Genomic DNA, 70,824 nt, shown 5'->3' with positions numbered 1-70,824 from the left:
ACAAGATAACGTCTTATTAATATTGATGTTCAGTCCCAATATGTTCAGGTAGTGATCCAGGTCCAGGGTTATGAATTGGGTTTGGTCCCCCAGGAGTTTCTCTCAAAGAATGATTGTATGTCGGAAGCTGGGGTGGTTCTCCAGGTCCGGGGTTATGAATTGGGTTTGGTCCGCCAGGAGTTCTTCTGAAAGAATAACGGCTGTGATGAATTGGGTCAGGTCCACCAGGAGATAGTCTAAAAGAATGACCATAAATTCGGCTTGACTGTTCATGATCAGCAGTAATGAGTTGGGATGGGTGATGAATTGGGTCTGGTCCACCAGGAGATAGTCTAAAAGAATGACCATAAACTCGGGATGACTGTTGATGATCAGCGGTAATGAGTTGGGTTGGGTGATGAATTGGGTCTGGTCCGCCAGGAACTTCTCTAAAAGAATGACCATAAACTCGGGTTGACTGTTGATGATCAGCTGTAATGAGTTGGGGTCGGTGATGAATTGGGTCTGGTCCCCCAGGAACTTGTCTAAAAGAATGACCATAAACTCGGGTTGACGGTTGATGTTGAGTTGTAATGAGTTTGGGTGAGTTATGAATTGGATCTGGTCCGCCAGGAACTTCATTGAAAGAATGACGGTAAACTTGAGGCAATTGAAGAGAAGGATTTGCATTAGAAACTTGCACAGTTAGAGCATGAAGGAGAATGAGCATCATAGCTCCTATTGTTGATAAAATCATAATGGATAAGTGTATTGCATTAAGATATCCAATTAGAGGGATATATATACAAACACTGAAAATCTCAGAGGATCTGATATAAAACCATGAATTGCAAGTATACAGAATTTGAGTTTTATATTTAGCAACTTGGGTCAGAGGAGATTTGGTCCCTTGAACCCAAACCAAAATTTTCACTTGGACTAGAATTGGCTTCCATGTTTTCTAACAATCAAACCCATAGATAACCAATATTTTCACTTGGACTGGATTTGTCTTCCATGTTTTCTAACAATCATACCCATAGATAAGCTTGAGTGGGTAGCTTCATTTTGGTTGCAAAAAATTAAATTCAATTAACCCAATTCAAAATCTTTTAGTGATAGAAATTATATTTAGCATCTTGTTTTCTTTCATGTATAAACTCTTTTAGTGATAGAAATTTAAAAATATATAACGACAATTTTAAAATTTCAATGTTATTTTTGTATTAGGAAGTAAATTAACACCATCTTCCAAAAATTTGATTCTAAATCTATTTAATAAATTTCAACCCATTAATAATATTATATTGGATTTTTAATGTTTTCGTAAATCACGTGTAATTTTACTATCTCTATAAAAATGACATGTCAAAATATGAGATTTTCAATTTGTGTTTGCGAGTGAATCCTATTAATAGTTAATCATATTTTATTTTTCTGATTAATATTATTAGCTTTTATTGTATTATATTGTGTAAGGGTTGATTTAAAAAATTTATTAACAACCTCAAAATGAAATTTTTCAAGAATTAAAATTTTTTAGTATCACATTTACTATGAAATAATATTTTTTTTTTAGCTTTCTCTCTCAAGTGTAAAAATTAACTTTCTTTTAATCACCAGACAATGCATAAATTACATCAAAACTAAAAAGTTGAAGAATTAAAATTCTTTAAAATATGCTCTTTAAAACATCCTCTTCAAGAAGTCCATCATTTCACAAGCATGCATATCTATGAACTGTTTTTTTACATCTATGTAATGTGTAAAAGTTAATCAATGAAGCCATGGCTTACATTAGAGTCGCCTACCCAGAGATTGACTTTGTGGATCCGGAGTACGTGGTCCCCGAGGTTGAGGATGCCCTTAGATATGACAGAGTGGCAAATGCCCGTGACTTCATCCGTGACCAGGTCCGAAAAGAGCTGAAAGGATCGGATGTGGATGTCAAGCCCATCGTTAACCTTGATGTGGATGACCTTGATGAGACATCTAAGGAAGCAGGGGATAAGGTGGATGCTGCAGAGATCAATGACGCGGTTCCTCAAGCGGGGACCATTGATATGGAGAAGGAGGTCCCTTTGGAGGATGTGTCTCTTGAGAAAGGATCCCAAGAGGATAATGTTGTAAACATTTAATTTTTTTGTAACTAAGTACAATTTTTGCAAGCCTTTTGGCCTTTAATTTCAACCTTATATGCTTTATATCGTTTAGCAAGTAAATTTCTTATATTTAGGACTTTATTTTGCTAGTTCAAGGTAGGTGGCCAATCATACTTCGAAATGTGAGCCTTTTTTTGAAGGCTTTGAAGCTTTTTATTCCTTTTGAGGAAGTTAAGCTGCCTTAGGCGATTGATTTGCTTCCTATCTTTGAGGTGAATCGATCCGCCACCAGGTCTTGTCACTCTTCTTTGGGAAGAATATTTGAGGATGTAAAGATCTCACGTCTGAGAAATGTTTTAACCCTGCCTCTGATGGTGATCAATTATTTCCTATCTTTGAGGTAAATTGATCCGCCGCTTAGATTATTGTTCTCCTATCTTTGAGGAGAAGGTAGTCATGTCATGATGGCATTATTCTACCATGGGAATGCTTTTGTTGCCTCCCCTTTTTTGAATCTGGAATATTTATATTGCTGCAAGAAAATACTTAAGAAAGAATTTACAAGATGAAAATTTCTCTTTATTGAATGACGATTCGCCTTATTACAGCAAATTGGTCTTATGTGTGAGTCTCATTAAAACCTTTAATAAGAAAAACCACATGGGATAAAACCTTACTAAAGGAAAAAGAGTACTCAAGACCTTGGTTACATTTTACTCTCTGGCGAAATACTTGCGGAGGTTCTGAATATTCCACGTCTGTGGTAATGTGTTCCCCTCCATATCCTGGATTTTGAAGGTGGCGGGTCCAATTTTGGTGACTATCTTGTATGGCCCCGTCCAGGTGATTCCCAACTTTCCTTTGCCTTCCGTGGATTGAATTTTTTCCGCCTTTCAGAGCACTAGGTCTCTCTGGTTCAGATCCACAAGCTTGACGTGTCTATCATGATAGGCTGCAATCCGCTTTTTGCTTCCAGTTGATCGAGACTCTCCCTCAACCTTTGTTCATTCTTGTCTTCGCAATAGAATAAAATTCTGTCGCTAGGGATCTGAATCTCTATGGGGATCACAGCTTCTACGCCATAGGAGAGGGCGAATGGTGATTCACCTGTTGCTGTCCGAGGAGTGGTTCTGTATGCCCATAGGACATTCATCAGCTGATCCGCCCACTTTTTGTTATGCTCCCCCAATCTCTTTTTTATGCATTTGACGATTGTTCGATTTGTGACTTCAGTCATCCCGTTGGATTGGGGGTAGTAAACTGAAGCGAACTTGTTCTGAATGCCTTGACTTTCGCAGAATGATCTAAACTCCGCACAATTGAATTGTGTCCCATTTATCGGTGATAATTGTGCGAGGGACTCCGAATCTTCCGATGATATTATCCCTTACAAACTCGACCATTCGCTCTGCGTTTATGGAGGAGACAGCTTCGGCCTCTACCCACTTCGTAAAGTGATCAACAGCTACCACCACGTATTTCCTTTGTCTCTTAATAGGAGGAAAAGGACCGACAATGTCAATACCCCAAATGGCGAAAGGTCGTCCCTCGATGATGGGTTTTTATAGGTGCTTAGCCGTGTGAGATTCATTTGCATGAACCTGGCAATTATGACAGGACTCTACTAGCTTCTGAGCATCAAGTTCTGCTGTGGGCTAATAAAATTCCGCCAACCTGGATTTTTTCAAAATGGAAGCGGATGCTTCATGGACTCCGCAAGCACCTTCATGTTACTATTTGAGGATCTCTTGTCCCTCTTCTATCGTAACACACTTTAACCAAGGCTGTCCAAAATATTTTCTGTATAGGCTAAAAGAATGACCATAAATTCGGCTTGACTGTTCATGATCAGCAGTAATGAGTTAGGATGGGTGATGAATTGGGTCTGGTCCACCAGGAGATAGTCTAAAAGAATGACCATAAACTCGGGATGACTGTTGATGATCAGCGGTAATGAGTTGGGTTGGGTGATGAATTGGGTCTGGTCCGCCAGGAACTTCTCTAAAAGAATGACCATAAACTCGGGTTGACTGTTGATGATCAGCTGTAATGAGTTGGGGTCGGTGATGAATTAGGTCTGGTCCCCCAGGAACTTGTCTAAAAGAATGACCATAAACTCGGGTTGACGGTTGATGTTGAGTTGTAATGAGTTTGGGTGAGTTATGAATTGGATCTGGTCCGCCAGGAACTTGATTGAAAGAATGACGGTAAACTTGAGGCAATTGAAGAGAAGGATTTGCATTAGAAACTTGCACAGTTAGAGCATGAAGGAGAATGAGCATCATAGCTCCTATTGTTGATAAAATCATACTGGATAAGTGTATTGCATTAAGATATCCAATTAGAGGGATATATATACAAACACTGAAAATCTCAGAGGATCTGATATAAAACCATGAATTGCAAGTATACGGAATTTGAGTTTTATATTTAGCAACTTGGGTCAGAGGAGATTTGGTCCCTTGAACCCAAACCAATATTTTCACTTGGACTAGAATTGGCTTCCATGTTTTCTAACAATCAAACCCATAGATAACCAATATTTTACTTGGACTGGATTTGTCTTCCATGTTTTCTAACAATCATACCCATAGATAAGCTTGAGTGGGTAGCTTCATTTTGGTTGCAAAAAATTAAATTCAATTAACCCAATTCAAAATCTTTTAGTGATAGAAATTATATTTAGCATCTTGTTTTCTTTCATGTATAAACTCTTTTAGTGATAGAAATTTAAAAATATATAACGATAATTTTAAAATTTCAATGTTATTTTTGTATTAGGAAGTAAATTAACACCATCTTCCAAAAATTTGATTCTAAATCTATTTAATAAATTTCAACCCATTAATAATATTATATTGGATTTTTAATGTTTTCGTAAATCACGTGTAATTTTACTATCTCTATAAAAATGACATGTCAAAATATGAGATTTTCAATTTGTGTTTGCGAGTGAATCCTATTAATAGTTAATCATATTTTATTTTTCTGATTAATATTATTAGCTTTTATTGTATTATATTGTGTAAGGGTTGATTTAAAAAATTTATTAACAACCTCAAAATGAAATTTTTCAAGAATTAAAATTTTTTAGTATCACATTTACTATGAAATAATATTCTTTTTTTTAGCTTTCTCTCTCAAGTGTAAACATTAACTTTCTTTTAATCACCAGACAATGCATAAATTACATCAAAACTAAAAAGTTGAAGAATTAAAATTCTTTAAAATATGCTCTTTAAAACATCCTCTTCAAGAAGTCCATCATTTCACAAGCATGCATATCTATGAACTGTTTTTTTACATCTATGTAATGTGTAAAAGTTAATCAATGAAGCCATGGCTTACATTAGAGTCGCCTACCCAGAGATTGACTTTGTGGATCCGGAGTACGTGGTCCCCGAGGTTGAGGATGCCCTTAGATATGACAAAGTGGCAAATGCCCGTGACTTCATCCGTGACCAGGTCCGAAAAGAGCTGAAAGGATCGGATGTGGATGTCAAGCCCATCGTTAACCTTGATGTGGATGACCTTGATGAGACATCTAAGGAAGCAGGGGATAAGGTGGATCCTGCAGAGATCAATGACGCGGCTCCTCAAGCGGGGACCATTGATATGGAGAAGGAGGTCCCTTTGGAGGATGTGTCTCTTGAGAAAGGATCCCAAGAGGATAATGTTGTAAACATTTAATTTTTTTATAACTAAGTACAATTTTTGCAAGCCTTTTGGCCTTTAATTTCAACCTTATATGCTTTATATCGTTTAGCAAGTAAATTTCTTATATTTAGGACTTTATTTTGCTAGTTCAAGGTAGGTGGCCAATCATACCTCGAAATGTGAGCCTTTTTTGAAGGCTTTGAAGCATTTTATTTCTTTTGAGGAAGTTAAGCTGCCTTAGGCGATTGATTTGCTTCCTATCTTTGAGGTGAATCGATCCGCCACCAGGTCTTGTCACTCTTCTTTGGGAAGAATATTTGAGGATGTAAAGATCTCACGTCTGAGAAATGTTTTAACCCTGCCTCTGATGGTGATCAATTATTTCCTATCTTTGAGGTAAATTGATCCGCCGCTGAGATTATTGTTCTCCTATCTTTGAGGAGAAGGTAGTCATGTCATGATGGCATTATTCTACCATGGGAATGCTTTTGTTGCTTCCCCTTTTTTGAATCTGGAATATTTATATTGCTGCAAGAAAATACTTAAGAAAGAATTTACAAGATGAAAATTTCTCTTTATTGAATGGCGATTCGCCTTATTACAGCAAATTGGTCTTATGTGTGAGTCTCATTAAAACCTTTAATAAGAAAAACCACATGGGATAAAACCTTACTAAAGGAAAAAGGGTACTCAAGACCTTGGTTACATTTTACTCTCTGGCGAAATACTTGCGGAGGTTCTGAATATTCCACGTCTGTGGTAATGTGTTCCCCTCCATATCCTGGATTTTGAAGGTGGCGGGTCCAATTTTGGTGACTATCTTGTATGGCCCCGTCCAGGTGATTCCCAACTTTCCTTTGCCTTCCGTGGATTGAATTTTTTCCGCCTTTCAGAGCACTAGGTCTCTCTGGTTCAGATCCACAAGCTTGACTTGTCTGTCATGATAGGCTGCAATCCGCTTTTTGCTTCCAGTTGATTGAGACTCTCCCTCAACCTTTGTTCATTCTTGTCTTCACAATAGAATAAAATTCTGTCGCTAGGGATCTGAATCTCTATGGGGATCACAGCTTCTACGCCATAGGAGAGGGCGAATGGTGATTCACCTGTTGCTGTCCGAGGAGTGGTTCTGTATGCCCATAGGACATTCATCAGCTGATCCGCCCACTCTTTGTTATGCTCCCCCAATCTCTTTTTTATGCGTTTGACGATTGTTCGATTTGTGACTTCAGTCATCCAGTTGGATTGGGGGTAGTAAACTGAGGCGAACTTGTTCTGAATGCCTTGACTTTCGCAGAATGCTCTAAACTCCGCACAATTGAATTGTGTCCCATTTATGGGTGATAATTGTGCGAGGGACTCCGAATCTTCCGATGATATTATCCCTTACAAACTCGACCATTCGCTCTGCGTTTATGGAGGAGACAGCTTCGGCCTCTACCCACTTCGTAAAGTGATCAACAGCTACCACCACGTATTTCCTTTGTCTCTTAGTAGGAGGAAAAGGACCGACAATGTCAATACCCCAAATGGCGAAAGGTCGTCCCTCGATGATGGGTTTTTGTAGGTGCTTAGCCGTGTGAGATTCATTTGCATGAACCTAGCAATTAGGACAGGACTCTACTAGCTTCTGAGCATCAAGTTCTGCTGTGGGCCAATAAAATTCCGCCAACCTGGATTTTTTCAAAATGGAAGCGGATGCTTCATGGACTCCGCAAGCACCTTCATGTAACTATTTGAGGATCTCTTGTCCCTCTTCTGTCGTAACACACTTTAACCAAGGCTGTCCAAAAGATTTTCTGTACAGGCTATCATTTATTATGGAGAAGTATGCTGCCTTTCTTACCGTCCGCCTGGCTTCTTCTTTGTCTTTAGGCAAAGTTCCGTCTGCAAGATACTGCTGGATCGGCAATCTCCAATCTCCAATAGCGGATGTAAGAAGAGCTACGATTTCTGGGGCGAATGCCGGTCTAGTTTTTACCTCGAATGGGCATTGTAGGTCCGCCCACTGATCCTTGCTAGAAGCTAGTTTAGCCAGGTGGTCCGGTTCTGTGTTTGATCCTCGAAGCACATGGACTAGATCCCATTTGGTTTCTTTGATCTCAAGGTAGTTTAATAGCTTTTTGACCTCCTCTACATATTTGACCAGAGTTTCATCTTTCACATCAAAGTTTTTGATCACCTGGTTGACCATTAGCTTAGAGTCGCTATAGATCACAAATCGTTGTGGTGTAATCTCCTTCAACGGGTGTAGCCCCAATATCAAGGCTTCATATTCTGCGGCATTATTTGTTGTAGAGAACTCTAACTTCGCAGCATAATGTAACTTGATGTAGTGAGGTCCCTTGATTATTACGCATATTCCTGCACCTTCCGCTGAAGAAGCACCGTCCGTGTACATCATCCATTCCTCAACTTTTGGTTTAGGAAGGTTCACGCCCTCTTCGGTGAATTCGTTGACAAAGTCTGCCAAGACTTGGCTTTTCAAGGCGGATCTGCCTTCATAACGAACATCAAACTCGCCCAGGCGGATTGCTCACTCCATCAACCTCCCTGAAGTTTCTGGCTTTTGTAATACCATCCTCATAGGTATGTTGGTACGGACGATGAATGTATGAGCCTGGAAATAGGGTCTAAGGCGGATCGAGGTGGTGACCACAGCTAGTGCCATTTTATCCAATCTTGAATACCGAGTTTCGGCATCTTTCAGGACTTTGCTCACATAATAGATCAGATATTGTTGGCCATCTTCTTCCCTTATCATGACAGTATAAATTGCTTTATCAGTGACAGAAACATACATGTAAACATTCTCACCTTCCAAAGGTCTGCTCATTAGAGGCGGTTTCGAGACAAAGCATTTGATCCCTTCGAAGGCTTGCTTGCAATCCCCATTCTACGAGCAGAGCATGAAATGAACCTGCCAAGTGCTATGATACGTCCGTTAAGACGTTGCACTTCTCTGAAATTTTACGGCGCCTTCATATCCAGTACTACTTTGATTTTATCTGGGTTAGGACCTACTCCTTCCTGGCTGATCATGTGTCCCAGGAATTTTCCATAAGTTGCTCCAAAAGTACACTTCTCAGGATTCAGCTTAATGTTGTGATGGCGAAGGACTCCTAAGACCTCTCTTATGTCGTCTGCATGCCTCTCCATGGTGGTGCTCTTAATGATCATGTCATCCACATAAACTGAGAAGTTGTCACATTTTCTTCCTTCGAATATCTTGTTCATCATCTGCTGGTAAGTTGCTCCAGCGTTTTTGAACCCGAAGGGCATGACCTTAAAGCAATAGGTCGCCTGGTGAGTTATGAAGGAAGTCTTGATCCTGTCCGATGGTTCCATAGGGATCTGGTGATAGCTCGATTTCACATATGTGAAGGAATACATTGTGTGCCCTGCGGTTCCATCAACTAAGATATCAATGCAAAGCAGAGGGTAGTTGTCCTTGGGACAAGCCTTATTAAGATCCGTGAAATCAATACACATGCGGTATGATCCGCCTGCCTTCTTAACTAGGACCACATTCGCCAGCCATTGCGTATAAATAACTTCTTCAATGCCGTCTGCCTTCCTCAATTTAGATATCTCCTCCTCGATCACTTTCTGTCTCTCTGGACCATGATTCCTTCGCTTTTGGGCTACCGAGACCGCATCCTTGGCGATATTGAGTTTATGAGTGATCACATCTGGAATGACCCCTGTGAGGATCTCATCTTTCCATGCAAACACATCTTCTGATTCGAGAAGAACCTTCATAACATCCTTCCTAACCTCTTCTTTTAGCCCTCTGGCGATCCGCACCTGCTTACCATCCGCCATGAGGAACATTTCTGTATCTCCAAGGGCCGTCGTAACAAGCTCATCCTCTTCATCATCCTTAGACTGCGGGCGAATCGATAAGGATGCTGAATATGTCTCCTGGGCAACCTTTTGGTTCCCCTTAATCATCACTCCTCCCTTGGCAGTAGGGATGTACATCGTCAAATGGTGTATCAATATGAGAGCCACCACCTCTGAGATAAAAGGCCGCCCCAAGAAGATATTGTATGCCAACTGACCATCCATGATGGAGAACTCCAAATCTCCCATCCACACCTGATCTTCATCTGCTAATTCGCATTCCAGCATCACTTGTCCCTTTGTCTGGATTGTGTGACCTATTACTCCCAGGATATCTACAATGGTGGTCTCCACTTGAATAGGATCAACCTTGATCTTGGTGAATGCTCCCCTAGTGATGACATTGCATGAACTGCCAGTATCAATCATTACTCTCTTCATTTCCCATCCTTCCACCGTCATGGTGATGACGAGAGCGTCTGCATGTGGGGGGATCGTTGGACCAACATCTGCAAAGGGGCGATTGAGTGATGCTCTATCTAGAGCGATAGTTTTCGCCTTCTTTACCATAGGCTGGTACCCTGGTCCGCCAGCGATGACATTAATGACCCCCTTAGCCTTCTTCTTCGGCTCATCTTTTTGTTTATCGCCATCCCCTTTCTTGTCGTTCTGGAAGAACCTGTCTAGTTTTCCTCTCTCAATAAGCCTTTCAATTTTAGTATAACCACTTAAAACCTTTTAAAGAATTAACAATTAATATTAAATTCACTTTATTCTATTAATGAGATTTAATTCTCTACAATCATGGTTCAAAATTTAAAAAGAATTTTGACTGTTTAAAGATTTTTAATAGATATCCCAATTGCTCCAATTGGTTACATTTCAATCCACATATTTTTCATACTGTATATTTGGATTCCTACATAATTTATTCACTATTTCCCCAAATTCTGATATGAGATAACTTTTTCTAGCAAAATACAGTTTATTGTTTGAAACTTAGTTCCAATATACTCGAGAGCTGAAGTACTGAAGGCCGTTCAATAATGGCTTCTTGCTCTAAGAACAATAATAGAAGGTTACTGTTTAAAGAAGACCAGAGACCTCATTTTTTCAAGTTCATTGTTGTTGATTCTCTACCTCGACACAAGCTGGTTAGCATTTATTTATCTTCCTCTTCTTCTTCTCACTTTACTCATTGTACATTAATCATATAAAAAAAATAAATAGGAAATTCCAAGAAAGTTTGTGAACAATTACGGAGGCAATCTTTCAAGTCCTGTAATCTTGAAGGCACCTTCGGGTCAAAAATGGAAAGTTGATATTGTGAAAAATGACGGCGAGATTTGGCACCATAATGGATGGTGAGATTTTACTGAATTTTACTCACTTGGTCATGAATATCTTGTAGTATTTGAATATGATAAGGTTGTTTCTGAATTCAATGTCACCATATTCGACAACACTGCCACAGAGATAAAATATCCTTTTAGTTCTGGATCTAATGTTGATGAACAATTTGAAAAGCCAAATATGGTAGTTCTTGAATCAGAAAATGTTGATTCTACTGAAACCTTGCCATCAAAAGCTAATCTTGATGAGCAATTCCAAAGCTTGTTGCATGATCAAGTTGAAGGTATGCTATTTTCATTCTTATACTAAGAAGAGTACATCATGTTTCTAGCAACTTATTCGATTAGTGATTTTCGATGTTTGTACCCAGAGATACAAAGGGAAAATAAGACTTTTAGAAGAAACAAAAAACTGATAAAGGAAGACAAAAGGAAGGCTTTTGAAAGAGCAATGTCCAATTTCCAATCCGAAAATCCTTCATTCATGATTATAATACAACCATCCTATGTTAATAATTTCTTGGTAAACATTAATCTCGTCATTTTATTTCTTTGATATTTATGTATAAATTAGTCCACTTCAACAACTTAATCTAACATTATCCTAACTCCAAAATTATTTTAAATAAAATACAAAATGAAAAACATGTTGGACTTTTAGTCAACAAACAATAATGAAAAATTTATCATTGTATTCCTTTCTGTTTTGTCTAGGCTATACTAGCTAGCTTTGCCAATAAATATATCAAAAAAGACCGCGCAAATATAACTCTGAATTCGGCCGAGGAAAAAAATTGGTCGGTTGAATATGTGGAGATAAAAACAAGTGGAATTAAGTTAGCTAGGCTATGTCGTGGTTGGAAGAAATTTGTAGATGATAATCATTTGAAAGTTGGTGATGTTTGCGTGTTCGAATTGATTAATCACAATGGAACCACATTTAAAGTTGTAATTTCAAGGGAAGTAAGATGCTAAAACCATTGTCCAATGTTAGCTTCATAAAAGATCCCTTCTTCGAGCTATGACCTAGTCTTGCTACCCCCTCTATTCTACTCTGCCTCTCTTCTTCTACATCCACAAACATAATTCCAACAAACTAATTTCGTTCGAAACTAAGACTGTAAAGAGTGTGTAGTCTACTTGGTGGAGTTTGAAGATGATCATTATGAAGCCATTTGTGATGGGCTTGCCCTTTGCTTGAAGAATCTTTGTTTTGTATTAGTTGTTCTTAACTTATTCTTTTTTTTTTTTTTGCTTCTTACAATATAGCTGCATTGCTTAATTCTATGGTTGACTTTGTTATTTGTGGTCCATTTTGGTTATCTCTTTATTTATATTGAGTAAATTCTGAATCTACCAAGCCTCCTGTAGACACCGAGTCGGAGGACCTGTGACGAAAACCTGAAAACAAGACGGTCGAAGCGATTGATTCCGGAAGTTTTGAAAAATATATAAAGAATAATAAGCGGAGGAAAATTGATGGCACGGCGCGGGCACGCAACGGCATCCCGCACGCGGACGACGATGGTCGAACGCCCGCTTGACGGCTCGAGACGTGCGCGCAGCGTCCGTCGGACGCACCGCGAGTGGCACGCTCTCGACGTCCGAGCAATGCCTGGGACCGCTGGCGGTGCGCGCCCTCGTGGGCCGTTGAGCGCACGCGCCTGGCAACGTGAGGCGCGCGTTCGGCGGCCGCGACGTGCGAGCGTCTGGCTGCGCGGAACGCGCGCTCGGCGGCCACGGAGTGCACGCGTCCGACGGCGCGGGGCACGCCCCGAGGGTCGCCGGGCGGGCGCCCAACCACGTCGGGCGAGCGCCCAACACGTCGGGTGGATGCCCGACGAGGGTTGGGCGCGGGCGCCCAACCTCGCGTTGGGCGCTCGCCCAACGCCGTTGGGCGATCGCCCAACATTCATAAGCATTCATAAGCATTATTGCAAACCTTTTGGGTAATTTCCGCGAAACCTCTAGCGAGAGTCCATTCGTCGCTCGAAAGAGGCTAGTGTAAGTTCCCCCTTACAGTAAAGCGCCAAAGGGTCCCCATCCATTCGTTAGGGGCGAATTTGTGCGGTCCTGTGAGGTCCCGCGATCAGCCGTGTCAGCATATAGTAGCCTTAGAAGTTGTCATAGGATTACCCGTTACCATTTTTGATGTGATGAATGAATCAGTTCGTGTTTTCAAATTGCCATGATACGTGTCTAATCCTTAAATATGTAAAGAAAATGAAACGATACGTTAATATATACTCTTAAACCGATGTACAAACTACCCCAAAACATCGAAACGATTCGAACTAAAGACGACTTAGTCATCTTGTATGAATGAACTTGTGCGACCCGCCTGGTCCCTTTCCGTGTCCCGAAGAAGGCACATGTTCAGGAAATGCGTTATGACGTAAGCACGTATTAGTATGAATCGGTTTGGTATTAAGGATAGTTATATCTCGATTCAAAAGACTATATTAACAGTAGCCGTTATTCACATTCTTTAAATAGGTTGGGATAAAACGAGATTATGACAAAACGAAAACAAAGAACATTTCTGTTTCGAATGACCCCGTTGTAACGTAAAGAGTTTCGCAAACGTGGCCAGTCCCTTCCGAATAAAAGACGAGCTCTTACGTTATGCCTTGTGTTGTTCTTAAGAGAAATGGACGTGTCCGCAAAAGTGACTAAGAAAATAAAAGAAAAGCAAAAATAAACAAATGACCAAAATCATTCTGTATCTACGATATATATCCATCCCGAGGGTAGTTAAAGAAAATGAACCAATGCCGTTAAATACGTGCCTCGAGCCGGTATGTACGCCGTTTAAAATCATAAAGCCGGATTAAGCTAAACTGCATAATTGCGCCATATGGACGAGACTGTGGGTTTGACTAATGGCTCGAACATTTCGACCGTTACCAAAACTACAAGAAGTATGGCCCGATCTGCGTGTTTGCTTGACTCGTGCCTAAATGAAAAAGAACGGTGATATCCCTGCTTCGAATAAGCATGCGATTCAACGAAACGTTGATTTTCTATAACCACGCTAGGGTGGTATATCCCGTAGATTGGAAGAAATAAAGAGTTGTTAATAGCCGAAAGATTATCGTACGCTCGAATAAGACTCGCCGTCTTTTCACGTAGCCAAAACGAGCAAACGGATTCTGTACGCTAGAAACAAACACGTTATGCGATGAGTCCGTTCCCTAAAATAAAAATCCAAAAAGTGATTTCATCACTAAATAAAAGGTGGTTACGTCTCTCGATAGATCCAAAAGATCCCGTTGTAATCCAAAATCGAGACACGAACCCACGCGAATAAAAGGGAACGAGTCATTGTCAATAACGAACGATTGAACCAAAAGAATAACTCGTACCACATCTAAAATCTGAGACGCGCTCAAAGGGAGTCAAAAACCGAATTACTGCGTCTCGCAAAATGACAAAAGATGAGTTATTCCGAAAGGACAATCCAACTTGGTCGATATCTTAGTCACTGAACGTTGATATGTCAAAACGAACTGTATTGTCTGATGGATGATTTACTTTTTCCTCAATAATCGACGGCATCACGCGTCCTCTGGACCACGATGTGAGCCCATACCAAAATCCTAGGAAAGAGACTTGGACCAACGAGTGTGTGGAGGAATAAGGATGGAAGAGAGATGATGTGATAATTGTGATTGATATCTAACATTTTCTTTCTCTTGTTGCGATCTGATTACGCGTTATGTACGATTTTCGCTAACTAGTTTGTTTGTATAGATTTATATCTTGTTGTATATCAGTCGAGTCAGATTTAAGTTATAACGCATTCTATGCTTAACGAATCATTACAGTCATATCATATAGAGCGCTGCATGCTAACCAAATTGCGTGCAGCCGTTCTAAGTTTCGTAAACTTAGGACGTATTTATTAGGAATGTGAGAAAGAGTTGACCCCAGCGTCGCGTGTCATTCAGGAGGCATACCAGTTATGTCGTGACGTATCCCATACGTCTTTGCCTTGTCGTACCTATGTGTTGGGACGCATCCTATGCATCCTTGGCATGTCTCGTGCGTCTTCACCGTGTCGTTTGTATGCTAGCTAGGAGGCATGTCCATTATGTCGTGACGTATCCTATGCGTCTTCGCCTTAGCATACTATGCGTATAGTAGCGTACCTCGTACGTTTTTCTAGTATCGTAGGCACTAGTCAGAAGGTATAACCATTATGTCATGGCATATCCCCTACGCCTTAGTTTTGGCATACCCCGTATGTCGCGTCACCTCCTGTATATCCTTGCCCTGTTAAGAGGCATACCGTTCTCTCATGACGAATCCCCTATGGCCTTGCTGCGTCGTGTCATCATGCGTCCACCCGTCAGGAGTCCCACCTGTCATGTGGTGACATATTCCTTGTATCTTCACTTTGTTGTACCCGTAGGACGTAACGCGCCCCATGCATCTTCCATTAATCGTCCAGGCACCAATCAAGAGGCATACCTGTTATGTCGCGACATATTCCATATGTCTTTTCCCTGTTTCGCCTCGCTTATTGGGACCCATTCCTGGTGTCTCTATCATGTCATTACACACTGTTCAAAAGGTATACTATGTGTGACATAACGCCTCCTGTACATCTTCGCCTCTTCCCTTACGCCAAGCGAGGGGCATGAGCTTCATGCCCCGTATGTCATGGCATATCAGGTGCTTGTTCACCATGTTATATACGTTAGACGAAAGGCATACCATTTGAGCCGGGACGCATCCCATACGTCCTTGCCTCGTCCCACCTTCCATATCATGAAGTGTCCCATGCGTCTCCATCACGTCAGCTATACGCTAGTCAAGACGTGTACTCGATACGTCGCCATGCATTGCCTATGTCCGAGTATTGTCAAGGTCGTACATCGTGATAGGTCGCATATGCATCTTCCGTATCAGATACGCTAGTCTAGAGCTATACCCCGTATATCATGACCTGAGTTCTCGCCTTGCTAGGTGCCTAATGGAAGACATGCCCTATATATCACAATGTATCTTGCGCGTCTTCACCATGTCTCGTATTCCCGTCAAAAGGTCTACCCCGCGTGTTATGAGGTGTCTCATATATTAGTCCGGAGGAGCATCTTTGGACCTTGAGGTATTCCCTATGTCTTCGTCGTGTTATGCTTGGTGCGGGACATGCCGCGCACATCTTTATCGTCCTGTTTATACCATTAGGGGGTATACCATGTGCATCGTGACATATCAAATGCGTCTTTACCACCATGCTTAAGTTATCCGGAGACATGTCCCATGTGTCACGACGTACTCCGCCTCCCTCTATCATGGTTAGGAATATTGTTCGTTGGACATGCGTCCTTGCCAAATCCAAACTGCTTGGTGGTCATACCTCGTTTGTCATAACATTCGCATCGTGGGGCAAATTCCGTTCACTTTCCGCATGGTCGACTCGAGACATACTATGTGTGTCGCCACGTCGCTGACAACACATCGATAGTTCCAAAAAAAATAAGAAACATTATCACAGCGTCGGTTCCCTCGAGACTCGAATTAACCATTCGTCACATGTCTCATACACGTCCTACTTACGCCTCAAGACATACCATGTATGTCGCTACGCCTTAGCCAACACATCTCAAGATTATGACTGGTACCTTGATCTCAAATAGAACCATAATCTCACGGGTCGTCGTCACCTCCCTTTCGTATCTCAAGACATACCCATGGATGTCGCCACGCTATACACAATGCCCAGGTTATTCCAAATTACGTTGTTGTATTATCCATGCCCCTCACCTCGTAGGTTGCCAACATGACCTTCACACGCTAAGACATGCCACATGTGTCGGTGCGCCGTGCATCTATACTCCAAAGTTACGTGGTTGTAAGATCAAAACCTTAGGGTCGAGTGAACTGTTTCACACGAATCTCGTTTACCTGTCGTCGTTCGCATCTGGGGTGGTAGTCCATACGTAGCACCTCCGTATTTCAGAATTATGGGCAATACCCTGAGCTTCGAAACGAACCCTTGACTGGTGTGTTGTCCATGCTTCCCATTTGTACCTTTAGGTGCGCCACGGGGGTCGTCATAGTGTCCCCTCGTATTTACATCATCCCACTGTCCGGACCCTAGGTTCACATTGACCCTCTGACGCACGCTTCACACGAAGTCATGGCGTCACATCCGCGCTTTAACTGGCGCCTTATATGTCGCCTCGTCACATCTAATGAATCTATGCATCATTGTACTAACCTCTTGGCTAGTAGGTCATCGTCACACCCCATTGGTACCCTCGGTCGTACCTTGTATGTCGACATGTCATTGTACTAGGGTAACCCGTTTATCCTTGGTCTTCTTGAGACACCCCGTCATATCTTCAAAACAGCCAAATCGATATGAGACGTACCAGGTGTGTCACCGTATATCGTAACACGTTAGTATTCCAAACATGTGACACTAGTGCTTCGAACACGTATCAGCTTTCGGTGCATATCCCGTATATCACCGCTTGCGCTTTAGTCATACGTTGGGCCTTGTCAAAATGTGCCCCACATGTCGCCTTGTCATCGGTAATATTTGTAGTCCACGAATATGTCATTAGGCTATCCAATTATAGACCGACCTTTGACGCACATTCTGTGTGTCATCCCTCGCACCTTACTCGCATATCAAAGACTGAGTCGCTTATACCATCCAGTCGGGGTTAAGCTTGTGGCACACACCCCCATACGTGGTTTGGTACGTCCTGTTCGCAGGTCAAATGTCAAGTCATTCATGTCATTGAGTTCAAGTCGAATCTGGGGCAAGTTCATATATGTCATCACGTGCATCTCGCTTACATCTCCAATGTCGAGTCATTTGTATCGTCAAGTTCGAGTTGAACTTTTGGCATGTACCTGTCATATGGAGTGATTCATGTCGTCGCGTCCAAGTCATACCATTAGGCACGTACCCTACGGGCCGTCTCGAGCGTCCCGCTCACACCTTGACACACTGAGTCGTTCATGTCGTGAGGCTCCTGTCAAACTTTTGACGTAAGCCTCGTAAGTCGTCACTCATGTCATGAATACGCCTCAAACAGCGGTTTGTTTATATTGTCAAATCCTGGCCACGCTCCCCCTACATCATTGCTACCATTGTCCATGCGCCCCAAACTCCGAATTGCCTTATTTACGAGTCTGAGACATATACCCTAGGTGTCGCTATTTGGGTCTCGCTCGTATCAGTAGTATCGAGTTGTTCATACCGCATCTAAGTCCAACATTTGGCACTTACCTCGAAGGTTTTGGTTTGCGCCTTCGTTGCTCCTCGAATTGTTCATAGTGATAGGTTCCAGTCAAACTATCGACGTCTACCCTGTGTGTCATTGCTGGTATCTCAAATATCGGTGATGGACCAAGTATGATATAAGTATCCACGTAAGATCTTTAGAGGTTCTCATAAAACATATTATCGTCGGATTTGCGCTATGAAATGAATTGACCTTTGACACATACCAGGTAAGTCATCGTTTCCGTCTCGTTGGTACCTCGATCGGATTAGGACACCCCTCATTCTACCAGACGCACCAATATCCGAAAATTCATCAAAAGTGTTTGTGTCTCTAGCTTGAGTTAATCCTTAGACTGCACCCTGTGTGTCGATATCGTGTCTAGCTGACACCTCCAATGTTTTTAGGAGGTACCTCTTGAGTCACCTATGCCCAAAGTTGGTCAGATAACACGTGTATCGTATGTGTACCCTATTCGTGTCTCGTACCTAGCATGTCGGATTTCCCCCGCGACGGTCGAAATCCCAAAATCAAGCCATCACATCATTCGTGAGTTGTGTATAAGTCAATCGTGGGGGCACATCAAGTGTGACTCCCATCATGCCTTTTGGCTACCTCTAAGGCATACTATGTACATCATCGTATTTCCTAAATGCACCATGTTTCAAACCACTATGTCAAGATGCTAGTGAGCCAAGTAGGAGTTAATAATTGGCACGTACCTCGTACGTTGACATATGCATCCTATTCGTACCTCGAGTGTCGGGAATTCCATGTTCGTTATCCCGTCAGATAATACCCATCATCGTAATAGTTGCTTTCTAGGAGAAGCTGACGATTGGCGCACATGACATATGTCACTCGAGTCTCTCCTATGCCTTAACCTATTTAGGGCATGTCCCGTGCATCACCACTTTCTGCATAACACGCCAAGGTTCCGTTGGTACGCCTACGTATTCGTGTCTTGGGTTTAAACTAACCATTGACCCACACCCCATATGTGGTGGTCTCGTCCCGCTTGCTTCTAGTTTAGGACACATCCTCTATGTCGACCTGTTTCAGGAAACTTGTGTTTCCCAGAAAGACGGTTCCCCGTTATCAGTATCAATACCAAGTAAACTATGGACAAGTGCCCCGCATGTCTCCGTCACGGTCTGTTTGAGTCTCGGACATACCATGAGCATCATATCAGTCCATGTAACACCGCGTATCTTCGAAGTACGTCATTACTACCAAGGATGGCAATCCCTCACATACACCTCAGGCATGATCGCTTAGGTTGTTCTTTTTAGATCGTGAGTCGTATCGATGTACCAAATATGCCATTCCCACTACTCATATCGCTACCCCTCCAATGTATCTACACGTCACGTATATCATCGGGGTACACTCTCATTTACCTAGTGTCATAGGGGATTTTACGTATCATGAGGGTCGTCTCAATCTCACAAGTGTCAGTCGTGTCGAGCGTCATTCAACATTGTACATCTTGTAAAGCATTGCAAGGTTAACTTGTAGGGTTCGTACTAGTGTGTGTATAACAGTCGAAATGGTTTCAGACATCGGCACTTCCAAACTGGTAAGTTAGCACAAACGATCGAGGTACTGCCGACGGCTCTGGTAAAAAAAAGAAAAAGAAAAAAAGAGGTTTAGCTCCAGTCAAATCGTGTTCATGTTGAAAGAAATAAAGCACACCACGAATCATGCATAAATCATACATCCATCTATAGGAGGCACAAGTAGATAGCTTTAGCATTCGCATCGCACGTGCATCATCAAAATTCATAATGCCTAAAAAGCTCCACTCACCGATCCTTTCTCTTTCCTTGTTAGAAACCTAACTCATGGCCCAGTCCAGCAATTCAAACCACAATCTTGAGAGCCGTGTGCAAGGGGCTTTAGCCAAATACATCTTTTCTGATGAGTTCAAACGTGCTCTTAATGATCCAGAGAATACTGAGCATGGGGGGGTTGAAAATTCCCAAGAGATGATAGGAGATTTCAATCTCAGAGCAGAAATCGAGCGAGTTCTTCCCGATATCCTTGCTTCAGATGAATTCAAGATAGAGCTGAAAAGGTTGGTCAGGGAGGTCCTGAGTGAGTCACTGGTTGCGGAGATCCCGAAAGCTGCTGTGGAGAAACCTATGTTCCAGCTCGCGTCATAAGTTAATCCAAAAACATTCACTCCACCAAGGGTAGTCTCACACCATATTTCACGAACACAACAAGATCCACACCACCAAGGACATGAGATTACCAGGGTTGTTCGCCCTCCGTCGCCCACTCAGTATAGAAGGGAGGGAAGGGAATTCTCCACTTTCACTCAACCCTTGTTTGAAGTGTTGGAGGGTCTACGAATGCATGACTTACTTCACCCTCTACCAGCCACGGGAGGTCACACCACTGAATTAGTCAAACGCAGGGGCTACTGCCACTTCCACCAGAAATATGGTCACAAAACAAGCACTTGCATGAAGTTGAAGCATGAAATCTAAGATCTCATCGAAGCTGGGAAGATAAGTGATCCAGATCCTTCTCAGCGGATGAAGTCTTCGACTTGTTCCTTGAACGGTGAGGTCTATCATGGATTAGGATAAGCGAGAGAAGAAGTTCTCTAGATTGAGGACACTTAGGAAGCAGGTGAACTTGAAGCTTCCTGAAGTAGTATGAGAGAGAGGATTGCACTTGTAGTCTTTATCCTTGTCTTTTATTTTATCTTCTATTCCACAAGGTGTTATTAACTTCCTTTTGAATTCAATGAAATTTCGTTTCCGCAAATTTATCCTAAACATACGTACTTACATTTGATATCTACTCAATTGAGATATTCCCGCTTCTATCATGGCACGGACATAAGCTCTAGAATATACTTATTGCTCGGTACTTAACCACTGAAGAGAGAAAATTAAGAGAGAAAAAAAAAAGCAAAATAAATCATGAGAAGCGATTCCCTGACCCATCAAACGAAGGGTTCTCACCGGCTTTTGCCAAGAAGAAGATTGAGCAACAATCAACAAAGTCCAAAAGAGAAAAAAAGAAAAGAAAATATGGAGCAAGCAACAATCCCTCAGAGCCATACTTGCACTGAGGCACCGACAAAGATTTCTCCCCCAAAGGGAGACACGAGTACATGAGTGCGCCATTCAGAACGAGGCAGGGGCAACTAGCCTATCATCGATAAAATATTTTGTTCTAGGATCAACGAAAGGGTTTAGACCTATGATGACTCAAAGTTAAACAAGGAAAGAAAAAATGATGCTAAAAAGGCCCTGGGGCAAAGTCAAGTCAATCGGAAGTAAAAGAAAATAAATCAAAAGCTGACGTGATCAGCCAAGAGGCGTCAAGGTGGCAAGAGCGGTTGACATTGTCCAACAAATGTGTAATCAAATGTACGAGAAAAGCTCACGGTAACGAAGAAAGATCAAATGCGTAGTCAAGTGAAGCCGAAGGCGGCAACAAAGTTCAGAACTTTAATCAATCTCGAGGGAACCGAGGAATCCTTCTCATGAAAATTAAAAAAAAAAAAAGAAAGAAAGAAAATCCCGATAGGTTGAAAATCCGCAAAGGACGGCCTATGCAACAATAAGGGACACCCCAATAAGTGAAAACCCCACGGGGCGCTTATTTGAAAATTCCGGGGTAAAAGGAGAGAGTTAAAATAACTGAAGTGTGAAAACCCGAAAGGGCATGCTTTGGTGACAGTGGTTAATAAACTGAGCAGTAAACAATTCAATGTATCTTTGCCAGGTGCTTTATTTAAGCTAGACGGTTGCATTTGTAATGAAAACACCCGCATCAATAGACACCCCATCTGAACTGAAATCACCCCAACACCCATAAACCGATCCAAAATCTATAAAAAAGAAAAACTAAAAAAAAAAAAAGACTATTCCTCTCTCTCATGCTCCATGAAGTCTGGTTCCTCTGCTCCTATGTGGTCCTCTCAAGGGTCAAACTTCGACCGAAGCGTCTCTCCTCTATAGCTACTCCCAACGGCAGTATCCCTAGTTTGGCGCACATGAAATCTCACCTCGAGTTGGCAGGGGCGTACGCTAGCATCAACTTCTAACCTATGCCAAGACGGTAACTTTAATTGGGGGCACGATCCTACAATCAGATCAACGTCCATCTCACTTCGGAAGCTCTTCCATTAACGAAGGCATCGGGCATGAACTCATCGTCAAATGATTAGCATAGAAATGGCCCGTGGATATAAACCCCCTGTGCTATCCGGTATCATTCACAATCAAGAAAGAAAGAAAAGGAGAAGAAAAATTGAACAAAAAGGTTGGATTGAAAACCTCAAAAGAGGCGATCCAAGCAAAAGGAGAGATAGAGAAAATCAGTGAGATATAGAAAAGATGAATTGAAAACCCCTAGGGGCAGTTCATGCAAAAGGAGAGATAGAGAATATCGGAGAGATCCCGTTGAGTTGAAAACCCTAAAAGGGCAGCTCAGGCAAAAATTAGGGAGAAAATGAATACGTCAAACTCTGGTTAAAAGCGAGAGCCCCTTTGACACGAGCTCATCAAGACCAAATCCTCATCCTTACAACCCTTGGTTTCAAACTTAACCTCGCCCTCATCCTCGCACTCCTTGGGGACGGCCCGAACCATCATTTCTCGATCTGAAGCTACGAAAATCCTCCAAGCCTATGAAAAGGGAATCCATCCGAGTATCTCATCCACATGTACATAGTTTGCATTCCCACATGTCCATACATCCATATAAAGCAAAGCACATAGGCCACACGTGCGCACATTCAAACACACGCACGGTCACCTGCATACGCACATATAAGTGTTTACATGCATCCATAGATTAGGCTACATCCACCCATCTCTATGCATCGCCACATACCTTTCCTTGACACAAGCTCATCAAAACCAAATTCCCGTCCTTATAACCCTTGGTTTCAAACTTATCCTCACCCTCGTCCTTGCACACCTTGGGGATGGCCCGAAGCATCATTTATCGATCTAAAGCTACCGAAATCCTCCAGCCTATGAAAAGGGAATCCATTCGACCATCTCATCCACACATACATAGTTTGCATACACACATGTCCATACATCCGCATAAAGCAAAACACATAAGCCACACTTATGCACATTCAAACATACGCACAGTCACCTACACACACACATAGGTGTTTACATGCATCCATAGACTAGGCTACATTCATCCATCTATATGCATCACTACACACCTGAGGTCGATTTAGAGACCAGGGTTGCTTTTGAGCCATTTTGACTCACGGTCGCAGACCGGAGTTGCTTTTGAGCCATCTGACTCGCGGTCACAGATCGGAGTTGCTTTTGAGCCATCTGACTCGCGGTCGCAGACCGGAGTTGCTTTTGAGCCATTTGACTCACGGTCGCAGACCGGAATTACTTTTGAGCCATCTGACTCACGGTCGCAGATCGGAGTTGCTTTTGAGCCATTTGACTCACGGTCGCAGACCGGAGTTGCTTTTGAGCCATCTGACTCACGGTCGCAGACCGGAGTTGCTTTTGAGCCATTTGACTCACGGTCGCAGACCAGAGTTGCTTTTGAGCCATCTGACTCACGGTCGCAGACCGGAGTTGCTTTTGAGCCATCTGACTCACGGTCGCAGACCGGAGTTGCTTTTGAGCCATCTGACTCTCGATCGCAGACCGGAGTTGCTTTTGAGCCATCTGACTCACGGTCGCAGACCGGAGTTGCTTTTGAGCCATCACTTTTGAGCCATTTGACTCGCGGTCGCAGACCGGAGTTGCTTTTGAGCCATCTGACTCGCGGTCGCAGACCGGAGTCGCTTTTGAGCCATCTGACTCACGGTCGCAGACCGGAGTTGGTTTTTGAGCCATTTGACTCACGGTCATAGATCGGAGTTGCTTTTGAGCCATCTGACTCATGGTCGCAGGCCGGAGTTGCTTTTGAGCCATATTTACCTAAGATCGTAAATCGGGGTAGCTATTTAGCCATTATCCCCGCAGTCGCAAATCAGGGTAGCTATTTAGCCATTATCCCCGCAATCTTGAAATAGGGTAGCTGTTTAGCCATTATCCCCGCAATCTTGAAATAGGGTAGCTGTTTAGCCATTATCCCCGCAATCTTGAAATAGGGTAGCTGTTTAGCCATTATCCCCGCAATTTTGAAATAGGGTAGCTGTTTAGCCATTATCCCCGCAATCTTGAAATAGGGTAGCTGTTTAGCCATTATCCCCGCAATCTTGAAATAGGGTAGCTGTTTAGCCATTATCCCCGCAATCTTGAAATAGGGTAGCTGTTTAGCCATTATCCCCGCAATCTTGAAATAGGGTAGCTGTTTATCCATTATCCCCGCAATCTTGAAATGGGGTAGCTGTTTAGCCATTATCCCCGCAATCTTGAAATGGGGTAGCTGTTTAGCTATTATCCCCGCAATCTAGAAATAGGGTAGCTGTTTAGCCATTATCCCCGTAATCTTGAAATAGGGTAGCTGTTTAGCCATTATCCCCGCAATCTTGAAATGGGGTAGCTGTTTAGCCATTATCCCCGCAATCTTGAAATAGGGTAGCTGTTTAGCCATTATCCCCGCAATCTTGAAATAGGGTAGCTGTTTAGCCATTATCCCCGCAATCACAAATAGGGTAGCTATTTAGCCATTCTCCCCGCAATCTTGAAATAAGGTAGCTGTTTAGCCATTATCCCCGCAGTCGTGAATTAGGGTGCAGCCCGAAGCAGAGTCTGAAGAGGTCAGAGAACAACGTCGGAGCGCGCAGCGCAAAGGTCAGGTATGTTCCCTCCTACTCGTTACGTGTCTTTTACTTTTATATGTTTTACATTGCATGTGTACGTTAGCAAAAAAAAACGTTTTCGAAACACACACTTCACTGTCAAAATAGAAAAGTAGGGGCAACTGTAGACACCGAGTCGGAGGACCTGTGACGAAAACCTGAAAACAAGACGGTCGAAGCGATTGATTCCGGAAGTTTTGAAAAATATATAAAGAATAATAAGCGGAGGAAAATTGACGGCACGGCGCGGGCACGCAACGGCATCCCGCACGCGGACGACGATGGTCGAACGCCCGCTTGACGGCTCGAGACGTGCGCGCGGCGTCCGTCGGACGCACCGCGAGTGGCACGCTCTCGACGTCCGAGTAATGCCTGGGACCGTTGGCGGTGCGCGCCCTCGTGGGCCGTGGAGCGCACGCGCCTGGCAGCGTGAGGCGCGCGTTCGGCGGCCGCGACGTGCGAGCAACTGGCTGCGCGGAACGCGCGCTCGGCGACCACGGAGTGCACGCGTCCGACGGCGTGGGGCACGCCCCGAGGGTCGCCGGGCGGGCGCCCAACCACGTCGGGCGAGCGCCCAACGCGTCGGGCGGACGCCCGACGAGGGACTGGCACGGGCGCCCAACCTCGCGTTGGGCGCTCGTCCAACGCCGTTTGGCGATCGCCCAACGAAATTTGGGCGATCGCCCAACATTGTTGGGCGGCCGCCCAACAAGGTTGGGCGGTAGCCCAACACTAGGTTGGGCGGCCGCCCAACCACAATGGGCGATGCCCAAAATTTTTTGGGCGTCGCCCATTGTTCCGGGATCCGTTTCCCTATATAAGGGCACGGATCCCAAGGTGAAAAGGAGAGGCTTTTCGGGGATTTTTGGATAAACTTTCTCACTCTAAACATTTTTAGAGAGAGAGAGTGAATTTTTTGAGAAAAATATTTTTTTTCTCAAAAATTCCAAATTTCCTAAGTTCAATTTTTTACTAAATTTTCATTAAAAACGGGAGCTCGCGGTTCGTGGAATCAATCGGCTTCGACTGTCAGATACCGAATTAAAGGTATTATCCGAGAACTAGACTCTTTATTTTATTTAATTTATTCTCTCCTTCTATTTATTTTTTTATGCTATAGTTCTTATTCCTTTAGTTATTTATTTATTTTGTCACGTTTTATTTAGTTAGCGTATTTATTTAATTTTCGTTTCGTGTTAAATAAAATTCGGTTTTGTTTTAAAATAAAAACCTCGTTTTGGATATCCCAATACGAACAGTGATCCGATAAAAAGGTAGTTCGGGTATCGAAAATGTTGTAATTATAAGTTTTTTTTTTTAATTTAAAAGAGGTTTCCAAATAACGTTTTAAAATAAAAACATCGTTTTAGGAACTTCCGTTTTCGACTACGATCCATCTTTGGTAGTTCGGAAGTCCAAAACGATTGAATTAGATTTAATTTAAAGCTTTTGAATAAATCTGGAAAATATTGGAGTGCTGCTATAATTTGTCAATTCTGTCACTAAATACTGTTTACCGACGGATTTTCCGTCGGTACATCTGCCAAAATGTAAAAAATGTCATTTCGGTCCCTTTTTCTTAACTTTTAGACTTTTAATCCTTAGTATATATATATATAATTATGTAATACCTGTTTTTCAAATTATTTTAGAAATTTAGTATATACATTTATTTTAGAATATTGGTATATCATTTTTATTTTATTTTATAATATAAGTATAAATATATATATAAGTATTTCCTTTTTATTAACTTAGGCTATGTTTAAATATTACTTATTTGATATTTTGAGAAATAATGGATGGATATTAGTATATGTCATTTTTGGTATTTAAACTATATTAATTATGTATATATATGTATAGTTTTGGGAACATTTGGGTTATTTTGTTGATTATTGAAGGAAGTTATTTTTGGGTAAATATTATTTTCTTATCCATAAGATTTACTTATTGTTTTAGCATTTTTAAAGTATAAGTATATAGTACCTATTATTTCCATATACATAAAGTTCCTCTTATATTAATTTTTGAGTTTTCATATCCTCCTTTTTGATTTACTTGTATATATATATATGTCTAAATTATTTTCTCCATTATTTTGGGCCTATTCATGGGTCCATGTCTCAAATGGGCCTTGTTTGATTATAAGTATTGCTTTAAATAAGTGTCTTATTGTAATTATAATAGTTAGAGAGTCCATTAAATAAGTGGGGAAAATAAATCACAAAAAGAGAGTTTTCAATTAAATTATTTAAGCTAATGAGCTTTCTTAGATCTCTAATGTAGATAAATAGAGTCATTTTGGTTGATATTTCAAATCGTCTTCAAAACACCACGTTTTAAAACCTTAGTCCGTTCCAACGACGGATTAAGCGAACATTGTAATCAAAATCGTTTTCTTTGTTAATAATGGAGGTTTTGAATCGCTTCTTAATGAATTTGTACAAAATAAAATTGACTTGTATGTTTAACCACGTTTTCTTATTAAAAGGCTTTTACTTTAACGTTTTCAATTACTCGAGTCGTTCCAACGGCGATTCGGGTAAGCTTCATCAAACGGGGTTTTAAAACGCACCTAAATCGTTCCAACGGCGATTAAGGTGCGAACCATGTAAATAAACTCGTTTTGGGGAAATAAGTTAGCGTAGAATAAACACACAACATAACATTTAAATACGGTTGTAAATAAATCACTTCTTTTTCCCCCTCTCTGTGTATGTATAAACATAAATGGGTGATTCTTTACTGATGTGGCTTTTCAATAATATATGCTCAAAATGGTTTCTAAAAAGAGAAAGAAAAGGGTTTCAAATGAATTTTAAACTTAAAGAAGTATACGATTAGTCCGTTATCACCTAACATGCTGAGTAGGAGGCCGGTGGTTCATAACCGGGCGATGTCGGGGTGCCTAGTAGCCTTTCTCCGGAAAGGAGCTAGCCTTCTCGGCTCGTACCTAAGTTTCCCGAACCCACACCGGTCTCCCGCAAGGGATCGGTGTTCATTTTCCCATTCGTGGGTGGCGACTCTTCCATATCTCCGAGCTCCGGTCCTACCGAGCAGCTTGATTCCACGATTGGTTGCTTTCGGCGCCAATCACCGCTTACGTCGCCATGAGGTTGTCCACCCCCCGGTCCGCCCAGGAGATTAGGCCGCGGCACCTCGTCTAACACCTCCATAAGGTGATTATTATGTTAACACTTGTTTCAAAGTTCCTGTATTTTGTTAAATGATCACTATATTGTTATGTGTGCTAAAAACCTTAAGAATTTGTTCAAATGACATTTATTAGGCTTTTCAAAGAAAAGGTTTACATTTAGCTATTGAATATTTATAAACAAATGAACATAGGTTTATATGGTGAAATGCAACCCGAAACTAGATTTAGCTGCTTCCTATGTCTTCCAAGCATAGAACATGTAGTTGTGGTCAAAATTGCGATTTGTTGTTGTTTCATTAGAACATTATAGTTATATCACAGATTTATTATATAAATTGGCCATCATTTTGGCTTTTCGCTCCGTGTACCCCAAGTGCTCAAGGAAGCAGAGGCAGTTGAGCTGGCATATTCTCCACAAGATATGACCGATTTGATTGCTAATTTCCAAGCAAAGTATTTCTCTGATTAAAATTACATTAGATTGAAGGCATTTCATATTACAATTTGGAATTAGTTATACAACTTGATATATTTTTCAAGCATCAATCATCATGCACTACAAAAAAAACAGAGCATTGGATACAAGATTTGGAGACAGTTTAGATATTGTCTTCAATTTTTATTTTAAAATTATTATTAAGGACTAATTTATTTATTGTCCCAAATTGTTATAATTTTAGTATTAGGGACAGTTTTATAAAATCATCAAAATTTATTATTTAATATCGAAATACATAGCCACGATCCAAATCAAGTCACCATCTACAACACAAATTCCCTTTCTCCTCTCATCTGGTCTCATCTCATCCAATCCCATTAATCGATTCCTTCACCCTTAGACTCACCAGTCACGCCTCTAGTCCACGCCATCGTCCACCATTAAAGCCCTATCTAGTCGAGTTCTAGTCTCTCTATCCTCAATGGTATTGTGGTTGCCGAAAATTTTCAGTCATCTATTCCTTCCCGGCGACACAATCAGTTTAAGTCTGTAACTCCTTATCTCAATTCCATATTAGTTTCTACAATTTTACAATAGCTTCTATTTCTATTGTAATATACCTCTTCTTTAATTTATACTTGTCTGATGGTTTTCCTATTTGATTCATTCTCTATCGCCCTCTTAAGTCTGATTATTTGATTTTGGATTTGTCTTTCTTATGCTTGATTTCAATTAGGGTTTTTAAGATTTAGGATATTTATTCTGTAGTTATTTTTAAATTGGTTATATTGATAGTATCAAGGACCTTCTTTAGCTGAAGTAAGATGGGGTGTTTAGAAGCCATTATTTATGAAAACAGATCATCAATTTGCTTGTACTGCAAGATTAGGACTTGTTTGGTGCTTCTTCGTAATGTTCAATTTTTCTGACTTCTAAGTTTGTGACTTTGCAAACTGTGGGTAGAGAGTTCATTTATGTGAATTGATGTTGTTGGTAATATAATATGATAGATAGAAGGCATAATACATACTTAGCTTCCTAAACTAAAGCTTCAAAGTCAATTAGTACCCTAAACTATCGAAATCATCAATCAGGTCTCTCAACTAAGCAAAAATCACAAATTGAGTTTCCATTCTAAACAAAAATCATCAATTGAGATCTCATGGAAAATCATTTTCTTGAACAGTTGCAGACCCTTTTCCTCAAACTCATTTTGAACCAACACATAGATGATTACAGTTGCAACTGATGTTAGGAAAACATAGGGACTCAATTGATGATTTTTGCTTGGTTCAGGAATCTGATTGATGATTTTGATAGTTTAGGATTCTAATTGATTTTAAAGCTTTAGTTTGGGGACCCAAATAGGTGTAATGCCTAGATAGAACTTGCATATTTTTTTCATTACGAGTCTAGGCCCCCTTGAGTAGGTCTAACTGTGGAATGACTGTGGAAAACTTAGGAACTAAATGTTAGATTAGTTATATTCTTCTTTACTCTTTTAGTTCACTTGCTCTACTTGAATATTTTACAATCTATTTAATTCCAAGAGCTAGTCAATCACAATGATCTATTTAATTTAACCTTTTTGAAGATAATTAAGACCTATAATTTTAGCAGATTCCTACAAGTCACTTGAGATAAACAATCATCAAAGAGTTCTTATGGATATAAAAGATGCACACGAACCATTCCACCCCAAAATTCAAAACTAGACATCTGACCCAGAAGATCAATTCTTTGCTTGTCTAGACTAATTTAAGCAGGGTTATTATCTTTCTTGGTAACCTGAAGCGAAAACCAAAAACAGAAAATGTACCTCTCAGATACTAAATGTGGCTTGGTTTTTAACATTCATATGAAGATAATTCTCGTGAGCACTTCCTTACTGAAGTTTAAGCAATAAAATCTTAAAAGGAAGTTTGATGAAATTTGGGGGTTTTAAAAATCCTATTCACTTTGCTTTTGAAAATAGTTGGCTTTCTATCTCTACATGGTAGTAAAACAATCTCGTTTTCAATAACTTTCTTTATCCTTTCTGATTCAATAATCATTTGTCGCTTTTGATTAATATAAAGATAGTGTATCTCCATTTCTGCAGATATTTTCGTGGTATTCCTGTGTTCAAGATTTTCATTCTGAAGTTCAATGCATTTTGATTTGCTTATTTCATGACTATCTAATTTCCTTTTTAACAGCATAAGCATGATTGATTTTCACATCTTATGCAATTAATTATGTGACAAATTAGGTATCCCGTGCCTTAATATTTCTGGTTTGTTTTAATTGACTCTTTATAGAACAAACTATATGTGATTGTTTAGTATGAATATAGAAAACTTTAGTATGAATATTGTGGTCTCAAAACGTTCCTCCGAAACAAGAAATTTAATGGTGTAATATTTGTTTCAAGGAGTAACCGAAATAAGAAGTCATAAAGAATAATATAATCAAATGAAATAAGAAAAGAAAAACACGATGAAGTGCAACTTTCTTTTTGTAAAAGAATCTTTTTCCTTCCACAGTAAGTAATTTTGTTTTTAAAACCTAGTAACTAGAATCAAGTTAATAATAAAATAATAATTATTAACAATATATTAATATATAAATATAAAAAATTAATATAAAATAATAACAAAATAACTAAATAGGTTCACTTAATAATAGTTTTAAATTTTTTACTTTAATATCCTATAATTATATTATATATTATAATTTTATTTTGCAAAACATTAACTATAAAATTACGGTAAAGACTATGCTTACTTTGTTTTTAACAAAGTAAACCTTACTTTGTGTGTTTTCACCATTTGATTAATTTTCTAATCCACCATTTAATGGTGAAAACACACCAAGTAATGATATTTTGTCAAAAAGAAAGTAACCATATAAGACACCTAAATCATTTCCATTCCCATCTCTTCAAATTTTATTTTATTTTCTTTTACTAGTTTCTATGGAGCCAGACCTATCTACTAGTTCTCATGATATGAACATGATCATGAGTGAAAAAAAAAGCCAAAATTAATATGAACCTCTCTAGCAGGGATTCCATTGAACTCAAGCTTTTCAGCGTCCTTCATGGTTATCCATCTCATGCTAATCAGTCCTTACTGGATGAAACTAGGGTGCTTGGGAAGAAACCAATCAATCCATCTAAGGTTTCTCATGCAACTTTTGTCAGAGAAAATTCTCAACTTTTCAAGTTGTCCGTGGTCACAAAAATGCACATCATTTTGTACATGCCCTGGTGAAAAAACGACAAGATGTGAATTTAGGCCATTTTGATGACTATCATCCATATTACCCTTATATTGATTTATCAAATCGTCTTTATCATCCATATTACCCCTATGGTGGTTTATCTTCATCCATAAACAAGTGTGTGCCCTAGTATTATCCATTGCATACGTCATCTAATAGTTTTTATCTTCATGGCAGGTTCTCGAGAGAAGGGATGGTGAGTTCCTCACCATCTTCAATGGATATGAAAATGATTGTGAAAGAAATGAATGCTTTTAGTGGTGGATTATCATATTAATGATTGGAAGAAAATAAAAGTTCTTTATTTGATAATTTGTAGAGTGCTTCTTCATCCTCATCTATGGCAATAAATGGACAATAAGTTGTTATTGGATGAGTTACTTCCAATGAACAAGTCGATACTTCAAGAGTTGATGGGTCTTTTAAACTTTAGTTATGTACTTGTTTTGTTTCAGTTTGCTTTTTTTAGGCCTAAACCATACGCACCCCCCCTAGATTTGACACTTTTGATCCCTTTCCCTCATGAAGTTAGAGGATGACCTATTTGCCCATTCAACTATTTAAAAATGGTATTAGCAACCCCGGTTTCCATTGTAATGGAAACAATCATGATATTTTCTAGTTGCCAGCACTAAGACAAGTTCTCTTGTAAAAATTGCAATAGCTTTAACTCTTTCTAAATGGTCTACATATATGCAGATTGATTCCAATACTTTCATGAACATTTGTACTAATATTAGAACTTTATCTTGTTCCAGTTATAATGAAAATAGGAGTTGCTATTACAACTTTTAAATAGTTGAGGAGGCAAATAGGTCTTCCCGTAAATTCAGAGGAAAAATGACCAAAATTGACATGTTCAGAGGGCTGCATATATGCAATAGCCACACATCCCAACTAGGTTGACCAAACGCAAGCCCCAATCAACCGCAGGTATTATTAAAAAATTAAAGAAGTACAAAGAAAGCATTAATGGAAACCAACATGAGGTACATTGCAAAAATGATAAAAAATAAAAGGTTGTCAAAATGAGGGGCTGCAGGCCAACCATATTATATCTGAAGCTGTCATGTGAAAATGTGCGAAGCAGTCTGCAGCCTGGTTGCCATCCCTGAATATGTGAGTAATCATGAAATTCATATTTGAACAATCCCGCATGCATCGTAGCCATTCTGGACGGACATGCACATTTAAAAATAGTGTCATCTCATAGAAATTAATTGGAATTTTCTTCTATAATTCTGAACATTATATTGCTTAACCAAGCAAAGCCACATTAATCCGAACATATAATTAATTGAGTGATTCTTGGGTATCATATTGATTCCGTTTTTAAATACTAATTAACGATATAAAATAGGAGGATACAAGAAAATATATATAATTCAGGAATTTTTTTAATGAAACTTGAGACTATAAAGAAAAAGACTCTCTATATCTCAACTAGGTTCATATAGAACCCTTAAAGACAATCAGACCTGAATATTATTAAAGAAGGAAAAAGCTTACAATAAAAATAAAAGAACAACTGCAAAAAATCAGAAAAAACAACACCAAAACAATTAAGAAAAACAATACTAATTTTATTCCAGCTAATTTTAAAAGCATTGGTTGTAATGTCATCATTGCAGTAGTTTTGAAATACAAGCTCTTCTTGCAACAACATACAATAAACTGTTTCAATAACATACACTAAACAACAAATAACATATAAACCAAATAAACCATTAATTCCTTCCACATTTTGTTTCAATAATTTTATAATATTGCTATTATTTTTTCCTTTCTGAAATTTTTTTGGAAATTTCTGAGAAAGATACCTATTACTATTGTTTTGCCTATATTAAATTTCTACATGCTTGAAAATGGAGAAACATATAAATTAATTAGTAAAAGATGCAAAAACCAAAATCAATTCATTATTAAAGTTTACATTCTCAAAAAGAGAGATGCACTTACACTTTGATCTTAAAAAAACAAAAAAACAAAAGGCAATAACGGATTAGAGACAAACATTTGCATCCCCTATATTGTCTTGTTTCAACCTTTAACTCTTAGTCTAGCTAGGAAACGGAAATTGAGACCGATAGGAAACACAAAAACGCTAGTAAGGAAAAGTTTCTTGCAACAACTGACTTACCCAAACAGGAGATTAATCATTTCACTTTACGTCAGTTCAAAAAAATTAACCAAATATCTTTAAAGTTCATGAGCAATGTTTTTCTGACAAAATTCAGGATGCTATTCATCAGAGAAAGTATCAGAAAGAGATGAAGTCCTATTCATATTCTCCCCAAATTGATTCCCCAAAAACTCAGACTCATTCCAAAACCTATTATCATATCAGGAGGCAAAGGAGGAAGCTCAACATCATGACAAGGCATCATCATATGAACATTTTGATTCGATTGTTCTCCACCAAAATTAGAGAAATTAGATGAATCAAAATTAGAGTTCTGATGATTAGTGAAGATGAAATCAGAAGGAGGAGCTGATAAGAGATTATTGATTTGTTGAGTTTCATCATCATCAGGTGAAATAATGGAGGTAACAGAAGAATCAGGAGGGATATCTGAATTAATAAAATTAGTATCAGCTTTTAAAATTAGCCGAGACTGTGGCTGTGACGTCATCATGGCAGAGGCCGGCTCCAGAGTTAGATTATTCCGGGCTGGAGAATCCAGTGGGACCATATGCGAAAATCCCCAATAGGCGGTGGGGATGGAGTTGGAGTTGTGAAGATCATGCATATAAGCAGAAACGGGAGATTCAGCAGCCGCATGGACTAGTGGAAAGGGCGGTAAGGGTGATAGAGGAGGCGGTAGTGGGTGTGGGGAAGCGTTCGATGAAGGAAGGGGGATGTGGGTAATGTCCCCCAAGGGAGGAGGTCGGATATGTTCGAGGCCAGAGTGGGAAGGTTTAGGCGGGTGAATAAGTGGAGGAGCAGAGAAGCTTTGATGCGCAGGAGAGCCGGTGAGCTTCTGGACAACATCCCTAAAATCATTCTTGTTAATATGATAGACCAGTGATTGTGATTGATTAAGATTATTATTCAAAATATGAGAATTGTTGGAGGTTGAGATATTTGGTTTTGAGATCTTATGGGATAATTTATTGAGGTTTTTAAGGTAATGATTTCGAGTGGTAATGGTAGAATCAACAGAGGATTGACATGTTTTATCCATTACTCAACAGCAACAAAGGCTTCTTCTCTGTGGAAGAGAAAACTCAAAATGAGAGAAACTAAACCCAACCCATCTCAATTTATATGAACCTTATACTCAGCATTTTAGATGGAATTAGAAGTCAAAATGGCTTTTAAAATTTGTATGCCCCATTAATTTAGCCAAAATTTGTATAATATATTTTTTATTTTAGAATTTGTTATTTTTAGAACATCATTTGTTGTCACACCAAACATGCCCTTAATAAACATATATATTAATTGATTTATGAAAGGATCTAATACACCCATATATGAAAGATCAAGGGCTCAATGTGTCTAAATGAAAGATCGAGGGCTTAATGCACCAAATGGTGAAAGATCAGGGGTTCAATGTGTCTAAATAAAAGATCGAGGGCTTAATGCACCAAACAATTAAAGATCAAGGACCTCAGGATGCTTTTTGCCTTTAATAAATTAGTCTAATACGATCAAATGCCATACCTAAAAAATTTGCCAATTTTTTTGGATTAATCAAATATTTCCAAATTCAAAACTTTATAATTTGTTCTAAATTGACTCCATCAGTGAAATTCAATGACCATTTTGACTATTAATTCATTTTAGATTTTCAAACAATTCTGGTCAAAATAACCAAATAAATGGAATGCTTCATTTAAGCAAAGACACTCTTGTCTCACTTTACAATTGGATGGTTATCTCATTTTCTCTTTTCTCTCAATTTAATTTTAAGTGCTTAGTATAAAAACTCCTATTTTATATTATTTCGCCTTGAAATTTAGGGGTTTTAACTTCATATTTATTCAACCATATATACTAACCTTTTGATTTTGTGTTGATAGAATGCTTAATATAGTTTGACTTAAAATAAAATGTCTGTAAATTTTAGTGTAGTTATTAGTTGAATAATTATGTTGTATTTATAATTTATATTGAATGTACATGATTAGATTTAGGGTAATTAATTTATTAGTCCTTATATTTTGACAAAACACACTGTTTAGTCCTTGTATTTTCAAAAACACACGGTAAAGTCCCTAACGTTTTTCTCGGTGAACTGTTTAGTCCCTAACGTTTTTCTCAGTGAACTGTTTAGTCCCTGCGGTTAGACTCTCATAAAGATTCTGTTAGGCAATTTCGATTTGCATTCTTCTTTTCGTTTATTTTCTTTTCGTTCAAACTCTAATGCATCTGAAATCAACTTTGAGTGTTCTTCTTCTTGATTTTCTTCTTAATCATTTACATTCGTAAGCATTGGGTCTGTTCTTTTTCTTGTTCTCCATACAAATAGCTTATTCTTCTAAATTGGATTACTTCTTATGAAGTTTGAAGGTAAATAGTAAAGGGTAATTTAGTCATTTCTGAAGTCATAAACGGTAAAAAATCTAACAAACAGACGGAATGACTAAACATTTCACTGAGAAAAAGGTTAGGAACCTTATGTTGAAACACCTTTCCACATAATTTTGATTTGACAAAATTGTTTAAGTAAATACATATTCTAAACACACTAAGTTTAAATGCTTTGATTTATTCTACTAATGTGTTTGTTCAATGTTGAGTTAAAATTGTTTATAAGACACAAGAATTAAAAGGCCCAAGCCCAATACGGAAGTCAAGGCCCAAGTCAAACAACTCAGTACAACTCGGCCCGCGTTTGTTAAAACGTTGTCGCTTTGGACAAAACGCAACTCAGCAAGAGAAGGATCTAGAAGACCTTCGGGAATAACTTCAAGATGAAGCTGCTGAGTAGTCTCGACAAAGCGTACAAGACAGCAGCTGGCTAATGAAAACTTCCAGACAAAGTATTTCTACTTTGGGTAAAGTTCAGACGACACAGTATGCTGTCTAGTTGACTTTACCATAAAAGGAGAGACAGTCTGCTGAGCTGACCGAGGACAGAAGATACACAAATCTGATTGGCCGAGAGCTCTGAGCAAGTCAGGATGACAACGATAGGAAGTCGTTTCCCTCCAACGGTTATTTCGAAATTCGAAATGACCGATGCCCAGACGTCTCTATAAATAGGGCCATCAGAAGCTTCATTCAACACAGAACTTGATCAAGCAGTTACGCTGACCAAATTTCTACACAAGTTCTGCAAGCAAGAAGCAAAGCAAATCTTACACTACAATTCATACATTTGTGTAAAAGTCTAGAGTGATTATTTCAATCGTCTAAAGTGTCTTAGCAAATCATTGTGTAGGACAAAACACTTATCATTTCTAGAGATAGAAAGGAGAGGCTGAGTACTCGGTTATAGTACTCAGCAAGAGATTAGGATTGAGTAGAGGTATAGAGGAAGGTACTCTTGTCATACTCAGTTACTAAGATTGTAAAAGGTTTGAGGCTTTACCTTTAAAGAGCTCAGTAGAGGATTCGATATCTCGGAACGTGTTCCGGGGACAGGACGTAGGCTTAGAAGAAGCCGAACCTGGATAAATCTGCTGAGTAAAGTATTTCTTACCTTTAACTCCTTATATATATTGCTTGCTTGAAATAACCAAAAACTGACCAAGTAAAGAGGTCAAGCTGAGTTGTGCGTGTTGAACATCTGAGCTCAGGAATAGACTTTAAGTGCTATCTCCTAACTCAAGCTAAGAAACTGACCTAGTCACCAGTTGACTGAGCCAGTATCTTGCTGTTTACTCAGCGCCGCTGTTAAAATATTTTTTCCTTAGAAAAAGAAGTCTGCCCTAATTGCGAAAAAGTTTAAATAGTTCCTAACCCCCCCTTGGAACTATACTTGCAACCTTATAAGGGACCAACACCTTACAATGTGTTTTTGAAAATACAAGGACTCACTAGTGGAAAAAGTTCCATTTGCATCGGCCGTTTTTAATACGCGATGCAAATAGAGCATTTGCATCGGCCCTTTACTAGGGGCCGATGCAATTGTCATTGGGTACCACATTTGCGTCGGCCCTTTAATCGTGGCCGACGCAAATACATTTGTTATTTGCATCGGCCCCTTTTTAAGGGCCGATGCAAAAGACCGTTCATCTTTTTGCATCGGCCCTTTAACAGGGCCGATGCAAATACTTGAGCTATTTGCATCGGCCTTTTCTTAAGGGCTGATGCAAGAAACTATTCATGTATTTGCGTCGGTCCTTTTTATAGGACCGACACAAATACACTTATCATTTGCATCAGCTTTTTTTAGAAGCCGATGCAAATGCCTTGCTTCACTAAAATAGAATTTGCTTACTACTCATTCAGTCTAATCATCTTCTCCATTACCAAAAAAAAAAAAGTCTAATCATCTTCTCCTCAAGCACCAATGTTGACGGTGCTGGAATCGTAAATCTACGTTGAAGGAGCTTCCTTACCTTTCATCTCTCATATTTAGACAAGTACAAAGGAGACCAATAAAGGTAACCTAGACCCATTTATGTTGAAGAAAGCGAAAAGGAAACCTAAGCAAGTGAAGTTCTGATTCTTTGTTTGTTCGAAGTCTTGGTTCGTGTTCATCTCCACCACACCTCTGCATCAATCTTGTCTCCTCCCTCCTACTCTTCTCTCCAGGACGCATTCTTCCCTCCAACTCTTCGTTTGTCTCTCTGACATCGGCTGCCTTCCCTCGGTCGATTTCAGTCAGGTAAATTAACCGTTACATTTCATTTGTAATTTTAGGGTTTCTTTTCTGGTTGCTGATAGAATTGCTGCACATTGTGGGTATAAGTTATACATTTTGTACTTGATGATTGGGGTTTTTCTGAGGTTTAGAGTGTTGGGTTATTTGTTGTAGACCTCACCAGGTTCTGTTTCAATCTGTATGATATTATTGAGGAATTGGGATTTTTTGTTCAATTTTAATCAAATTAGATTGATCTGAGTAGTTGTTTGATGAGAGGATTAGAGAATCCTGTGTGTTGTTAGCTTAATTTCGGCTCATTGATCTTTTTCTGTTGAAGTCTATTTTAAGTAGTTGACTAGGAACGCAAACTAGGGGCATTGTACTCAACTTGCAGTCTTCTAAGAGACCACAATATTCCTTGGCTTTCTGCAATAGAAATCTAATAAGTCTGCTATAGTTTAATTATTTCTCTTATCTCATGTACTAATTATATATTATTAGATATAAGATTATCATTATTTTGTTAATTAATTAACAAGTTCATTCATGTGGCTCTATCTTCAAAATAAGGATCAATGATATATATTGACTTTGTTAAGTGTGATCGAATCCTCGGGATACCTTGATTCTTTACTTAATTAAGTATTTCTGTTTGATTAGACTTGATTGGAACTAGAGGTGACTCTCAATTCGAGTTATGGTGTTACGTTATCTAATAATATGAAACAAATACAAGAAAAATGATAATTGTGTCAACTGTCTTCGAAAATCTTATTATCGTATCAGAAATTGTGCCGTCAATTGGATCTTGATTTGAGTTGTTACTAATTGATACCTAGTCTACATGATTTCTGTTGTTTTCTAATTTGATGATACAATCTTGTTGTTGCATCCTAAGTGATGAAATCTATCATATTTCACATAATTATCTAGACAAGTCCTTGGCTTCCTGCAAACTAGGGGCCTGTTCTTCGTCGTGATACATTGACTAAGGGCCTCAATTCATATTGGTGGTCAGACGTCAATATTACTAGTATTGATAATTCTCATTGACTTGTTATTGCCCTTATTTGTAACGTCTGTTATATAATAGTCCTAGGTGCATATCTATTCTAGTCTGTATGGTGTTCCTAAATTAACTTTCGGTTTGTAAGCTAGGCATAACTTTGAGCTTAATAATAGTTTTTTTTATGCTTAATTCTTTCATGTTACTATAGAAGATGTAGGGGTGTCTGAAACATGGGTTATACTGCTAATAATTGGTCTCTGAATTGCTGCTAAGACTTCTCACTCAGCAATTTATTAAGGTGAGGATTCCAATTTATTGCACCTTGTGTCCTTGTCATATAGTTATAAAACTGGTTCCAGTTCTGGTTATGAGTTTTATCATTTTATGACTTTTTGGTTATTTTCCTGATCACTGAGTTGGCCTCATATGTCTCTAGTTTGTTGCTTCACTAATAATAAGAATTTTTGTGGAAATATAGAAGGAACTAAATATGCCAGCTGCTTTATCTGTAATGGACATGGACTCAGGAAGTCAGCCACATTATCAATAAACGATTCTTATTTGACTGCAAAGGAACATGTATAGTACTTTTAGGAGCTTCTGGAATTTGCTACACTTTTATTTCTTTGTTTGTGAAGCATTTTCATATCGGTTGCATGCTAAACTAAGAGAAGCAAATCCAGATAATGCGCTCTTGCAGGTTGAAATCAACATTTTTTAAAAGTATAATAAGTATATAAAGTTTCAAAATGTTCATTTCTGATTTTTGTTTTTTTTCTTCTCCAGTACCGTGGAAATGCTGGGAGCCATGATCTCCCATTCTCAGTTGAAACACTAACAGCTTTAAGCAATTTGACGAAAGAAGGTATTCTTCTTCAATCTTATAATTAACGATCTCTCTGTGACTTGCTCTTTTTGAATAGGGTTTAAATCTTTAAGTTTTCGGGTAAAAAGATGAAGCTACCACGATATCCAATGCCAAATGGAAACATCTGAGTTTGTCAAGTCTTTTCCAATGCCAAATGGAACTACAGAATGCAGAAGTTTTCTCGAAGTTAAGAGACGAGAAGGAACGAGTCAACGGCGAGTTGAAGCTCCTTCTGCCCCAGGGAGGATCTGAATCCAGAAATACTAGCTCTCATACTCATACGAATCTCAATAGAAGAAAGGGTAGGACTGGTTTCCTTGGTCTGCAAAAATTGGTTAGCATGTATTTCCGGACCTTATTGCTGGTCTGAAATCAACATCCAGGATTGGTGCCAGGAAGGAGACAGTTCTATTAACGATGTTGATAGGGTGGCGCATAAGCTTATGATGTGCAATAGATGTTCATTTCAGTTGCTCTCTATTTACAAGCTTGGAAATCCTGGATTCTTTTATGCTGCTAACTGGTAATTGATTAAAAATGTTTTCCTATGTTTTGTGTTGTTAGAATGTTTAAAAATGGTTCTCCTTACCTCAGATATCTTTATAGAGCGTATGACTGTCAAGAAAAATCCATTTGAATTTCAGAGATAGCCAATGAATTGTTCATTTGGTTGAATGTTGAAAAAAAAATAGAACTAGACTAATTTTGGGAAATTACTGACTTTCCTTAAGTTTTTTATATTTGAATTAACATTTTTTATTAGAGCCGGTTGATGAAGTGGAGAGGCCTGATTCTCCTGGCAACAACAATATTTCTCCCACTCTTTCCTGGGCAGACTAGGCAGAGCAAGAAGATGAAATGTTGTACACTGTGACGTCAATTAAAGCACGCAAAGGCGGAAAACATGAGGCAGAGAAATCCCGGGCAAAACGGGCCATCAAACCCCCTATTCGTTTTGAATGACAGTTCTGTTCTGGAACCGTAGAGGGCTCCTCAACCCTAACACTCAGAGGTACCTTTTTGATTTATATAGGCAACATAAAACCTGATCTTCTTTGTTTAGAAGAACCAATGGTTGATTTTGAGGCAATTCGTCCTTCGTTTTGGGCCAACATTGGCATGAGACTGATCTCTGTTAATCTGCGTGATAAGCCAACTCTTTGGATTCTTCAAAGGATTGCTATGACTGATGCAATCTCTGTAATTCTTCAGCATGAACAGTTTGTGGTTTTGCAACAGGATGTGCAGGGCATTAAGCATTATTATGGAATTGTGTATGGCAGTATTTGGGCAAACAGATGTGTTGACCTCTTTTTGACTCTAAATGCTCTCAAATTGAATTTACAAGGTAGATGGTTGTTAATTGGGGACTGCAATGCAATCCTTGGGGCTCATGAGAAAACGGGACGACCTCCGGCTATGAGACCTTGTCGTGACTTCAGGAATTTTATGGATGATGGGGATTGGCTGGATATTCCCTCTACTGGTTGTTTCTTCACTTGGTGGAATGGGAGAAATGGTGAGGCACTTGTCAATTCTCGGCTTGACAGGGCTTTAGTTTCGAGTGATTTTGCAGAAACTTAGAATTCATGCTGTGTGGGAATGACGCGACATCACTCGGACCACCACCCCCTTCTGTTCAAATTTTCGACTACTTCTGGTAGGATTTCTCGGTTCAGATTTCAAAAAATGTGGGTTTGTAATCCTGAGCTTTTTGGGATAATAAAAAATCATTGGGATGGCCTGCCCCTGCTCTTCTGCCGGCTCCTTTGTTGTGTCATAAATTACGTGGTCTGAGGACTATTTTGAGAAATTGGAATATTAATATTTTTGGTAACTTCAATGCAGATATTCAACATACTATTAAATCTTCAGGAACATGAGTTGGCCTCTCATGAAAAGTTGGACCTTCACTTGCTTCAGTAAGAAACATATTTGAAAGAAAAAAGACGGGTGCGGTGGCTTGCTGAGGGTGACGGTAATACAAGATACTTTCAACATGTCTCTGCGATGCGAAAATCGTATATGGGAATTTCTGCCTTAACAATTGATGGGGTTTCTCACACTGACCCAAATATTATTTCTAATCATATTATCTCTTACTATGATAACATGTTCGCCAGCACAGGTGGGAATCCGGTGGATTTGTCTCTGGTTTCTGATATGGTTCCTCGGGTTGTGACAGATTTTGAGAACACTTCTCTAACCGTCTGCCCTGATGAGGATTGCATTCGTCATACGTTTTTTTTCTATGGATCCTTTTAGCTCTCCTGGCCCTGACGGCTTCACCGGTCATTTCTTTCAGTCCTATTGGAGCATTGTGGGTAGTGACGTGTGTAAAATGGTTCAGTGGTTCTTTCAGAATGGGAAAATCTCTAGTGGGCTGAATTCAAGCTTGATGGCACTTATCCCCAAAGTCCCTGGTGCCTCGACAATTGAACATTATAGGCTGATTGTTATGAGCAATTTCACATTCAAAATCATCTCAAAGATCTTAGCTGATAGGCTCGCCATTATTACTAGCCGAATTGTTACAGAGAATCAATTTGGATTCATAAAAGGGCGCCAAACCCATCAGTGCATTGCAATCGCTTCTGCAGGTGTCAATCTCTTGAATAAAAAATGTTTTGGTGGTAACATGTGCCTGAAGGTGGACATTAGGAAAGCCTTTGATACGTTAAACTGGCAATTTCTGCTTGAAGTTCTTAAGTCATTTGGTTTTTCCTCTCAATTCATTGATTGGATTCATGCGATACTCTCTTCGGCACATATCTCGATTCTCACTGCTAATGGATCTGCTGGGTATTTCTCTTGCTCTCGAAGAGTAAGACAAGGAGATCCTATTTCTCCTCTTCTATTTGGTTTAGCGGAGGATTTCCTTAGCTGTTTTATCAATGCTCATACCCTGCGTGGGTCGATGTCTTCAATGGGTTATTCTACTTCTTCTGTAATGCCTTTGCACTTGTTTTATGCAGATGATATTTTAGTTTTCTGCAGGGCAAGCATCTCGAACATACATTCTCTCATGGATTGTAACACCCTGGTCCAATACCATGTAAATATTGTCCGCTCTGGCCCAATTCCAACACATTGGGCCTCACGGCTTTAAAACGCGTCTGCATGTATTGGATTCACATCTTACTAATAAGCCCCAATCACTCCCTCTCCATTTCCGATGTGGGATTCAGTTCATTCCTGCCCCCATCGCCATCCCTTAGGGCCGCTCCTTGCTCAGGCCTTCTACCCCGGCGCCACCCACTCCGGATCGGATCGTTACTGGCCCACCAGCTTCCGCCTGGTTCGTCCTCGAACCACACATCGTACGTGGAGAGTCGGCTCTGATACCAATTGTAACACCATGTTCCAATACATGTAGACGCGTTTTAAAGCCGTGAGGCCCAATGTGTTGGAATTGGGCCAGAGCGGACAATATCTACATGGTATTGGAACAGGGTGTTATATGGATATTTTTGATTTATATGGCTCTCTATCTGGACAATTAGTGAATTGGCAAAAATCTGAGATTTTCTTCGAGGATTCGATCTTACTCAGACGTCGGAACAGATTGGCGGGTCTAATTGGAATCAAAATTGGATCTCTCCCATTTAATTACTTGGGCGTTCCTCTTTTTCAAGGGATCCCAAGAGCTAAATACCTTGCGGCGACTGCGGATAGAATTATTCTCTCTTTCTCGCGCTGGGTGGGGACGTCTCTCTCTATGGCTGGTAGGCTGACACTTGTTAATTCACTTATCACTAGCTCTCTGATCCACACCTTTATGGTTTACAAATGGCATGTGAGTTTGCTAAATAAACTCAATAGACACATAAGGAATTTCATTTGGACGGGTTCAGTTTTGTCCAAAAAGCTTGTTATTGTTCGCTGAAGGTTTGCTTGAAGTCCTTAAAGGAAGGAGGGTTGGGTATTAAACACCTCTCGACCCTTAACTTGGCTATGAGTGGTAAATTGGCGTGGGGCTTTCTTTCCTCTAATTCTTTATGCTTTAATTTGTTGAGGATGCGCTTTCTAAACAGGGCTGGTTTGCCAAAGTTTCGGTTGCAGCGATCGTCTGTTTGGTGGTCTGTCAAGGCCGCCTATCTCAAGTTACGGGAGAATTGTTTTTGGTCATTTGGATCATCTTCTGAGTTGTCATTCTGGAATTCTGAATGGATTTTACCACCCCTGGCTGAACAGCTTGGGATTTCTATGTCAGACCGTTTGAAGCTCACTGATAAAATCTCAGATTTTTATGAAAATGGCAACTGGCGGGATCTTCCGATGCTGGCTAGTCCGTTGCACCAGCACATCCGGAATATGCATGGAAATGGCTCTCAATATGATTTATGTTTTTGGAGACCTGCGAGCAATGGCCTCTTCACGGTAAAGTTATTCTATCACTGGCTACGTGCTCCTCCGACTTTGCCTTTGGTTTTTCAGTCAATTTGGAAACCTTTTATTCAGCCGTCACACTCCATGGTTTGCTGGCGTGCATACTGAGGCGCTTTACCAACTCATGATGCGCTCTGTGCTAGAGGTCTGGCTCTAATATCTCGATGTCCGGTCTGTTTAATGGCTTATGAGACGAGTGACCATTTGCTTGTTCATTGCCCCTTTGCTTCCCAAATCTGGTTCAGCATATCATCTTTATTTGGTAGAAGACTTGTACTTGATTCTTCTCTACAGACCCTCTTACAACACGCCTTCTCACACAAGTTCAGTTCGCAAGTCCTTTCCCTCTGGCAGGTCGCGCTTGTCAACGCTGTTTGGTTGATCTGGTTTGTAAGAAATGCTGCTATTTTTGAGAGCAAGCCACCAAACATTCATGAGGCATTACGCTGTCTTTGGTCTGCAATTTGTATCTCTGATAGAATCAGCAACAGATCGGTATGGAATTCTGTTATGGAGTTATCTATTCTCCACAATCTCGGGTTAAACGCTCGTCGTCATAGGCCCCCTCGAATCATTGAAGTTAGATGGCAGCCCCCTTAGTCTGATTGGATTAAAGCTAACACTGATGACTCCGTGATCTCGGGTAGAGCTGGTTGCGGTGTGGTTTTTCAAAATAGTCAGGGGCATCCCCTTGGATCATTTGCCTTCCCCCTTGATTGTGCTTTGGTACACATGGCGGAATTGCAAGCCGTTATTTTTACAGTTTCGATTGCGAGGACACGTGGATGGACTCGTCTCTGGATTGAAAGTGACTCGACTTACGTTATTCGAATTTTCCGTGCCCGTGCGCAGATCATTCCCTGGACAATGCATGTAGATTGGTTAAATTGTTTAGATTCAATGATGCATATTCAGGTGGTTGTCTCTCATGTGTTTCGTGAGGGAAATCAAGTGGCGGACGCTCTTGCTAATTACGGACGTCTAGCCTCCGATTTACAAATGTGGAATACCATTCCAGACTTCTGCTCCCTTCTTGCTAGAGATAATGCCCTTGGTAAGGATATGTTTAGATTTTCTTAAAACATTTTTTGTACTGGTTTCATACTTTTTTCATCTCTTCATTTATATATTTGGTTCTTTGCCTTTTCGGGGATGCCAACCTGGTTGGAATTCCCATTGGGCTAGATCCGTATTTCAAAAAAAAAAAGAATTAACATTTTTGTCTAATAAGGAAAAATTATATTTTGACTTTGTGGATTCTTTTTTTTCTCATGAACATAAACATTTGATTTACTTACATGAATCTGTCTGTTTTCTGTATCCATAGGGGGACAAACTTGAAGGTGCTGAAAATTCTAATGAGTGAAGTGACAGACAAAATGGTGGAAAGATATGCTTCTTCACTAGTGAATTTAAGTGTGTTAGACATTAGTTATTGTTTGAATATCATTAGCAAAGGGATTGGAGAATTTGGGAACAACTATAAAACCCTAATTGATCTGAGAAGAAACTGGAGACTTGCCATGTTTAAGAAAGTTGATGACATTGAGGCTATGATGATAGCAAATACAATGTTGATGGTTGATGAACAAAGGAAGGAAATGAGGCAGAGGGCTATGGAGTTCAAACTCAAAGCAGATTTGGAGATAAGAGAAGGCGGTTCTTCTTATAATGCCTTGAATGATTTGGTGGAGTTCATTTGCTCATTTTAATTCTACTTAGAACCAATATCATCTTTGTTTTTTTATATCATATAATCTGTTTCTTTTTTCAATTGTCATCATCTGAAATTAAATTTCAACTTTCAAAATTACTACTAAATATTCTGGTTACGCTTAGAAGTTACAAGTTGTAGGGTAGAAATGCTCTTGGAACACAGAATCAAAAAAATTGCAAAACTGTTTTTTTTTTTTTTGTATTTTACTAAACCGATGGAGAATGCATGTTAAAAGTGGTTCTACCATTTATTTTTTTAAATATTTGATAATATTAAGGAGATTTTATTTTTCATTGCTTCTTTAAAGATGGCCATGCAGCCAAAAACTAAAAGAAAAATTGGTATTGCTTCTTTAAAGATGGACATGTCAAAAGCAGAGTGGAATGAGTTATTGCTTCTTTAAAGATGGACATGTCAAAAGCAGAGTGGAATGAGTTTTTTTTCTTAGAGAAAATAATGTTTAAGTTGAACTTTTAACATCAATGGACTAATCTTGTCCTTTAGTATGTTCATAAAGCAAAATATCACATTATAAATGATGGGAATGTTGTTGGCCCTATTATTCGGTAACTCGGTAATGAGGGCCTTCATCAACCCGGTTTGATATATTTTAAGCAATGTAGTGAACCCAATTTATTATTTTGATTTATGTACTTCATAGATTTGATATCTATATTTTAATTATACTAAAAATTTCCACCTACAAATTGCATAAAAAGTGAATACATAAACATAAACAAGGGTAGGTTCTCATAAGAATATGAATAAAGAAAGGAATGGAAGGATTTTGTAAAGCATCCAAAAATTTCTGATTATTATTACTTCTAGTATGTTGATTGATTGTATTTAATGGATAAGATTTTAATATTGAATAATATGCTTTGTTTGTGTAACTTATAACCATAATATGCTGTGACACTATAACCTTTTTTAGTTTGATATTGCATTTGTTATGATTTAATTCAAATTTCACGTCGGCACCTCTCTCCTTATTCCTATGTTTGCTTAAATAATGTGAAAAAATGCTCAGATATTCGAGTTTCATGTTTTTTTTATTTATAAAATTGTGCTCACTGCCTACTTTACTAGCTGGTATCCACATAAAACGTGGGTCACAAAATTAGTTCTATATGGAGAGAAAGACTGTTCTTGCTGTTCCAGATGAAATATGATAAGTTTCAATGTTACTATGCAAAAACAAATTAGAAAAATTACTTGGTAAACCAGATGAACATGTTTCTATAACACCACTTGCCTTCCCTATGATAAACCTCACCCTCCTATCTTCTTCAGGACTATGTGCTGCCCAAGAAGAATTGCAGAAACTTAGATCAACTCTTTCTTCATGGGTTGCTTTCAGGTGTGAACTCTCAAAACTTATCTAGAAGAAATATATTCCAGCTTCATGCTCAACATGACAATTTCTTTGCTTTTTCAAGCAATAGAGCATAGGATCCCCAAATCATATCTAGTTAAGATAAGACATGTAGTAAAGGAATTCTTTCAACATACAATGGAACAAAAGAAAAAGTAATCATATCTAGATAAGATAAGACAGGTAGCAAGAGAATTTTTTCAACATACAACTGAAGACAAGAAAAAGTATGCTAAGGGAGTTGAAGAGTTTGAAGGCTAGAGAGCTGACCCTGTCCCTGCTCAAGGTCGATCACTTGATGTGTACCCAGAAGATCGTAAGAAGACGAAATTTTGGCCACAAAACTATCCACTGGGTAGACATCAAGAAACTCACAATCCGACCAGACAAATTATCGACCTTGAGCAGGGACAGTGTTAGCTCCCTAGCCTTCAAACTCTTCAACTCCTTTAGCATAGTTTTTATTGTCTTCCATTGTCCGTTGAACGAATTCCCTTGCTACCTGTCTTATAATATCTAGACATGATTTGGGGAACAGGTGCTCTATTTCCTGAAAAAGCAAAGAATTTATCCTGTTGAGCATGACTTCTCGATACATATAGATAAAAAGAGTATATATATATTTGCCCCCCCCCCCCCCCTTTTCATCCCATTAAAAAAAAAATTTAAATCTAAAATTAAGGGTTAAAGTGCAAAAATACCCCTAATGTTTTGGGTCAGGAGCAATTTTATCCCTAATGTCTAAAATGGTACAATTTTATCCCTAATGTTGGAAGCCACGATCAATTTTACCCCTAATGTTGATAAATTGGGTCAATTTGAGAAATATTTCATCAAATTGTCTTCTCAGTAATGAATAATAGTGTCTGAAATTGATCCAATTTATCAACGTTAGAGGTAAAATTGGTGCAAAATTACAAAATTGATATGCAATTGGTGCAAAATAAAGAAAAAAATGACTGTATTTTATAATATTGTCTGAAATTAATCCAATTTATCAACGTTAGGGATAAAATTGCTATTGGCTACAAACATTAAGGGTAAAATTGCACCATTTTAGATGTTAGGGGTAAAATTGCACCTGACCCAAAACGTTAGGGATATTTGATGCGTAACAACCCGAGAATCCCGGAAATGGATGATTACGAGTCGGAAACATTATAATGTACATTTTTTATCAAAAAAATCATGAAAATAATGTTTGACAATTGAACGATTTTGCATTTTTCGTCACCAAAAATTGAACAATTTTGCATTTTTTGTCATAAAAAATTGAACAATTTTACATTTTTTGTCTAAAATTTTTTTACGTAGAATTTTGCCCCCCGCTCCCTCAAATCCTGGATTTGCCACTATATATATATATATATACTTTATCGGGTATTGAATAGTGAAGTGCAAATTTAGCTCTAACATACAAAATGCTCTAAATTTAAGCCTAATGTTTCTAGACAAGATAAATATTAGCTTTATGTTACCGAGAAAATTTGAAAATAATGGTTTGAGTGTTTTTTAATTTTCTTGTCGGACCTTCCAAACATCAATTAAATTTAAGATATTTAATGTGTTACTAACACCGTTACAAAAGAATATGTTAAAATGCTAACAATTAAGTCTCCCACAAACATGTTAATAACAGTTTTTACACGGTCTTTAAATTTTTTATTGTGTTATTAATATAATTACAAACAATAAAAAATTATGAAACTACTTTAATTTATCTTAAAACTTGTTTGGAATGTCTAATATGACAATTAAATAATAGTCAAACTAGCTTTTTCAAATTTTCAATATAATAATGGTAAAACTGATGCTGCTTGAAAACGTTAGGATTAAAGTTGAATTATTTCATGCGTTAAGGCTAAATCTGCACTTTTAAAAAAAATGTTACGATCAAATTTCATGATTATCTATTTTTAAAAAAATTAAACATAAGTGTTGATGAAGGGAACATATAAAATATATTAAATTAAATAAAAATGCAACTCTTAAATTTTAAAATATAAAACAAAACCATTCCTCCACAGCAACCCTAGCAGATAAAAGCTATTTACAAATATATCCTCTCAGATCTCATATATAAACAAAATGATTGATGAACAGAAACCCTAGACTCCCAAATCTCATATATCTAGAGCGGCTCTCCACCAAAACTGCCTCTTCTTTTATTTTCTATCTCAGTCAATCAAACTAATCTTCACTTGTATTTACTTAGAAAAAAAATGAACGAGTTCTCTATTTCACTCATCAAATAAACAATAGCTTTCACTTATAGAAGAGATCGTTGCTCTGCCTGCCGCTTTTCCAGGACTGTATGTATACTCTCTCTCATTAGTTGTATATATGTTAATTTGATGTGATTCAAAACTTTCCATACAAATATCTTTCACTGATTTTTAGTTTCTTTTTCTAATCTACTGAAAGCTCCTAATTTTAATATATTTATATGGCTTTGTTTTAGTTGTTGTTGTATGGCTTTCCAATTTGAACTTTGAGGAGCACGGTTAAGTTTATACATATAATGATTTGTGGAATTTGTTCTGTTACCTTATGAAGTTTCCGAACCTACATATATTATTTTTAGAAGGATATGGCTATTGAGTTATTTTTTTAAATCAAAACCAAAGGAGAAATCCGAATAGATCTACCTTGAAATGTTTCAGAAATAAAAAAAAAATTCAAAAATATCTAGAATGATAGTGAAAAATCCGAATCCATGTAGAAAACATATGATTTTAACTGAGTTTATATTGTGCAGGAAATATGACATTGAAGAAACATGAAGAAAATTCATGTCAAGATATGAGTGATTCAACATATCTTCCGAAACAGGAAGAAAGAAAAAATATATTCTAGCACTGATTGCAGAATGTGGCCGGCCAAGACGAAAACGATCATTTCTTACAACGAAGATGATAAAAGGCTGCAAGTAAGTTGAGGTTTTGAATTAATAATTTATTTTTATATTAACATGTCTCTCTTACAATTAAATTTGCATTATTTAAAAAGTTTATGTTTAGGAACAGTTAGTTTGGTTGATTGGTTCATTGTGTTATTAAGTTGTATGATGAAAGGCCTTTGTGAAATGTTACTTATTTTCAGAAGTTCATCTGTGGTCCTTGTTTCATATTGATATTTTGGTTTTGGTGATTATCTTTTTGTGTTGCTTAAACTGTTTAAACTTGATGAAACCCGTATTGCAAGAACATGCTTCAGTTTATTATGATTCGTTCAATTAGTTTTGGCTTTATCCTCTTGACTAGATTATGGTTGTTTATCTTGTCATCAGTTTATGGTCATCTGTAATTCATACTACTCATTCATGCTATCTCAACTTGAGATTTATTGTATTTGGGTCAGTTTATCAAAATTTGTCAACTTGAGGGCTTAGCTATACAATTAAGTAATAGTGATATTTCGCTTATTTGATAAGATGTTAGACTATTTGTTTAACCACGTTTTGATTTGGATTTCCTTTATTTTTTGCTTATGGAATATATTTTAATTTTTTTTCTTAATCTGGAATTGCAGGTTTGATTTGTATTTGCACCATTATTTCGTGAAAAAGAAGATGCGTGTACTGCTGCAGCTTTTAAGAAAGAAGCCAATGCTTGTACAAAACCTGTTGGTAACAGTTCTTTCTCTTCAAATCCAAGGAATTTGAATTTGTTTTATTTTTCTATTTCATTAAGAAATTGTATTCAATTGGATTTTTTCCTTTCTTCCTTTTCGTATGAGTGTACAAAAAATTAATGGTTTGATTAGTGCCTCGTATTGATGGCTTCTAGTTGAAGTTACTCTTATTTTTTGTTTTGGTTTAATAGGCCTGATACCTCATACTAGGTCTAAAACTTAAATTGATTACTGAACTTTTAATGTTGTTCTTGTTCAATTGAATTCAATATACTCCTGTTTTTTAATAGAAATTGTTTCAATATACTCATGTTCTTCAATAAAATTTGTTGAAGGTAAAAAATGGAAGGCACTTATCAAAGTGGTCAATCTTCTTTAAAAAAAGCCAACTAGTTAAATTTTTGCTTGTTTAAGAACTAAAATTCAGAATTTTAACAATAGTGTATCAGTTTAATTGGTTAAAGATCTAAGTTATTTGATTAAATTGTTAATAACTATATATGTGGTTGTGGTAGAATTAAATTAATTTAAACTTTGGCTTCCTAGGTCAAACTTGATGAAATAAACTAAATACTTTCAAACCAATTGCAGCCTATGCGAATTTCTACACTTTCTTCTCGTGGAGTAATATCTTCTGTTGACTGCGACGGGACTTGATTTCTCTCAATGATTTCAGATAGCAGTTTCTCAAAAGCATGTTGTATGTTGTATGCTAGAAGGCATTTTCTGGTGGTTAGGTTGAGATTGGAAATGAATAAACCTGGATGGAAGGTGTATGGACATATTTTGAAGTCAGCAATCTCACAACTGTCCTGAAATTTGCATGAAATTCGACTCCAGTTTAAAGATTCCAGTGCGCAACTTCCCAATAGTTTTAAGGGATATCGTTGATGGCAATGAAGAGATCGCATTGAAGGCGAAGCATCACGGTTATAAGGTAGTGAATTCGTGTAATGGATTTCTTTATCTGTGTAAACCATTTGATAATGAGCCTCTTGTTGTGTGCAATCCAGTTAGTGGCGAGTTTATTAATCTTCCGGAAGTCATTAAGGGTAAAAAGGTTGATGGTTATGAGGATTATATTGATTGTGGTTTTGGTTTTAATCCAAAGACCAATCAATACAAAGTGGTAAGAATTTTTACATATAGCCTGAATACGGAGCAGATTCAATATTTTTCCATGGCCCCGTACAAAGAATATACCTTGGCTAGCCTACCGATGGTGTCATAGTTAGGATATTGCTCAAAAATTCTTACCACTTTGTATTGATTGGTCTTTGCATTAAAACCAAAACCACAATTAATATAATCCTCATAACCATCAACCTTTTTACCCTTAATGACTTCCGAAAGATTAATAAACTCGACAGCAACTGGATTGTATACAACAAGAGGCTCATTATCAAATGGTTTACACAGATAAAGAAATCCATTACACGAATTCACTACCTTATAACTGTGATGCTTCACCTTCAATGTGATCTCTTCATTGCCATCAATGTTATCCCTTAAAACCATTGGGAAGTTGCGCACTGGAATCTTTAAACTGGAGTCGAATTTCATGCATTTCAGGACAGTTGTGAGAATGCTGACTTCAAAATATGTCCATACACCCATCCAGGTCTAGCTGAAGATGATAAAGTATTTGTGTATAATCTATAGTGCGAGCAATTGGACACATCTTAGATTGACCAAAGTCAGTATTTGTATCATACAAAGATTTGCATATGCATTTCGAAGTTATTATCTCCTTAATCGGCCGTCTAAAAAGAATAACTGCAAGAACGTGGCTAGGTAAATTTATAATTGAACCTCCTGAATTATGGATGTCTACTTGACCAACCTCAGTTTCTTCATTGCTACTATTTGCGCCACATTATTGATTTTTTTATTGGGATACATTAAGATTTTTTTTTTGTCTCATTGATCCCTTGATAATTAAAAAAGTAATTTTAAATATAAAACTCGGTTAACACGGTATTATTCATTGCATTTGCATTCAAAATTTGTATTTTTTTCTTAAAAAACCAGTTTTGGACATGTAATGTAGGTATAGGAAAAGTGTAAAAACCTCTAATTTAAATTGTAATAATTTGAAATACAGATTAAGTGAGTAACAAATTTTCAACAGAATTAGATATTCACAACTTACTAATTTGGCCACAAAAGACTTAATTAGACCAAAAATAAATGATAATAGACTTAATGTATTCAAATAAAACATTAAGAACTTATTGACCCAAAAAATGTAAGATTATGGGCCTAATGATACTTTTTGCATTTATGTTTTTAAGAATTCAACCTTTAATCAATATATATTTTCATAGCTTTTAAAGATTAAATTCATAATATTGAATTTTTACACACGTTTGAAAATTAAAACTTAGTAGTATATATTTTCATAGCCTTTATGTTTCTAGCTGGTCATTACAGGAGAAGTATATATTTTCTTGTTTTTTTTATGTTTTTAATACCTTTTATGGTTATTTTTGCTCTTTGTAGTCGTTTTAGTGCCTTTATGGTTCTTGTAAGGTTTCATTCATTTTGTTTTTCTTGTTGTACTTGTTTGTTCATCTATTAATGATATAAGTGTTTCTATCAAAAAAAAATATATATGTTGATATATAATTATTTCAATTGCAATTACTTCAATTAGTTGCCTTGAACACATGTATTCAGAATCATATTTACATCAATAAATATTCATCTTTTACCAAATCCGGAGTCAATTTCGCACTTTTATTTTCCTTTATTTACTCGTCTTAATCCGTAATAGCTTAAACATATTAATTATCTAGAAAAGTTTTATAACGGGCACTAGAGACCTAAGATAGACTTTTTCAATTTTTGCATCACTGGCCAATTGCTGTATTTAGATTTCAAGTTTTGGTGCCAAAATCCATAAACTTAACATGGTTGTTCATATACCTTCTCTGGGCTCGAATCAATTCAGAGTTTCTTGTATCAATGGATCTCCATGAAATACCAAAGACATAGCTAGAAAGAAGAAGACTTCACAAGGGAACCACGAACAACCACATGAGACCATGGCCAGATTCAGAACAATGACCAGCTAGGGACTGAGAGTGCAGACCACGAACAGAGGGGAAGGCCTGATGATCTTATGCAAAGGAACAGAGGGAAGAGGGGACCATACCTAATAAAAAGGAGATAAAATTGAAAACAAGAGGAGATTATAGGATATGAAAAGAGAAGAGAGGGATTACGAGAACTTTGGAGTTTAAAATATTGGGAAATCGTGCAGGAGGCATTGAAGTTGCTCTTCCTCTTGATTGCGAAATTTTGGTGAATTTATGATTCCAAATGTTCCTCACTGCAAACCCACTGCTTTTTCCATTCTTCTCTTTTTAACAAATCTATTTTGAATCAAGCTAACCCTAGTCTTTTTGGCTCACTTATCTCTACTCTTAACTATTTTCCTCTCTTCCATTTTCCCGCTTCAAATTGTTTATGGCTATTTTATTCTAGAAGTTAATTATATTTTACATAAATATACAGGAGAATACTATTTAAGGATAATATAATTATACTGTCCTTAACTAATTGTACCGAAAGCATATAATTTTTGTAGTGGATGCACTTAAAAGGTGTCTGACGAGCTTGGAACCCATAAATTAAATAACTTACAAAATTAAATGAGCTATTTCTATAGTTCTTGGAAAAATGTGGACTCAATCAGGCTAATTTATATATGAGGAAGAATGATGAAGTTGACCAGTTTACTTGGACAAAGTTATTTTCTGTTATTGAACCCTTATTTTTTTACACATGGTTTAACAATTTGAACGTGACCAAATATTGCATGGTCATTAGGGTCCATGTGATCAAAAGGTACGTTTTGGGATATTGGAAAGGAGGAGACAAGAGTATGCTTGATCATAATATGAATTATATGCTTTTGTATGATCTTGAAGAGTTAGCAAGGTGGAAATATATCAGAATTCTAATTGGGATAATCTAGTTGGAGTAATCATTTCTTCTATTAGATTAGACTTTTTTTATGGTTCTTTCTTGTCTTAGGAGAAGTAGCAGAACTTAATTTTTATTTTGCTTAATTTCTGATGGTCATCTTTGATTAAGGCAGCATTGAGAGCTGTTTATGTTGATTTAAATGTGTGATATGTACAACTTTGTTGTCATTTACAACAAATGATAAACAATGTCTTAGTTCTTTAAGAGCTGAATTATTTCTGTTCCTTTGAATTTCATAACATAATAAAGTAATACAGTGTCGGATTACATATGCAACTTGATTATCTCTATTTATGTCATATTTGAGATATTGAAGAATCTTTTTGGTTTGATATTTCGGAAGAACTTCTTCTCTTTCTTTAACCTTTCCCTTCCTTTTTATCTAACAAAGCACCCTACGAATCTACAATCTATAACCACATGAAATTGTTATTATAGTTCAAAAACCCTTCCCATCTAGATTCAATCGAAGTAAGTTTCTTTTTCTCTACCCATTACTTTCTTTTCTTTTTCCTGTTTTTATTAGAAAGAGATCTAATAAAAACAAGAAGAGGAATAGAAAGTGTTGGTTAGAGAAAAAGAAACTTATTCGGGTTGAATCTGAGAGAGATGAATAGAGGTTTTGAACTATAATATATTTCATAGGGTTAGTTTTTGAATTCATTGTAGTTTTGTAGGGTGTTTTGTTAGACATTAAAGAAGAAAAACCATTATAGATAGATAGGAAGTTCTTTGGGAAGATCAAATCAAAGATGCCTTTTGGTCCTCTTACTAGAACTTTGTTGCATCTTCGTGTTCAATATTCTTGCAATTGCACTAACAATGGAGTCCTAATTTTCCTTAGCATATTACCATTATTTTAGCTCTAGATGGAAAAACGTGGAAATAGAAAAGACACCATAAATACAAAAACGATAGCAATGATCCAATTTGGTATCTAAGAGTTGCTAGCTTTTATTATTTATTAGTTTGTAACTTTATACCAGGAACAAGCGCACTATATATTACGAGACTGCTAAGAGAAAAGATAAACTTGCATATTCTTGGTAATTTCATTTAATTTGTTAAAATATTTTGTTTCTGGAAGTTAGCCTGACATGTCAACATACATATTGTCTATGGTACTCTTATTCATGTCTCTGTTTCCAAATAGAATGTTTCAATGAATTAATACAACAAGAGAATTTATCTTGTTGTTTTCACAAAGTAAGAATTGAAAGTTTGGAGTGAGAATTCATGAAGAGAAAATAATTTTTATTTGTGAAAACAACAAGAGAATTTATCTTGCCTCTTTCTCTAGATGCATCGCGGTCTCTAACGCCATATTTTTCTCCAACTATGTATTCAGCACGTGCACTATATTGCGTTCTATGGTTGACATTGTTATTTGTGTTCCCTTTTGCTTATCTATATATTTATATTAAGTTCAATTTCGACTCTCATATTTCTCAAAAGTTTGGTTAATTAGTAAGAGGAGTGTAGTGAGTCACCAAGTAAATAAGTTACCAAGGTTTTGTTGGGCATAAATTCTAAGACAATAAGTCTACTGTTGTCTTCATCAGAAGAGTATCACAACATCTCCACAAGATTTGGATGTTTGAGTTTGGCAAGTATCGAAATCTCTGACTGAAATTGTTTTCCTTGCTTCTCACAGTAAACAAACTTCTCAATTGCAACGGGACTATCTAAAAGAGTTGCCCTAAAGACCTGACCAAACCCACCTTCACCAAGAATGAACTTCTGGTTGAAATAACTATTTGTTTGGGCTATTTCATCAAATGTATAACTCATCAACTCATCATTACTTTTTTGTGAGTTCAGTCAAGAAATGGCGAGAAGCCCGAGCTTCACCTTATATATCATATATAATCCCATAAAATACATTGATAATATAAAATGATTATAGAACAATAAATCAATTTGTCACCCTTAATAGGGCAAGATCATAATGGTTTACTCTATATTGCCAGTTTAGCAAGTAGCTTTTCAACTTCACCAGCCATGGAAACCATGTTGGTCTGCATTGCTGGTCTCTACTCCTCCAGCAACTCAATGTTTGCTTTCTATTCATAATCAATAGCATTTCTGAAACACAAAAGTCGAATTTACATGCATCATATCTTGGCTTTACCATGTTTTTTATTGGCTAAATCATATAATTTTCGAATCCACATAAAGAAAAAGAATGCATATCAAGAAAAAAAAGTCTCAAATGTGTTTATATAGTCACTAAATTCTATAATATCTAAGGAATTAAATAAGTGAAGTTTTTTTAAAAACTAATTAAAATAAATAAGTTTGATAAAAAAAATGCAAAAATAAAATTTAAACAATTGATTTTTTTATTAATGGGAGTAGCGCTATGATTTTGGATCCATTAGCTATCTCATATGAACCATTGATCCATAATTGTGTTTAATAAAAATTAACATAAGATGATGATTTTCCTCAACAAAGTAGTAACTTTGGCTGAAAATCACTAACTCCACTTTAACTATCTCATATGAACCATTGAGTCACAATTGTGTGTAATGAAAATTAACATAAGATGGTGATTTTCCTCAACAAAGTAGTAACTTTGGCCGAAAATCACTAACTCCACTTTGACTATAATTAGGTCAATGCTTAGTTTGAAAAAAAATCCTTAATAATAATTAAAGGCTTTAAGCACTATAAAAACAAAGGTCAAGTCGTAGCTCAAACCACGAAGCCACAATATCCTGTTAGGGAATATGATTAACTAAAATGTTTTGTTGAATTGTTTACTGTTAGGAATAATTGAAATTACGATAAACGAAAAATAAGCAAACACACAAGAATTGTTTACCCAGTTCGCCACTCAATATGAATGACTACATCTGGGGGCACAACCAAGCTAGGATATTTACTATAATGAATGAGATGCGGATTACAGAGAAAGAGGTTACATTTATACTCCTGAAACCCTAACCGTCTGAAACCCACTCAATAGTTGGATCGCTGCAGTTGGGCCCATCGCTTCAGTTGGGCCTATATATATTAGTCTCCATAAGCCCAACAATCTCCCATCTGGAGACTAAATCCGTCATCTGATGGTAGTGTCATGCCTTTAACTTAATTACCAAGGCCAGCTGAAGCCATACATTACCACCTAAGAGCAACAATCCGTATGCGAGGCCAGCGCCTTTTAAATGCTTTCGGTGCAATGAGCCAGGCCATAGATCCAACGAATGTCCTAGGAGGAAAAGTGCCAACATGGTGGAGAGGTATGAAGATGACTATGACGAAAGGGATGAAGTATTTTATGAACCCTTGGGAGACGATGATGATGAGGCGGATGAAGAGAGATACGACATTCATGTGGTACGGCGTTTGTTAGTCTCCAACCGGATAGAGGGAGATCAGAGGCACCGACTATTCAGGACCCGCTGTCTCATGAGAGGGGGGCGATGCAATGTGATAATAGATAGTGGAAGAAGAGAAAATTGTGAGTAGCAGCGCCGTTCAGAAATTCGGGTTGTTGGCGGAGGCGCATCCCGACCCCTATAAGGTGGGATGGATAAAAAACGTGGGTGAACTTAGGGTGACCCAAAGATGCATATTGCGATTGGTGATTACAGTGATGAAGTTTGTTGTGATGTGGTCGATATGGATGCCTGCCACCTATTGTTGGGCCGACCCTGGCAGTTTGATAACGATGCCACCCACGCAGGAAGAGAGAACACTTACAGATTTGTGAAGAATGGGGTGAAGTTCGTACTTACGCCAATGATGAGAGAGCCAAAGGCCGATGAGAAGTCTACCTTGGTAGTCTGTCCTACACACAAATCATTTGTCAGCGAATGTGAAGAGAGCCAGATGGTGTATGTGGTAATGGTTAAGGCGAATCATGAACCCTCCCAAAGGGGCGAAAGGGAGATGCCAACTAAGGTGACCCGCCTACTTGGCGAATATCAAGATCCGTTCCCTGAGGAATTGCCAAGTGGGTTACCACCTTTGAGGGACATCCAACATCATATCGATCTTTTGCCCGGGGCTAGTTTACCAAGCCTCCCCCATTATCGAATGAGTCCAAAGGAAAATGACATCATGAGGCAGAAGGTGGAAGAGCTCATTGAGATGGGATACGTTAGGGAAAGTATGAGTCCATGCGCCGTCCCAGCCCTACTTACGCCCAAGAAGGATGGATCTTGGTGGATGTGTGTGGACAGCAGGGCTATTAATAAGATCACTATCAAGTATAAATTCCCTATTCTAAGGTTGGATAATACGCTAGACCAACTTGGCGGATCCCGAGTTTTCTCCAAGATTGATCTCAGGAGTGGTTATCATCAGATACGAATTCGATCTGGGGATGAGTGGAAGACGGCTTTCAAGACCAGAGATAGATTGTATGAGTGGTTAGTAATGCCATTCGGGATGACTAATGCCCCTAGTACATTTATGAGGCTGATGAATCAAGTGCTTCGCCCGGTGATTGGAAAATTTGTAGTTGTGTATTTTGATGACATCCTGATTCATAGCGAGACCTTGGTGGAATATGTGGAGCATTTACAGATAGTGTTTGACCTGTTAAGGAAACACCAGTTATACGCCAACACTAAGGAGTGTGACTTCGTCATGGAGAGCCTGGTTTTCCTTGGGTTCGTGATTAGTGGCGATGGGGTCCAAGTTGATGGGGAGAAGGTAAGACCCATCCGGGAATGGCCCACTCCGAGGAATGTGGGGGATATCAGAAGTTTTCATGGGCTAGCAACATTTTATCGCCGATTCATCAAGAACTTCAGTGCCATAGTGGCCCCATTGACACAATGTTTGAAGAAGGGAAGGGGGTTCGAGTGGCTGGATGCCCAAGAGAAGAGCTTCGCCCTGATCAAGGAAAAGCTGAGTACAGCGCCAGTGCTGGCGTATCCCAATTTTGATAAACTGTTCGAAGTTGAGTGTGATGCCAGTGGAGTTGGGATTGGTGGTGTCTTGATGCAAGAAAAGAGGCCCTTGCATATTTCAGTGAGAAGCTTTGTGAGGCACGGCAAAAGTGGGCAACGTATGATCAAGAATTTTATGCTGTAGTAAGGGCGTTGAAAGTGTGGGAGCATTACTTGGTGGGAAAAGAATTCATCCTCTACACTGACCATCAAGCTCTCAAGTACCTAGGAAGTCAGAAGCAACTTCGAAGCTCCATGCATGCTCGGTGGTTCGCCTTCATAGATAAGTTCCCCTATAAGCTTATCCATAAGGCTGGAAAACAGAACAAGGTGGCGGACGCCTTGAGTCGAAGGGTGTAACTAATCAAGACAGTAAACCTAGAGACCGATTGTTTTGAACACATCCGAGGAGAATACTTGCCGGATCCTGATTTTGGCAGTATCTGGGAAAAGTGTCAGCACCAGCATGGGGATGGGGCGTATCACCTGATGGATGAGTATCTCATGAGGGGCAACCAACTTTGCTTACCCTGCACTTCCATCCGCGTGAAGGTTATTCGTGATCTACATGGCGGATCCCTTGGAGGACATTTTGGGCGAGACAAGACATTTGAAGCAGTGAGTTCTCGTTATTTCTGGCCTAAGATGAGAAGAGATGTTGTCTACTTAGTAGAACGATGCTATATTTGCCAGACCGCCAAGGGACGCACTACAAATGCTGGCTTGCAACTACCTTTGCCTGTGCCAGAGACCATATGGGAGGATCTGTCCATGGACTTTGTCCTAGGGTTGCCCAGAACTCAGAGAGGCATGGATTCCATCTTTGTCGTGGTTGATCGGTTCTCAAAGATGGCCCACTTCATACCTTGTCGTAAAACTAATGATGCCTCAACGACTGCTAAGCTATATTCTTCATAGAGATTGTCAGGTTACATGGCGTACCTAAGAGCATTGTTTCGGATCGTGATACGAAGTTCCTCAGTCACTTCTGGCGAACGTTGTGGGCTCTGTTTGATACGTCTCTGAAGTTTAGTACCACCGCCCATCCTCAAACAGACGGACAGACCGAGGTGGTCAATAGAACTTTGGAAAACTTACTGCGCAGCAAGTGTAAGGATAAGCCCAGGATGTGGGATGTGGTTTTAGCCCAAGCTGAGTTCGCCTACAACGGCTCTGTACATTCGGGAACCGGGAGATCCCCATTTGAGGTGGTATACACGAAGACCCCGAACCACGTCCTTGATATAGCCCATCTTCCTAAAGGAAACGTGACTGCCAACCAGCTGGCCAAGGATTATGTACAGATGCACCAAGAGGTGAGAAAGACTCTTAAAGAGAGGAATCAGACATTAAAGGCTAAGGCGGATGAGCACCGCAGGGACCTACAGTTTGAGGTTGGGGATGAGGTTATGGTCTATTTGGGCAAAGAGAGACTCGCCAACGCCACAAGCAGCAAGTTTCGGCCTAGGAAATACGGGCCATACAAGGTCACCAAGAAGGTCAATGCCAATGCCTATCATATAGCATTGCCGAATTGGCTTGGTAAAATCTCACCAGCGTTCAACATCCGTGACCTTAGCCCATGGAAGCCGGATGGTCCTTTGGAGTTCAACAAAGACAAATCAGTGCCGAACTCTTTTAAAGAAGGAGAGAATGATGCGGACATCCTAACTAGGATCGCTGATCACACGCGCTCTGGCGGATCCTCAAACATCAGACCCACGGAGGTTGTACCTAGGAGGGCGGATCCCCAGGACATACGAGCGAGGCGGATCTAGGAGTACACAATGAGGCGAATCAACATCTACCCCTGGGCGGATCTCGGTTTACTTCCTCCCGAAGTAATTCACCAACAACCCTGACAATCCGTACATGTACCATTGTATTGATTGTCGGGGCGTATCACCTATTTTACCCTTTACGGATAGCCTTATTGAAACCCTAGTAAGGGGTAGTCCTTGTCTTTTATTATCATTAGGAGGATGTATTTAAACTCTCATTTTTTGTAAGGATAAACTAACTTTTATCAATCAAAATCATTCTCTTTGAGAACCTAAGGTTTATACCTTGTTTATTGGGATTCACTCCTTCTAGTTTAGCTAGAAAAGAACCTCTTTGTTGGTTGATGGGTGTCGAATCCACCAAAGTTAATTATAACTTCACTTAGCCAAAAATAAATTGTAAAAGAGCAAGTAAAGGTCGTACCCAAAGGACTAATACTGATCTAATCACAAATATAACCAAACAATTAACAAAAAATAAATAAGGGGGATTGAAATTGTTGATTAATGAATAAATAAAAATTGCCGAATCAAATTGAAATTGCATGTAAAATTATATGTTGGAATTTCAGTTAAGGGAGATTCCGCAGGCTAAACAATTATTTCCCATCGATCATTGACGGTGAGACATTATCTTAATTAACATGATCTGGATTGGTTATATCCGTTCCTTATTCATTCCCGACCTAATCCTACCTTAATTGTAAAGCAAATCCTAGAGCGCCTAAAGATAAGCTCCTATTCAATCAGACAGTTCTAGCTTAGCGCTTAGAATTTAATCCGTCGAAAGCATTAGGAATTAGAAGGACCCAATCTAAGTTAACTGAATTCTTAGCGATTCCGATTTAAACCAAATCGCATGTTCATGCGCTTAATCGTTGTTAAGATATTCAGATGATTACAAATCCTATTTCCTAACGTTGTTCAATGAATGAAAAAGCAAAAGTCTGGCCAAACCTTCACCTGGACCTCCAATGATAGTCTGATTTTATAGATTAACAAACATGCAAACAACTCATATAAATTCAGATTTCTAAATTAAAGAGTAACAATCTCACGATAGAAAATAATGCTCGCCTTTGATTAATCCCTTAACCGAAGAAAGTGTTTAGCTACACATAGTCATGAAATCGACTATGATAGCCATTAAAGATGATAAAAATAAATAAAGCTAACTAAGAAACCAAAAAGAGAGAAAAAACCTAAAAAAGAACTTATCCCCCAAGGTGTAAATTCTCATCTATTTATAGAGAAAACCCCCTCCTAAAAGTTGGGTAACATTCATCAAAAAAAAAAAGTTGGGTAACGAAATAATATCTATCTAAATCATCAACCTCTTTTATAAATTTCAAATCCCTGATTTTCTGCCTTCTATTTCGAGTTGGAAAAGGTCCTGGTCAATTTGAACATCAGAAGATTCGGAGGTCCTTAGTTTTGGGCAAGACTAACTCCATTTTCGCTTCAGCTCCTTTAATTCAGCACCAAATTCCTTTCTGGTTCAAAGTTTCTCCAATTAAGCCCAATTCTGCTCCTTTTAATCATTTAAGTCATGTGGAGGCAAATCAAACCAAAACAAGCAATAATACCCAAAATAACACCAAATTAATTAAATAACATAGCACTAAAGTGGACATTTGAACGTTGAATTGGAGACTTATCAAATACCCCACACTTACCCAATGCTTGTCCCCAAGCATATCAGATCATGTCATCATCTTTTTACTTTTATGATTTCGTGTTTACCAACCTTTCTCGACCCCCTCATAATGTAAAGATTATCAGCCATCAATTCTCAAAGCCAAGATATTATTCATGTTTAAACACACAATGTAGCTACTTGAAGAATCTCAGCAATTGAGCTTTTGACCATGTACATAAGGTATGAATTAAAATCAACAACACCCTCACGGAAGCCACTCATTGCACTCAAGTGTTTAGGCTATGATTAGTCTTCAAGGAATCACTCAAGTCGCAACCTAGAATGAAATTACCATAAGCTTGCCAATATATCAAATCTCCACCACTTAGTATGAATTCAAGACACTAAATCAAAGGGACTTAAAACAGGGTGTAACGTAGGCTAGCGTTAAGGTTTGGATAGGAATTGAGGAAGAAAGGGAAATCGAGAGTAATAAAAATGTACATTCACTCTGAAAATGGCCAAAATGGAAATCAAGACACAATTATTTACAAATGAATCACAATTCTTAAAATTCAGAATGAATGTTTAAGACAAACTTAAACAACTATATACATACTGAAATGAATAAGTTAACAGAACATTTTTTTTTGCTTCTGTTTTTTTTTTCTTTTTTCTTTGAGGCTTCTTTTTTTTCTTTTTATTCTAAAGATAATACTTTAAACTAGAATAAGAAAGCTACCACTTTTCAAGCTAATGTCCATTTAGACACCTTTTGAATCACAACCACATATAAGCAAAAGGCTTATGCTAAATCCTCATACTTTGATGAGCTTGTGGTTAATTCGAATATGGAGATTGCTTAAAGCAACAGCTAAACACAAAAATAAGTGAGAGAATGTAAAGACTCTGGTGGCTAGAACGTTCTTGGCCAAGGGACTCGAACAAAGGTGTGTCAAGAATGGGAAAAGGCTCAAATGTGGCTAACTAAGGGCTGGTACTGTTATTTTTGTTAGTCTTGAGCAAGACTAAGGGTTCGAATTTTATTTGAAATGGCTAAGAAAAGAAACCTACTGCCCTGATCATTTTTAATGCATCAGTGTGGTCTCAAAATGCATAACATGGCAAGTTCTAGAATTCCAAACTAGAATTGGATAACACTCAAAAAGAATAGAACAAAGTGTAATGTTTTTGTTCTTTCATTTAGGCTCAAAAACTTTCCAAAAATTGGGGTAAATTGGTGTTGTTTCATTCAAAACGTCTGTCATGTAATGGGAAATTAATGAAGTTGTTCATATGCATGCTCAAGACAATTGTGCAACCCTGACCTTTTCAAATTGACAGCTTTACTCAAAACAAGACTTAGAGGTTTCAATACTAAGTTGGCAACCTAGTTTCAACCAAGTGCAAAACTGAGAGCTAGAATTGTTATTTCTAGGGACAAAACAAAGGGTGGACACCCCACACTAGACTCGAGCATATTTTCTGGTTTTTTCACTTGAGGTGGACCCTCACACTAATTTAGCACATATTCTATAAAATTAAACTAAAATTGCAACAGTAAGATAATGAAATTTCGACAGCAGATAAATTTAATCCCAAATATACTAGCACAAAATTTCCAAAACAATCTGAAGCTAGAAGTCTTTCAACAAATTAACCATCACAATCAGCCAATTAATCATCAAATCACAAGTCAAACACTTCTATAGCAACGATCCCTCCCCCACTTTTCTCCTCGCATTGTCCCCAAAGCGAAATTCAAAAAAATCAGGGGCAAAGGGCAACAAATAGGAGAAAAATAAAGCGAAAGAGAAATTGTGCTTACTGCCTTTTTTGGAGAAGGGAACCTCGTGCCTCAATCTTTGTTTAGGAATGTTTGTACGAAGTTGATAGACTCAAAGTAAGCCTATTGATTTGCACATATTTCCTCAATCTCATTTAACGTGTCCTTGGCAGTGGTGCTGGATTTGTCTGCACTGGAGCCGATGGTGGCCGATCTTTGATGGTTGTGGCTGCAGGTTGTGAGATTTGAAAGAGATGGGTTTGGTGTGGCTGCAGTTTGAAGAGTACGATTGAAAGAGATGGAGATAGGGTTTTCATTTTGGAAATACAGTGGTGAGAGTAAAAAAAAAGAATTAAGGGTAAAAAGAGAGGAATTAAAAACAAGGGTAAAAAGAGAGGAATTAAAACAAAAAATTATTTTTAACCCTCTTTTTAACTTCTTTTCAGCATATTGGGCCCCTATTAATTTAATTAACTCTCTTATTTCACTCCTTTAGGCTTATTTCTCCATTCTTTCTTCCCTACACACCTGCAAATCAAAACCCAGAAATTTAAGTCATTTGGAGCAGATGATGGTAAAATTGGTTATTCCATATGAAATGAATAAATAAATAAATAAATAAACAAAAACAAAGACTAAATATAAATGACAGATGCTCGTCCTGGGCAGGACCAACAGTGCTGAATATAAATGACAGATGCTAGTCCTGGGCAGGACCAACACTGGGTTGCCTCCCATTAGCGCCGCTAGTTAACGTCTTTGGCTAGACGGAATCGAGCTTCAGGCTAGTCTCCAGGAACTTGTATCTCCATAATTTCACCACTTTCAATCGGGATATTCTCATAAAACGGCGTGAGACCATTTAATTTTTGTTCTTTCCCGTTCTCCAAACGCTGAATTTCCACAGCTTCATTCCTTAGTTCCTTAAGCTCTTGTACTTGCATCTTCCTAAGTTTTCCTGCTTCATCAATATTCATGTTACACTGCTCAATTTCCCATAAGGCTCTGTGTTCTGATTTTGGTTCCTGCAAAATGAAAGCTAAAAGATGTTGAGTGGTGTGTGAAATTGTTTTAGCATTAGAACGCTCAGGTTCTGATTTCAGAGCTGCCAACTGTTGCATTACTTCCTGCACATCTTCTCCAATCTCCACTTCTTTCTCCTCTATTTTGCTGCTCACATCTAAGCTTTCTTTTATAACTACTTGCATCCTGTCTTCTCTACATACTTCAAAAACCTGATGAGTTATTGGTTCAATAACATCTATGCCACAAACAGAAGACACTTCATTAGGAATTTTCATGGCCTTATAAACATCAATTTGAACAATTTTACCATCAAACTCCATAGTCATTGTTCCTTTGTGAACATCGATTTTTGTCCGAGCAGTTGTTAGGAATGGTCTACCTAACAGGATTTCTGATGAATCTGAAGAGTGATCTTCATCTTCCATGTCCACGACATAGAAATCAGCTGGGAAAATTAAACCATTAACCTGCACAAGAACATCTTCCAACAAACCTTCAGGATAAACTATAGATCGGTTAGCGAGATGGATTACTACTCCTGTTTTCTCTAAAGGACCAGCATTTAAAGATGAATAAATTGATTTAGGCATGACATTAATTGATGCTCCTAGATCACACATTGCTCTCTTAATACTAGTACTCCCAATTTGACAAGAAATAGCAAACATACCTATGTCCTTACATTTTTGGGGCATTTTCTTTTGGAGTACACCAGACACATTCTCACTCATGGTAATCTTTTCATACCCAATTTTTTTAATCTTGTTAGCACACAATTCTTTAAGGAATTTAGCATATCGAGGGATTTGTCTAATAACATTAAGCAATGGAATATTCACCTCAACCTTACGAAATACCTCAAAGATGTCTTTCTCTTCTTTTTCCTTCTTTAATTTGGCTAAATGTTGAGGAAAATGGACCTTAATTACAAAGGGCATGTCTTGCTCTTCGGATGACTTACCAGTTGAACCTTCTGTAGCTAAACCTTTCGTTTCTTTTTCGAATACCTCCTCTTTGCTTGCAGATTTCTCTGACACAGTCTGTTCTGATTCGGAAGCGGACTTAGTCTTGGGCAAGAGTAAAGCTTTTCCGCTGCAGAGTGAGATTGCACTCACATTCTGTCTCGGATTCGCCTCAGTTTATGAAGGCAACTTCCCCTCGGACTGTATTGCACTTAGAGTGGTCGCTATCTGACTCATCTGCTTCTCTAAATTTTGGACATTTGCTTGAAGATTTACATTGATCTTGCTTTGTTCTTCCTGAAATTTCAACAAGTTAGAAAGAACAGATTGGTCATTAGGATTTGGCAGCATACCTGAATTTGGATCTGTTTGAACAGGTCTATATTGTTGAGGTCTTTGCTGATATTGTTGGGTTGCATTCGATTGAAGCACGTTATTTTGCTGATTGTAGCTGAGATATGGGTGATCACGCAATCCTGGATTATACGTGTTGGAGTATGGATCATATTTATGTGGAGGTTGCCCCTGATATCCGAGGACGACATTAATCTGTTCCGGTGTTCCTTCATACAATGTGGGACATCCATCTGTAGCATGTCCAATAACCGAGCATATCCTGCATGTTTTCACTTGAGCTACCTTCCCTACAACCAAATTTTGTAGAAGAGATGTCAAAGTATTTAATTTTTCTTCAATGGAAGAAGTACCTACCTCATACGCTTTTCGTGGAGCATCTTGTTGTTTTCCAAATTGTTGGGAAGTTGCTGCCATGCTTTGGATCAATTCTTTAGCAGCAGATGGAGTTTTATCAATCAGGCTTCCCCCACTAGCTGCATCTATCATATTTCTTTCCATGCCTAACATTCCCTCATAAAAATATTGAATAAGAGAATGTTCAGTTATCCCATGTTGGGGACAGCTTGCACATAGCCTTTTGAACCTCTCCCAATAGTCATGGAGTGTCTCAATATCTTTCTGTCTTATTCCACTAATCTCCCTTCGAATCATTGCTGCTCGAGAGGCTGGAAAATACTTTTCTAGGAATGCTTGTGCCATTCCCATCCATGTTGTGATGGATCCAGAGGGCAGATTGAGAAACCAGTCTTTAGCTGCATCCTGCAAAGAAAATGGAAAGGCTCTCAATTTCACTTGTTCCTCAGTTATTCCTTGGGGACTCATAACTGAGCAGACTGCATGAAATTCTTTGAGATGATTATGCGGATTTTCACTTTCCATTCCATGAAACTTAGGCAAATAATGAATCAGTCCCGATTTAAGTTCAAAAGCCACATCTAGGACTGGGTAAGTGACGCATAAGGGCTGCTGATCAGCCTGAGGCACATGAAACTGTCTTAAGGTTCTACCTGCCATAGTTTCTACTTCAGATGACTCACTTTCGTCGTTGGAAATTTCCTCTTCTTCACTGGAACTTTTTTAGCACCTTGTAATTTCAGACCTGGTCATATATGGAATTAAATCAAGTTAAATTAGTCCCCGGCAACGGCCCAAAATTTGATTGGTGTCGAATCCACCAAAGTTAATTATAACTTCACTTAGCCAAAAATAAATTGTAAAAGAGCAAGTAAAGGTCGTACCCAAAGGACTAATACTGATCTAATCACAAATATAACCAAGCAATTAACAAAAAATAAATAAGGGGGATTGAAGTTGTTGATTAATGAATAAATAAAAATTGCAGAATCAAATTGAAATTGAATGTAAAATTATATGTTGGAATTTCAGTTAAGGGAGATTCCGCAGGCCAAACAATTATTTCCCATCGATCATTGACGGTGAGACATTATCTTAATTAACATGATCTGGATTGGTTATAGTCGTTCCTTATTCATTCCCGACCTAATCCTTCCTTAATTGTAAAGCAAATCCTTCCTTAGTTGTTAAGATATTCAGATGATTACAAATCCTATTTCCTAACGTTGTTCAATGAATGAAAAAGCAAAAGTCTGGCCAAACCTTCACCTGAACCTCCAATGATGGTCTGATTTTATAGATTAACAAACATGCAAACAACTCATATAAATTCAGATTTCTAAATTAAAGAGTAACAATCTCACGATAGAAAATAATGCTCGCCTTTGATTAATCCCTTAACCGAATAAAGTGTTTAGCTACACATAGTCATGAAATCGACTATGATAGCCATTAAAGACGATAAAAATAAATAAAGCTAACTAAGAAACCAAAAAGAGAGAAAAAACCTAAAAAAGAACTTATCCCCCAAGGTGTAAATTCTCATCTATTTATAGAGAAAACCCCCTCCTAAAAGTTGGGTAACATTCATCAAAAAAAAAAAAAGTTGGGTAACAAAATAATATCTATCTAAATCATCAGCTCTTTTACAAATTTCAAATCCCTGATTTTCTGCCTTCTATTTCGAGTTGGAAAAGGTCCTGGTCAATTTGAACATCAGAAGATTCGGAGGTCCTTAGTCTTGGGCAAGACTAACTCCATTTTCGCTTCAGCTCCTTTAATTCAGCACCAAATTCCTTTCTGGTCCAAAGTTTCTCCAATTAAGCCCAATTCTGCTCCTTTTAATCATTTAAGTCTTGTGGAGGCAAATCAAACCAAAACAAGCAATAATACCCAAAATAACACCAAATTAATTAAATAACATAACACTAAAGTGGACATTTGAACGTTGAATTGGAGACTTATCATTGGTTTACGATTAAAACCTTTATTTATCGCTTTCAATCTGTATCATTTTGTTTCATTTCTACGTCATATACAGCCAAAGTACTTACTCTAAGTATACCAACTCTTAAAATTTACTCACAAGTTCTTATCATCCTCAATGCTAGAATATCTCACCGGCCACGTTCTACAATCAATGCTAGAATATCCTTTTATTTGTTTGTGTTTCTAAAGAACTGCCGAAGCACTTCACATTGCTTTTTCTTGCACAAAAGTAACTAAGTTAAGGTGGAATGATATGCATATAGCAGCAAAATTAACTACATATAGGGTTGTATAGCAAGTCATATAATCAGATTTTATCAACCCCATATCCAGATATGTAAACATCTAAAATATTATGATTAAGGATAGTCTTCACTATAGTAATTAAATTCATAATTGAACTAAAACTACAAAGGATAATTAAATTCCTCCATACTTTTAAATGTGTTATGAATATAATAATACACAAGTTAATTTC

At 38.3% G+C, this 70,824-nt stretch overlaps 1 protein-coding gene and 2 long non-coding RNA genes across 3 annotated transcripts; 2 read left to right on the top strand and 1 right to left on the bottom strand.

The window, feature by feature from the left end:
- Nucleotides 1-34,085: 34,085 nt before the first annotated feature.
- Nucleotides 34,086-34,988, bottom strand: LOC136200522 (VQ motif-containing protein 9-like). The gene has a single exon (XM_065990893.1). It carries the CDS (start codon nt 34,986-34,988, stop codon nt 34,086-34,088), a length of 903 nt encoding a protein of 300 aa, XP_065846965.1.
- Nucleotides 34,989-40,214: 5,226 nt separating this feature from the next.
- Nucleotides 40,215-40,648, top strand: LOC136235181 (uncharacterized). Its single transcript, XR_010691691.1, has 3 exons — nt 40,215-40,273; nt 40,360-40,438; nt 40,528-40,648. It is a non-coding gene; the product is annotated as an uncharacterized lncRNA (long non-coding RNA).
- A 9,402-nt stretch (nt 40,649-50,050) lies between these two features.
- LOC136201503 (uncharacterized) lies at nt 50,051-52,208 on the top strand. The gene is made up of 4 exons (XR_010673865.1): nt 50,051-50,234; nt 50,681-50,851; nt 51,454-51,550; nt 52,147-52,208. It is a non-coding gene; the product is annotated as an uncharacterized lncRNA (long non-coding RNA).
- Nucleotides 52,209-70,824: the final 18,616 nt, after the last annotated feature.

Source organism: Euphorbia lathyris, chromosome 7, assembly GCF_963576675.1.
Source record: "Euphorbia lathyris chromosome 7, ddEupLath1.1, whole genome shotgun sequence".
In the NCBI taxonomy this organism is placed as follows: domain Eukaryota; kingdom Viridiplantae; phylum Streptophyta; class Magnoliopsida; order Malpighiales; family Euphorbiaceae; genus Euphorbia; species Euphorbia lathyris.
The sequence above is the reverse complement of the archived record's forward strand: the minus strand, read 5'-3'. Positions and strand labels throughout refer to the sequence as shown.

Excerpts from the sequence above, each read along its gene's own strand:
- LOC136200522 (XM_065990893.1), bottom strand. The coding sequence starts at position 34,988 with ATGGATAAAACATGTCAATCCTCTGTTGATTCTACCATTACCACTCGA.